At 33.8% G+C, this 61,085-nt stretch overlaps 3 protein-coding genes across 5 annotated transcripts; 2 read left to right on the top strand and 1 right to left on the bottom strand.

Annotated features, from left to right (window-relative positions):
* Positions 1 to 24,848: 24,848 nt before the first annotated feature.
* On the top strand, positions 24,849 to 27,038 carry LOC128164965 (dynein light chain Tctex-type 5-like). The gene has a single exon (XM_052829094.1). It carries the CDS (start codon positions 25,205 to 25,207, stop codon positions 25,865 to 25,867), a length of 663 nt encoding a protein of 220 aa, XP_052685054.1. The 5' UTR covers positions 24,849 to 25,204; the 3' UTR covers positions 25,868 to 27,038.
* A 1,002-nt stretch (positions 27,039 to 28,040) lies between these two features.
* Positions 28,041 to 46,550, bottom strand: LOC128164963 (terminal uridylyltransferase 7-like). Of its 2 annotated transcripts, XM_052829090.1 has the most exons (31): positions 46,433 to 46,550; positions 45,763 to 46,102; positions 44,578 to 44,636; positions 44,338 to 44,451; positions 43,241 to 43,448; positions 42,932 to 43,005; positions 42,339 to 42,455; positions 41,969 to 42,152; positions 41,476 to 41,616; positions 40,812 to 41,008; positions 40,384 to 40,494; positions 40,105 to 40,185; positions 39,785 to 39,956; positions 38,841 to 39,571; positions 38,581 to 38,728; positions 38,407 to 38,493; positions 38,022 to 38,122; positions 35,136 to 35,297; positions 34,923 to 35,012; positions 34,206 to 34,319; positions 33,396 to 33,473; positions 32,805 to 32,982; positions 32,404 to 32,451; positions 32,089 to 32,180; positions 31,781 to 31,905; positions 31,177 to 31,352; positions 30,916 to 31,043; positions 30,407 to 30,622; positions 30,140 to 30,199; positions 28,729 to 28,789; positions 28,041 to 28,333 (listed from the first exon to the last, which is right to left on the bottom strand). In XM_052829090.1, the coding sequence occupies exons 2-31, from the start codon at positions 46,085 to 46,087 to the stop codon at positions 28,230 to 28,232; spliced, it is 4,482 nt and encodes a 1,493-aa protein (XP_052685050.1). In that variant the 5' UTR covers positions 46,088 to 46,102; positions 46,433 to 46,550; the 3' UTR covers positions 28,041 to 28,229. The 2 variants fall into 2 exon arrangements, with proteins under 2 accessions (XP_052685050.1, XP_052685051.1); XM_052829091.1 differs by lacking the exons at positions 30,140 to 30,199; positions 44,338 to 44,451; positions 44,578 to 44,636; positions 45,763 to 46,102; positions 46,433 to 46,550 and having other exon boundaries at positions 43,241 to 43,246.
* Positions 46,551 to 46,768: 218 nt separating this feature from the next.
* On the top strand, positions 46,769 to 55,370 carry LOC128164964 (RNA exonuclease 1 homolog). Of its 2 annotated transcripts, none has more exons than XM_052829093.1 (15): positions 46,769 to 46,945; positions 47,306 to 49,029; positions 49,235 to 49,312; positions 49,487 to 49,597; positions 49,778 to 49,927; positions 50,094 to 50,228; positions 50,796 to 51,042; positions 51,171 to 51,320; positions 51,560 to 51,673; positions 51,769 to 51,842; positions 51,975 to 52,088; positions 52,501 to 52,616; positions 52,888 to 53,026; positions 53,339 to 53,459; positions 53,623 to 55,370. In XM_052829093.1, exons 1-15 carry the CDS (start codon positions 46,840 to 46,842, stop codon positions 53,718 to 53,720), a joined length of 3,477 nt encoding a protein of 1,158 aa, XP_052685053.1. In that variant the 5' UTR covers positions 46,769 to 46,839; the 3' UTR covers positions 53,721 to 55,370. The 2 variants fall into 2 exon arrangements, with proteins under 2 accessions (XP_052685053.1, XP_052685052.1); XM_052829092.1 differs by having other exon boundaries at positions 49,775 to 49,927.
* The last annotated feature ends 5,715 nt before the right edge of the window (positions 55,371 to 61,085 follow it).

Raw genomic sequence — 61,085 nt, 5'->3', positions numbered from 1 at the left:
TACGTTATTTTTATTTTTGGGTGATTATGCAAACCCCGCTCACGCCCCGGCAGTAAGTTATTTGTGTCATTGATATACTATATACCTTACAATGATTCGTAATGTTATCACAGACAAAGACACTGGAAAGTGTAAATATTGTCATTTGACAAACGCATATCTTTTGATTTATATTTAAAATAAAACCATTGTGACTATTTAACTAACTTCAAAAACCATCCAATCCTTTTACATTGCTTAATGAGTAAATATGTCACTACCCTCTTGATTTTGAATACTAGTATTGATGTGACTAATCAACTTCAGTTAGGCACTGCCACTGGACATCTGTCTCTGGACAGCAAGTATTGTTAAAGAAGTAAAGATTATCAAGTGTAAGCAAGATACAGAGTTCCCAATTCTTTGTAATGTAAATTAGTCACGTGCCTTATTTTTGTGTTAATATTGATCAAATGCGTATATTGGTAAAAGCTTTCTTTTATACCGATTGTTGATTTGCTAATACGAAATGAATTGATACAAATAAACAGGTTTTAGGGTTTGTCAACTTTAAATTTGCTTTTAATGTTATTTTCTATTCAGCTTTGAGTATGCTAATTAAAGCAGGGTTCAAGCTTTCTTAAGCATAACAAAAAATTGTGTGATACATGTATCTTATGGAAGGTAATCGTGTTCAAAAATCCAGACATGTAAACTTGTAAACCCGAATACCTAATCGTGTTGGCGTGCGAGTCTGAGTATGAATATGTGTAATTCTGATCGTGTAACCTATAAAACTCAGGGATAAACACATGTAAGATTTGACTCAGTTCCTTTGCATGATGCACAATTTGCAACTTTATTGCTTTCATCAGTTAATTAAACCTTCAACTTTGCACACTTTCAATCCGTAGTTTCTGCATTTGTATCTTCAGTCTCGGCAATAGCACATCTGACATAATACAAATTGACAAATGTGAAGTCTACAAGTTTGTTGAATTTTGACATGACCTTATATGGCAACTGCCTTGCTGCGGGGAAACGGCATGCCGTAATCGCCGGAATGGATGAAAAATAAACATAACATATTCAGCTAAACTGTTGCATTAAGCTTTTAATGAACGGCACTTTTTCTATCGAAAATACCGGTATTATCTTTAGAAAAAATTCAGGGAAAGGGTCATGCATATAAAAATCATCGCCGATGTGACGAATGCGCTAAATTCTGTAATAAATCTCATGGCATTATACGATAAGGGTGAAAAAGAAATGCCTAATATCTTATTTCTCAAAAATAATTTGACATGTAATTTAAAATGGAATATATTAATAAGTTAATGCGTACTCTTTTCTAGAAATGAGACGGATCAAGAAATTTCCTAAGGGGTTATATATATATATTTTGAGCGGCATGAGGTTCGGAGACGACCGCCGTGAGGTCCCCATCTCCATTGCTTCTGAATTCTAAGAATTTTTCGAGAGAATTTTTTTAACCGGGATTTTCGATTATTGAAATTGTGAAATTGGCGGGCGGGCGAGTGGCTGCCAAACAGATACCCGTATTGTACCGATAACTCCTCGTACAGTTTACGAGATATAGGAAATTGTTCTTTTGCATATCAATTATGAATATATCAGAGGTATGCAAATTGCAATGATTTTTATTTCTGATAATAAATAAAAAAAAAAATCAGCTGTTGAACTTAGTCACTTTTTTGGCAAAAACATTGCATATGGAGTACCCCATTTCTTTGGATATGTAGTATTTATCAATTCAGGATTGACAAATGGATTATGAATACTGTTCACACAAAAGAAAACCCGGTTTGCTGTCACATTGATAGCTTTTCTCTTGTTATTTTTTTCTGAGTTAGTTAGAATAAACGACCTGCAAAAATTTTGTAATTTTTTGCGGAAAAATGTATGTAACTATACATGTATTTATACTTTTTAAAAATATCAAAATGATTTTGTTGTGCAAGTGAAAGATAAATAATAAAATAATCTATACTCTGTCCCGAGTTTTTGCTTCCATCACTTTTCGCTTGATATTTCGATAATCATAAATACCTTTGAACTTAAACTACGTTCATCCACTAATATAAAAAATGTCCAGATTATCTGTTTTGAAACGCCCCCTCTACTGCTTTAGGTTTCAAAACACATCCCAAAATAGAAAGTCTACGTGGATTTTGCACTGCACCTGCCATTAATAAGCCCGGATGATAACGTTGGAAAATTGCGCGAGGTGTCCCGAATACTTCCGAATGGAGAAAAGATGTAAACATGAAAACAAATCAACAAAAAGTGGTGGAAGCAAAATCCCGGGACAGAGTATAGAACTGTTATAAAAAAACATTTCTGAAAGTAAGGAACGGGGTGGGTCAGATGAATTTGATTGTATATGAACTGGTAGAGTTTAAATCATAAACTGTTTTAAATATATACTGTATAATACAGTATATATTTTAAAATAGTTTATGATTTAAACTCATAGATGATAATTTTACAAAATTAAGTAGTTGCTTTATGGTAAACAGTACATGTTCACAAGTGGCTGTAAAGCTGTATTATAATTGCTCTCCGGAAATTTTTTTATCAACCAATTTCACAAAGTGAGTCTGTATTGAACCGACATTCAGGACGTCATGCTCATACCCCGTAATAATTGCTTGAAATTCTAAAAAATGCCAATTTTCGCAAGCTTGATAGGCTTTTTTCCCTATACATTGCCGACAATGCAAAATGAAACATTTAAAATAATTTATACACATTTTAATTTCACGACAGTTAACCTTATCTTTGGAATTTTTATTTAATTATTTTTAAAAGGAGTGTCGTTTCTCATGTCTTATATCAATCAAAATCTCAAAACCAATGTCTTTTAATTCTTTGTTTTTCTTTCGATAACTTTTCAAAAAATAATACTTTTTAAGAAATGTTGTTATCCAGATATAATATGATTTTAGACCTACTTAATATATTTTCTATATATTATCTTCCTTCCTTATTCCGGCGATTACGGCATGCCTTTACCTGCAGCTAGCCTTTTTCTATCGGTGACGTCACTGTTTCCATATATGGTCATGTCAAAATTCGACAAACTTGTAGACTTTACATTTGTTGATTTGCAACATGTCAGCCGTGATATTTCAGAAAACAGAAGTACAAATGCAGAGACTACAGATGGAAAGTTTGTATTATAGTGGCAGGTTACATGTAAATAACAAACAGCATTTTACAGCTGCAATTGGCATCTGTAGGAAAAATTAGATCGAAGGCTTGCGGGGTCAACTCTAAAGTGTTTATCCCTGAGTTTTATAGGTTACACGATCAGAATTACACATATTCATACTCGGACTCACACACCAACACGATTACATATTCGGATTTACAAGTTTACATGTCTGGATTTTTGAACACGATTACCCTCCATAGTATCTCGCTCATCTCGGCTGATATTCTCATTTTAGCTTACCATTGACTGTACTTTTCTAGCTTAAATCGCGACAACGGCTCTTTTTAATTGAATTTTTTACTTCATCTTTGATTATGTCATTTAAACGCTTCTAGCGTGTAAGTAACACTTGCATACTAAATGTACATCTGTTTATGAATAAAAGATAAGCAAAGACTAATAAAGTAGGTTATTTCGCTGAAAATAAACAAATGTGATGCTTGGTTGCCTAATTAAACTCAATGACTGTTGAAAATTGAATTTTTCTACAAGTATAGCTTTTTTTAAGCGTATCGTCTCCAGAATAACCTCATAACAACCATGAGTTTTCAAAATTCAATTCTATTTCATGGATAGAAAATTATGAATCTCGCTTTTTTTGCTTTCTTGTGTCACAAGTATTAATGATGTCTTTCATGGCAGTACACGTGGTTTTTTTTCATGAGTGAAATTAGTTCATCTAAGATTTTTCAAGATAATTTTGAAAGTACACCCTCAATATCTGTTTCTGTTGTTGGAGAAAATAATCTTCCAAAAACTTATAGATTTCGAACCTTTGCGCCATTTGTAGTTCGCATTTGGCCTTTGAGTGACAAATTCTGATATTTCATATAAATACATTTTCTTGAATTGGGTTCGTTAATAACCCACCTGGTTAAATATCATTGGGTTAAGACAACGTATTAACTCAACACGCCAGAAAAAAACAGTACAAGTTTCACAAAGCATAAAAATGTACAAAGTCACACTAGTTTAGAATAAGATTGAAGCAACGATTCACCCTTTAAGGTATCCGATCCATAATAGCCCCAGATTCAATGAACCTGGATGCATACAGATATGTATGGGCTTAATACTCAGTATACATGGACATAATTTTCATGCTTAAGTATCAATGTGTAAGAGCGGAATGACCTTTGCCTTAACCTGAAGAGTCCCCCCCCCCACCCCCATTGTTTTTAATCTATAAAAATTAGTTCTAAAAAAAGTCTATATGGTATAAAATTTATTTTCAATAGTTTTTGTATTCCTAATGATAAAATACACATTTCCACCATAGCATTTATTGATACTGTTAGTATTTACTTTTTTTTTAAATGTGCTTGTCCCCATAGACCTTTATGCAAGCTTCATTAATTAATTACTGCGTAGTTGATAATATTTTCGGAAATTTTTCACGGTGGATCTTTTTCTATTCTAAAATGCTTCAAGTCAATAACAGGGTATTTAATACATGATGGATATTAAAAGTAGAGAAAATTAGGCCCTAATATGGATGGGATATCTTAAATACTACCAATTTACTTGAAGCTTGCTTGTATACGAAAGCTTTTAACTAAATGTGAAAGAATACGCCGTTCTTTGCCAAATTAATTAAAAGAAGATAATCTCTTAGAAATAAAAAAAAAAAAAAGATGCTCGTGTACTTGATCACGAAGAAACTTCTAGCAATTTTTACTTACCTGAAGTACCTGCTTCGTAAATCAGGTACATCAGTAGAACAGAGCTTAGCATGGTACACAAACTGATCTAGTAGATGAAGCGTCTATAATGTAACTGCATCTATTTCATTGCTCATCAATAATTATCAGCAGTCTGTCTCCGTTATGGCACTTACCATTCACACAATCCATATTCAAATCCAGCCAACCATCACTATGTTAACAATGATGAACAAATTCTCACTGACTAGAACATTTTTATTCGTCGTTTACCTTTCTTTAAACATTATAGTTTTTATTAAGTTTCTCTAAACTAACAGAATAAAGAAAACGATGTATTATTATCAAAATAAAAGTTGTCCGTGTACTGAATAAACTTTTTCTATCCTTTATCTAAATATTCGCAAACTAAAATTATACATACCGGACTATACACGTGCGCGTTTGGAAGTTCAATTAATTGTCATGTTGTGAATTTTGTATTTACTGCCACCCGGTAAATTCAAAATCCACAACATGACAATCTTCAATTATAGTTTATCTATTTACTACGTTTAAAATGGCTTTTATATTTTTTTTATTTAATGAATATTTGTAGAAAGTTTTGTATGGTTTGTCATTTTTTTCGCACAGCTCCTCTCAAGTAGCAAAGTAGTATTTACAGAACAAGAGATACAAACGTTAGATAATTCTGCAACAAGTTGAAGTTTTGACCAATTTGTTTTCATCTAGAATTGTGTGTGTCATAAACGTGTTTCGATGATAAAACGCGTATACTAGTATATATTTATTTACATTTGGTGTATTTTTTTCCATATGTTAGCATTGGAAACTTGTGACGTTCAATTTTCAATAAGAATGTGTATATTTAGGGTCTTCCGTCTTCAGCGGAAGACCCTATTATTAAGGTCTTCCGTTTCCAACGGAAGACCTTATTGTTTTCGTTCGGTTTCTTTTTCCCTATTATTAAGGTCTTCCGTTTCCAACGGAAGACCTTATTGTTTTCGTTCAGTTTCTTTTTCCCTATTATTATTATTTTTTTTTCTTTTTTTTTCCAACCAATTTTGTGTACGCGATTTCTCTGAATCTACTCGACCGATTTACATGAAACTTTCAGGTCTGATAGATAATGATCTGAACCTTATTGGAAATTTTTTTTAATGATGACGTCACTTCCGGTTTTGAGTTATTTACAATTTAACGATTTTCAGAGGGTCGGCTTGTCCAGGGGTAAATTCCTAAACGATTTCAGATATTGAGTTCAAAATTTCAGGGATTGTAGACAAAAGGTTGTAGATCTGACATGTGGTTTATATATTTTCCTATGACCAAAAGCGCCGAAGCTCGCCCGAGCTCGAAAATTACAGTTAAAAAAGCGTCATGATTTTTCGTGGTTTTCTTTCAATATCTCTTTCCTCGATATTATTTTGTTATAACATGTAGAACAAAAAATCATTATAAAGTCAAGAGCTTTAATTTAAAATCACGAAAAATAGAGGAAAATTTTGAAAAGCAATATTGAACAAAAGATGCTCAAAATATTGAGCTTAACCATAATCAACCATAATTTCTTTGTTATGCGGTCCCTAAAAGGAGTTACAGGGTCGGCCCCTAAAACGACCCTCTCAAAATATATCGAGAATGGTACAAAATTTGTAAACACTTGTTGAACAAAATGTGTTTGAATTGATTAGAGCTTTCATTTAAAATCACGAAAAAGGGGCTGGCCCTTGAAATAAGGGGCTGAGGGGGCTCTAAAGTCCTTTAATGATAACTTTTTACTGTGAAATATTTTGTGATACGTTATAGAAGCAATTATGTTCATTTTAACGTTATCCACATATACATGGTAATCATTCACTCCTATGTTACGTAATTAGGGATTTTAAGGGGCCAGAAGTCCAAAACTTTGATGCTCAATATCTCAAAATGGAGGAAAATTTTGAAAAGCAATATTGAACAAAAGATGCTCAAAATATTGAGCTTAACAATAATCAACCATTATTTCTTTGTTATGTGGTCCTTTAAGGGAGTTACAGGGTCGGCTTCTTAAACGACCCTCTCAAGATATCTCGAGAATGGTACAAAATTTGTAATAACTTATTGAACAAAAAATGTTTTAATTGATTAGAGTTTTTATTTGAAATCTTGAAAAAGAGGCTGGCTCTTTAAATAAGGACCTGAGGGGGCCTAAAGTCTTTTAATGATAACTTTTTACTGAGAGATATTTTGTGAAAGGTTATAGAAGCAAATATGTTTATCCCACAGTTATAATATATCCAAGCAATGTAATGATTTTTTCATGTGTTACGTAATTAAGGGTTTTTAGGGACCAAAAGTCCAAAATTTTGGACACCCATATCTCAGAAAGGAAAAATATTTTGAAATGCAGTACAGAAGAATAGTTGTTTAGAATGATGTTCTTAACAATATGTAACGTTTAAAATTTCGTTAAAGGGCCCCTTTAAGGAGATAAGAAATCGGCCCCTAAAACCTCCTTTCTCATATATCTCCAAAACGGAATTTTTTAACATTTGTTGACAAAATGTGTTTAGATTTAAATGTCCTTTCATTTAATATCAAGAAAAAGGGGCTGGTCCCTTAAATTAGCGGATCAAAGGGCTCTAAAATCGTTTATCTGTAGCCCTTTCAAGAGAGCCATTTTGGGAAAGGTTATTAAAGATAGATTAGGTATAATACGTTATTATATACTAACAATATAATGATTTTCTCTTGTGTTACCCAATTTGGGTTTTTAGGGACAATTTTAATTGAAAGAAATGCTAATATTTAATAAAACAATGTAAGAGAACTTACAAAAAAGCGGTACAAAAAAGCATTAGTACTTCACTCTTTTTTACCATATTATGTTTTGTTGTCGAAATTCAAAGTCGATGATGTCATATTTCCTTCTGAAAAACGGGACGGAAGACCTCCTCGTAGCTCGCAACGAGATCGTGTCTAGTTATTCTATTGTTTCTTTTTCACTTTTCTTATTAGGGTCTTCCGTCTTCAGCGGAAGACCCTTCTATTATTCTATTGTTTCTTTTTCACTTTTCTTAGGGTCTTCCGTCTTCAGCGGAAGACCCTTCTATTATTCTATTGTTTCTTTTTCACTTTTCTTATTATTCTTATTCTTTTTTTTTCTTCTTACCGATTTTGTGCAGGCGATTTCTCGGAGATGGCTTGCTCGATTTCAGTCAAATTTTTAGGGTTGATGCCTCGTCATCTGAAGTTTGTACCGCCGGAACAGTTTTCAAAAATTCTCTTCCGGTCGGAAGTTATCGTCATTAAACGATTTTTTAAAAGTCAAATTTGTCTGTGACGTTTCTCAAAAACGAGTAAAGATAAAGGGCTGAAATTTTCAGAGATGATAGATTTACCGTTTTTCTGGTGCAACACACTCAAACAAATTTCCGCCGTCACTTCCGGTCGTCATCGGAAGGAAATTTGAAAAATTGAATTTTTCGACTTTTTTATTTTTTTATATTTTTTTTCGAAGTTTTTACACCTTATAATGACCCTCTTACTCATTCAGAATATGTAATTTGTTTTAAAATCAATCAAGGTATTCTCGAGAAATTAAGCGTCAAAATTCTGAAGCGAGAGTCCGAGTAGCTCAGTCGATAGAGTCATGGACATTGCCCAGGCGACCCGGGTTCAAGCCTCGAGTGCCGCAATTATTTTTTTTTACTATTTTTCGCTTAGATCTACGTTTTTATCTTTGAATTGATAAGTTTGATCTAATCTATTCAAAAATTGGACGAAAGACCCACTCGTTGCTCGCAAAGAGATCGAATCTAGTTATTCTTTTTATTCTTTTTTTGTCTTACAAATTTTGTGCAGGCGATTTCTCGAAGATGACTCATTCGATTTTCTTCAAATTTTAAGGGATGATGTGTCGGCATCTGAAGTTTGTACCGCCGTTTCAATTTCTTGATAACCACTTCCGGTCGGAAGTTATCGTCCGTTTACGATTTTTTAAAGTCAATTTTGTCGGCTAGAGATCTAAAAAACGAATAAAGATATAGGGCTGAAATTTTCAGTGAAGATAGACATCATTTTTACCTGTTGCAACATGGTCATATAAACGTCCGCCGTCACTTCCGGTCGTCACCGGAAGGAAATATAAAAAATCGATTTTTTCAACTTTTTGCTTTTAATATATTTTTCTAATGGGTTGATAGAGACTCTTTTACTGAATCAGAATATGTAATTTGTTTTGAAATCGATTGATGTGTTCCCGAGATATTAAGCATCAAAGTCCTGAAGCGAGAGTCTGAGTAGCTCGGTCGTTAGAGTCGTGGACATGTGCCCAGGCGACCTGGGTTCAAGCCTCGGGTGCCGAAAATTTTTTTCCTAATTTTTTTTTTGCGTTGATGAACAATTTAGTCTTAAAAGTGAAGGATTTTATCTCATTTATTCAAAAATAGGACGGAAGACCCACTCGTTGCTCGCAACGAGAACGATCTAGTTTGATTCGTTTTCATTTTCCACAATCTCGCGACTACCGGTATTATGATGTTTTCATCCGCAAAAGTCGAAACTTGAGACCATTACTTTTGTGAATTGTGAATCTTCAACTTCACTTTTTGTAAAAAAAAAAAATTGTAGAGAAGTAAAGATATAAGAGGTATAAGTCTAGAAATTAATCAGAAAAAAATAAACACTTATAAAGCGCCTTTAAAGGTGCCCGTAAATGCTACATGATTATTAACGTTGGATTTTTAAGGCATTAATCAACAAAGTCAATGTTGTTTTGACTTTTATACGCATTATGTTCAAATGTAAAAATCATCAAATGTGTTATAAATCGTGCTTTTAATTTTATAATTCATTTGATGAAATGTTAAAATTGCGTAAACATCATCATTTACAGTTCGATGGTACTCCAATATTGTAAATAATAGATGCAGGTTAAAAAATGAGTATGACACGTTTGCATACTAGTATTCGAGACGATTCTGTGTATTTTATAAATAAATCGACAGAAGAGCAGCAACAAAAGTGTATATATTTAAACAATGAAATTCTTTCTTTCTTCTTGATTCATGTGGGATGGGAAGGTGGCAACATTGCAGACGCTGGTTATGTAAATTTTTCTGCAATGATCGCCACCTTCATAACCTGCATGAATCATCTTTATAGAAAGTCTTCATAATACATAAAAATTAGAAATATCTTATTATTGGAAGCATAAAAAATAATCAAAATTTCTTCAAAATTAGAGGAAATGCGGGCTAAGCAATATCAATTTTAGTATAAATATATATTCCAATTTAGTAGTATAAGCTGATAGACACTCTCATGGTCTATGATTTCATTGAAGATTTGAATCTTCAAATCTTAAACAAATGTCTACAGAACTATAAAGAGCTACACTTAGTTTTATCATTCTTTACGTTGAGGAAAAAGGTAGTGACCTTGACCTGACCTTTATCCGAAAACAAAAAGGTCAAATGTAATTAAACTGATAGAATCATTAAGTAATGTGATCCGTTTGACTGTGTCAAAATTTCATGCATTTCTTATTATAAGAAGTATGTTTGATAATGAAAAGACTCCTTCCTTAATGTACATCAGTACCACGCTAGATAAAAGAAACAGCCAAATCGTCTCCTATGGGAATTTGAGTCTATAGTCTGTCCCAAGTTATTGCTTCCATCGCTTTTTGATGATTTTTAATAAAATTACACATACCTGTGAAAGAAAAACAGTTGAAATTGTTAAAAGGGAATATCTCCAAGATATCTTTATTGAACAATTATCCCTTTCCACTCAGAAAAATTCACAGGAACGAAAACAGATTCCTTACGGAGATTTATAATGGAAAATGTTTACATCTTTTTTCCATTCGGAATACACTCGGAATACATCCCACAATTTTTTAACATTATCATCCGGGCTTATTAATGGCTGATGCAATGCAAAATCTCCGTAGACTTTCAATTTTTGGATGTGTATTGAAACCTGAAGCGGTAGAGGGGGCGTTTCAAAACAGATAATCTGGACATTTTTCATATTAGTGGATGAATGCAGTTTGAGCACAAAGGTATTTACTATTATTGAAATATCAAGCAAAAAGTGGTGGAAGCAAAAACTCGGGACAGAGTATAACATCATCATGATAATTTCGTTCAGTCCGTGATTTTTCCAAGGTCGCTGTAGGTTTCGACCAATCGATATCAGGGCGTCAATTTCCTGTCAGTTTCAGTCGCTGTAGGTTTTGACCAATCGATATCAGGGCGTACAGATTTCATTCCTGTCAATTTCCTGTCAGTTTCAGTCGCTTTAGGTCTTGACCAATCGATAAACGGGGTGTGTCGATATCAGTCCTGATACTTTCTAAAGAGCTATGAATTAACTCAAGTTTCCGTAAGAAGTAGAAGGAAAAATACTCGATAGATATAAATATTCTTAAATAAACGATTTCTATACCAATAAATACTGTCATATGCCAGATTTTGGGATAATTATATGAACTTTGGAACATTTGCTACAAAATAAATCTAAAATATTCAACTTAATTCTTTTTTTAAATTTACAATTTAGTTTTACATCAAAGAGTTGTTGTTCTTTACAAGGACGGCATGAACCAAAAAAGACCTTTTATCTTTAAGATACTTCACTACACTGAGACATATTTTTTAAGACACTACGTCACAAGATGGCGATTTAAATGTTTTGTTAGTTTGTACCAATCGGTTTGGTTGTAAAGCATGATAGCTCAGTGGTTAAAGTAAGGAGTTTGTGAACTGCAGATCATGACTCCGAATCCGCCTGGAGCTTTTGTTCATGTTTACTGAATTAAATGTTTGAAAATATAATTTTTCATTAAAAAAAATTGAACATTTTTACACCTATTTGAATTTAATAGTTCTTATCCATTATGCTATCTATCATAATCAAGTGATTTTCTGCTGCCTTGAGAAACTATTTCAAGTTGTAGTGAGCCACCTTAAGAGATATTATGAAAGCGAAATCTTAGCTGAATTATCCTGTTAAAAACATTTTTAGATTTATTCCATTCTAAAACACAACAAAATCAACTTCTTCTGATTTGACTAGTAAAGTCTGACCACTTGTGTCTAATGTTCCATGTTTGATAAGAAATTGCCATTCTGCGGAAAAGGTATTGTCAAGTTTTGCTCATTTGCCATTGAAGCGCACACTAGAAAGCTTTCCTAAATTGTGCTACTGTACGCCGAATTCAACGATTAACATCAAATAGATCAAATAAAAGAATTTTGCCTCAGGTGTGATGATCATAAATGAATAATTTCTTTGCTTAACTCTTGTTTGCAGATAGATTCCCTCCGAGTTTTGTATCGATTTTCATAAAATATTGCTAAATGATTGTGTCATTGTCCCTCAAACGTAACGTTACCAATAAAACATAATTCTGAGGACATATCATTCATTTTTTAAAAATTATGGTACTGGCAATATTTACCCCCCCCCCCCCCCCCCCCAAAAAAAAAGGGCATAAAAAGCGATAGTTGTAAATAAAAATCCCTTGCTTCAAAAGTTAGGTAATGAATTGATATCTTTGTTTACCCTTAGGTATAAAATTGACTTTTCATCGAGTGACGGAGCAGTCTCACAACGAAAACGAAAAATATGAAATACATGTAGGTCGGCAGTATATGAATTTTAGCACCGATGACAGTTCATTTAGAGTTATCTTTCATGAGACATTGAAATTGTCGGAAGAAAATAAACCTTACTAAAGGCGTATATTAAGACTTAAAATATCCATATTTTCATATCTGCCATTGGCATAAACAGTTGTGAAAACAGTATATCTCTACTATTTTAACCAGAATAAGTGCATAACTTAAGGTTTTAGATCATATATAGGGGGTCGAAGGACGTTTCATTTTTCCCGGGGCATATTTTCGGTAATTTTACTACGTAAATTTAAGAAAATTGAATTTTTGCAGGGTGGCGGGTCTTGACCTCCTCTAGATAGGTGCATGCTTTTAAAAAAGTCCATCAAACGGTTATAGGTGCGGATCGTTGCCACTTTTGAGTTTCTATCGCAATGTTTTTCGTGTTCAAAATTATATTTACAATCTCCTTTTGATTGAAGAATAAGGTTGTCGTTAGGTGTCTCGACATTTATATAATTTTTAATATCAACGTGTGTTAGAAATATAATTTGTTCAAATTACACATAATGATTGTTATCATCTCAGAAACTAATTTTTAAAAAAATGAAAAAGAGATAGCAATGATGGTCAGCTGTTATTTCCCTTATTTTTGAAGTGTCCATCAAACAACATCTTCGCTAGCCAAGGGTTTTTGGTCCACTTTGCTCCCCGTTTATGGGGAGCAGAGTGGACCGAAAACCTTTGGCTAGCGAAGATGATCAAACAAGTACATGCCATTTATTCGTTTTATCTTACATTTATAATATTTAACTCAATGTGAGGTGAGGGCAAATACAAAGACTTCATAATCACCCCTTATAAGGTTAAACAGAATAATTTAACAACTAAATGCAGCATGTAGAAGGTTTAAAAATGTATCCTTATTAACCTATAAAAGATGTAGATTAGCCCGAATTTACAGAATTTTAACATATCTATAAAAATATTATTTATACAAGCTATCATTCCTATAATCTTAAGTGTGTGTCAAACGATTTAACAACACCCATGGTACCTAATATGGTATTCCGAATATTGATGTGGAAATAATATGATACCTACCCCCCTGCCCTTGTGATGTTTTGCAGTTTTTGATTAAAAAAATGGCGAATAATATAGCCCCTGAAACACCTATAATATATTTTCAAAATGACTTGTAAACTGACCAGGCTGAAGCTAGCAGCCACTAACAGCAGCCACTAAGCCCGTAGAAGCTAGCAGCCAATAAGGAAATTTATCAAAGTACTGAGAGTACTCGAACTCTTATTATGAATACCTCTTGAGGTCCTCTACCTATTCCAAGTGTTTCCAAGTTCTTGTGGTCAATCTCAAGTGAGATATAAACCCCTGAAATGAGCCAGAACCCCTGGGAGCCACTTGGTGGTACCCCTACAGCCCAAATTTGAGACCGGGAAATAATAGCCCCATAGGTCCCCTACCCTGCCCTGGTATCCGTTTGATGCACACTTCAAAGATAAAAGAGATCATGGCCCGCCTTTCACCCCCTATATCATTGTGAAATCTTAATACGACAAATTCGGGTGAGCTAAACCGACCACTTTCATTGTCATTGTTGTATTCTTCGAAGGTTCACGTCAAAACATGGCTGAGACAAAATCATTCCAATTTTACCGGATGATTTCCGCTGTTTTTGACTGCGACATATGATAATTTTTTTTATGAGAATAAAATCACAATGCTGGATATTCTATCGTCTCATATTCGTAATAATACGATGTCTTTTTAATTTTTGATTGATGTTGTTTCCGGGGGAGTGAAAAGGCCCGAGGATAAATTTTTAAACACGCACATGTTCAACTTCGATGTAAACAAATTATCTTGCCACACTGGATTGGCTTGGGGTTTTTATTGTATTTGTATCGTTTTATGCCTTTTAGTTTACTTTAATTTATCATGTCATTTATATCATAATATGTTTTCATATCACTTTATACGATGCATATAGTTTTTCTATTTGTATCAATAAGACTACACTTAGGATAACATTATTTTCATAACTTACGACCCGTAAAGACGTATTTCATTTCTATCCAACAAAGACGCATTTAACTCTTTAACTCTTATCCAGGCGAGCTTTACTTCTTCGGAAGTCGACAATGCTCGTACAAATTATTGAGCATTAATCATTTTGGTATTGATTAAAATATATCGATAATTAAGTAAAATATAATTTTCTGTTCGAGTACTCTCAGTACTTTGATGAATTTCCTTATTGGCTGCAAGCTTCTACGGGCTTTGTGGCTGCTGTCAGTGGCTGCTAGCAACTATTACATCTCTTTTAAGATTAATTAAAATTATCTACTGATTAAATCTCAGCCGTTTCCTATAGTTATATATTCCTGATGATGGGTTTAGTCTTGGACTATTGGTTAAAACATTTGTTCCCGCTTACTGCTTAATTTAAACCTTGGCAGTCACAAGAAACATTGAGTGTGGAGATTTTAATTTCGATGAATCAAACAAGTAAATCTTACAAATCACTTAGAGCAAGAGTTATACAGTCCCACCATGAAAAATCATTATAAAGATTGAAATAGTTCATCTTTACTCTGTTACGGTTGACAACAAATGTAAGAGAAACATATCTAATATTAGCAAGTGTAACAAATCCAGAAGCATACAAGATTTTGCAGTGGCCCAGATGGGTGTGGTCTGAGCATTCATCAAATGGAACCCCATAAATCGTTTTATATAAACTTCAAATTTACTTTTTATTGACTTTAGGCTTTACAGTCCATTAATATTTACATGCAATACAAAATACATACATATCAGCAAATGGGGGGGGGAATAATTGACAAAATATCTAAGTTAAATATCTTACTTAAACTACTAATTGATTTCGTAATTTTGAACTATGGTGTACATGTACAACACGATGTATATTTTTTCCAAGATTTGACTACTATTTCACATTTTGAACAAATTTGAAACCATTTTCAAATCATTTTTGCAAAAACAAATCTTAAAACAACAATTTCATCCTTCACACCGTCGTTATTACATGTATTTAAACATATTTTTTTTCAGATTCCTGGTAGTGTCGTCAAAACGACCCGTGTCGATAGCAGGGTATGTTGATAACAATCAAGTTTTATAATTTAGCGTTTATTACACATGAAGCATAATAAAACTATATTAAGCGTCGTATAATAAGGAGATTTAAAAAAATAATTTGCGGAATATTTTAACAATGCGAAACTTCTTGTTTAAGCTAGTTTGATTTAAAAAAAATTTCTTTAAACTTATTCTAAAATAAAAGTCCCACACTATACAGTCATAATATACTAAGTAATACGATTAAGACACTATTAAATAAATCACTTTGGCAGTCGATATGCAAATCAAAATATCTTATATTTTATCATTGCTCCATACATTTGTCCAGGGTCGTTTTTTTCACTTCTAAACAATATTTACGAGAAGTGATAACAACAGATATTCAAAATTATTCACTTTTTCAGGATGTACATCTTTGAGTAAATAGGTTTCTCCTAAGAATCTTACCTCCCTTAAAAAAAGAGGCGAGGCCCGAGGGCCACATCGCTCATCTGAGCAACAATGGTCATAACGTTAATCAAATCAACTTTGTGGTATCAAATACAAATCTTGTACAAATACTCTACAATTTAGTAGAGTATACATGTATCTTGGTTAAAAAAATCTTCAAATTTTTCAGCACATATTTATGCTTAACATCATATCCCTCCTTTTCTTCCTGTTTTGAGAGGAATTTCATAGTGGCATGTCTCTGCCCCTTGTATGCAAGTTATGTTTCTATTAATTATGTGGACATGCAAGATAGTTATGTCAACATGCAACATAACTATGTTGACATGCAAGAAAACTGCAATCAAATAAGCGTTATAAAAAATCTCAAATATCGCCAACATGAGACATTCAAGATGCTAGATACGCTACCTATTGATGTCAACATGCAATTTATTTATGTTAACATGCAACTTCTTTATGCCGATATGCAACTTATTTATGTCGATATGCAACATAGTTACGTTAGCATGCAAGATAAATATGTTGACATGCAACATATCTATGTCGACATGCAACATAGTAATATTGAAATACAACTTATAAGTCGCATATCAAACATATTTATCTCGCATGTAAACATACCGGTAACTAAGTTGCATGTCAACATATTCATCTTGCATATCAACATAAGTAAGTTTCATGTTGACATAAATAAGTTGCATGTCGACATAAATAAGTAACATGTTGACATAAATAAGTTGCATGTCAGCATATTTATCTTGCATGTTAACATAAATAAGTTGCATGTCGACATAAAAAGGTAGCATCTAGCATCTTGGATGTCACAGGTGGGCGATATTTGAGAATTTTTGAGATTTTGTATACATGTAACTCTTATCTAATTGCAGTTTTCTTGCATGTCAACATAGTTATGTTGCATGTTGACATAACTATCTTGCATGTCAACATATTTATCTTGCATGTCGACATATTTGATAGAAAAATAGCTTGCACACAAGGGGCAGAGATATGCCACCATATTTCATTTACTTTTAGAGATTTTAATGTATTAATTTCTATGTAAAAAAAAATTCAACCTCAATTTGGAGCCACCCTCTACTCCCTGTGATCATGATTTTATCAAATTTCAACCTACACTACCTGGGGATGCTTACATACAAGTTTTAGCTTTTCTGGCCATATGGTTTCTGGAAAGAAGGTTTCTTTTTTAAATGCCAACAATATTTTAATAATTCTAAATTATCTCCCTTTGAAAGAAGGCTATGTCTTTTATTTTTTATTTTTTGGGGCGTTTTGTACCAAATTATTTTAATTTTAATTTGTCTATTGGTTCTTGAGAACTCAAAAATGTGAAAAGTTTACAGACGAACGGACAGACAGATACTAGTAGACAGACGGACGCCAGGAGAAAAAGTGATCATAATAGTTCACTTAAGCTTTCAGCTAAGGTTAGTTAAAATAATACTTTTTAAAAAGTCTTCTAAGGTTTTTCACTGGTCACAATAATCTGAAGAAAAACATCAAAAGTTGTCAAATTTGTATTTCAGTTTCAAATTTCTCTCTTCTTAAACATGTTTTTAATTTTCAGTGCATTTGTCTGTGATTTAAGAAATGAAGATAATAATTTTTCTATTGATCGACGTATCAAAGAAAAAATTGACCGGAAAACTTCATCAATGCGCGTAGCGCATTGATGAAAAAGTTTTCCGGTCAATTTTTTCTTTGATACCGTCGATCAATAGAAAAATTATTATCTTCATTTCTTATCATTTAATAAAACATTTTCAAATCAAAAAATGTGAAGTGTCATTGATCAAAAATGTAAATAATGTAAATGAAGCGGCGCGTATGAATACAAAATAACAACAGCAACAATATTCAAAATGGATGCGCCTTCAGCTGATGCAGAGCTATTGAACTGAATTTAATGGATTAAATACAAATAGTGAGTTAAAATCTGAACCGGTTGAATTGAAAACGAAAGGAAAATACATGCGATAGCTTGTGATATTATTCACTGTGCAGAAAAATTCGTAATAACACTAGTTTTCATGGGAGATCGATGGAAAATGCAACTGGACGTAACCATCCAAGGAGAGGCGATCGTGGACGAAAATAGTTGATATGTCGACAAAGAATAGTATGTATAAGCGACTTTTGTAAACATTGTGGTAACTATATAGCCAGTGATGTACTTAAGGACGTTGGATCCTGCGATCAAAAGTCTCTAAGTTTTTTTCTAAAGTATTTTTTAAATATCTACACACATATCTAAACCAAAATTCAAAACAAAATTTTGGGGTCTATATGCTCCTTTCGGTGCTACGGTGTATTTAATATGACCTCTCTACACTGAGAATGCAAATTGCACATAAATCGCTTTTCCCTCTAAAATTTTTTATCGAAATGAACCATGGTTTCAAATTCAAATTTATATTATTTAGAATTAATAAAATTAAAATTATCATAATGAAAAAGTTTGTAATTTTTTCACCTTATTGATATTTTGACCTTTTTGCACTGAAAAAATACTATTTTTATTCATAAACGATTAAACATGTAATTAAATAATTTAAAAGTCTCAAACTTTTTCTCAAATTATGACAGACTTGTCAAAAGAAACTTAAATATTCAGAAAATAAAACCAAAATTATGGGTCTATAATGTAAATTTTGAGATATGGCATGAAATAAGCTAATTTTAGGGGAAAATTGGAGTTAATTTTTTCTTTACTTTTATGAAATATCACTTAAACATGCTAATATATGTCGATAGAAACATTGAAATATTGTTGAAATATCTTCTTTAAACAATACGAAGATATCCCAGTGCAAAAACTATCTGAAAATTTGGTCTGCACGGAAAATAAGAAAGCTAAAATTGCGGTGCTCTAAAACAACCGAGTTATGAAAAATGTTCATTTTCTTCTTTAAAACCTTCCGCCACAAAATATAGTCCCTTACTACACTCTCTAAATATGGAATTTTTTCTTCACTATTTTATTCAATAGAGTTTATTTGGTATTGTAAAAAAGGAATTTACAAGTAGAATTCATATATGACACAGAATTTCCAGACTAGAGGTGACACAAAATGGCTACCCAAAATCAGAGGATCGAACCTCTTTAAATGGTATACTATAGTATCTGCCGCTTGGAATGCGCCGAAGGAGTTGATGCATTGTACTCAAAACGATGCTTATTCTGAATTTCTGATGACCGATCATGTAGGGTAGGCCTACTGTGTCAGTTTAAAAATCATCGTTACCAAGTTTGAACAGCAGTGTTACCGTGAAAGTGTATGGGCCTATATGTTCGTTATGATTATTCTGGAAAAGGAACAGCCAGCCTCGCAGTAATGTTGATTGATCTGTTCAAGCAGACGAAATCGTGAGAAGACGCTTTTCTATTTCGTGAATAAGATATTGTGTTTTGTTTATTTTTGAAGGTTAAACTTTCAAGTTTTTATGTTTATAAAGTTGTATTTTGTTTGCTGACAATAAAACAGACACAACTTTACATTTTGTTGACAGTGTTTATTTTGGAAATTCCCGTTCTATAAATAGTGTTAGATCAGAACAGTTGAGAAAAGTAGATCCGGCGAAAATTTTATTGATGCAGGTATCAAAATAATTTTTCGACCAATCAGAAGCGCCGATATCTCATCAAACGGATAAATATTAAATGATATCACTATGAAATACGAAATATATAGTCCAATACATTACATCAATGACGCGAATGACGTATGTTGGAACGTAAGCAAAATTTTTAAATAATACGAAATAAAAATAAAGAAAAAATGTCAGTAATTTAAAACTTAATGGAACAATTGGTGAAATTTATATAAATATATTAAGTAATAAGGAATCATCCTTTAATCATTATGAGGTGATCAAATACGTACGGTCGGAGTTGTCAAGTCTATCTTAAAGCCTTTGGCCTTTACTGAGTATTAGATTTGATCATCCCGACCGTTTTTGATCACCCCATACATGTAGATTAAAAAGAATGATTCCTTATTTCTTAATAGTTTTTATGCACAGTCAAAAATATTTCATTTAATATAAATTCGTTTCCAAGAGGATATCAATTATTAAACTAAATAATTCACGGCCCCACATATTAACTATCCTTGTTCAATTATTTGATCATTAAATTGACAATGATATAGTAAAAATACTACTCAAATCATTCATGATATTGTCATAACCGGGCTTTGTGACAGCTGATAGTAGCTACTAGCTTCTCATCATATCTGATAGAATAGATATTCAAACTCTGCCTATACATTTATATAAACAAAAATTGTTTAGAGATTGTTCAAGTTAGATCTTTTCCCGTATGCTTTTTTAAATATCAACATAAATTGTTCATATTTGAATTGTCCAACTGATCCTTGATCACTTATGAGCTGGTCAGATACATCGACCACAAATGTGCAGTACAAATTGCAACAGATAATACAAATTTATTAACAAAAAGGGTCCCCTTACACTACTGGTCTTTGTTTGATTCCACAAATAAGTTTATCAACGGCCTTTCTGAATTTCTTGTCATAGTACCAGTAAATGAACGGATTGCTCACGTGATTAAAGAAGCAGGCAGTATTAAAGAATCTCCACGTGTTTATTTCGGCGTCTGACATCTGCAATGGATCGAAGTCACTTAGAGAATGATTAATCAGAATCACTATAAAACTGGGTATATAGGAGAGAATGTACACCATAATTACAATCAGAAACATGGCGCTGATGCGGACAGAAGCAACGCCGCGTTTTTGTTTAGATTTAACTGCTTTCTTTGCGTCGTCAAACTTGTCGTCTGCGCGGCTTTCGCCATTTTCTTCATGAATCAATCTTTCAGAATTTGCATCAACCTGTTTTCTTTGTTCCAGTGAAAAACTTTCTTGTTCTGAATTTGTTTTCATCCATTTTGTTGCCTGGTATATTGTCTTACAGACTGGTACGTAGCAAATAGAAGTCGCAATGACGTTGATCAAGGTCATCAGAAACAAAAACGTGACGTAAATGCGTGACGACGAAGAAACCTGCACAACTATTCTACAAACGAATGCGGTGAAATTTTGGCCACGAAAGGAAATATTCTCCGTTTTTACGCCGCTGTAGAAAATCAGTGGAAATGCGTACAAACAAGACGCTATTGAAATGAGCAGGAGAGAAAGTCGCTTGCTGTTAACCGTCATTTGCCTTCCTAGGGGACGACATATAAAAAGGAAACGCTGTAACGCCATAGCGAGGAGACAATGGGCCGAAATACCGGACAAACTTGTGAATACAAAATATAGAAATTGACAAGCCTCGTCACTGGGAAAGATGAACGCATATTTGTCTGCTAAAATGTAAAAAGTTCCTTGAAATAGCGTGCCAAACGCGTCTACCATTGCAAGAAATGGAATAAAATAACGTGTGTTTTCCTTGTCCTTGATAAAGAACATATACATTAGAAACACCACGGCGTTTCCCGGGCATCCCACTACTATCCCCAAGCCTTTTATCACTGTGTTGGGGAACACTATCGATGCATATCTATCGTTCATATTTCTCGTGAGCGTATCCATTGCGCCCAAAACTAAAAACGACCAAGTTTATGTGTTCTGATAGATGAGCCGCAATACCAATGATATAATATTGCAAGTGGGTAAGATTAAATTTAAAAGTGCGTGCTTTTGTCACAGTTACAGTGACCATCGGTACTTGACTGATATAACCTTCTTAAGAAAGCGTGCATGCAAGGAGATGAGTTGTCCACTTGTGAACTCATCATTTCCCCCTCTTTAAAAACTCCGCATGTACAATTAATGTAAGGTGTAAAGACTGATAAGAGATGTAAGTGGAGAATACAAGTCATCTAATGTTTGATACATGTACATTCTTCCAACCCGGAGACAAACATACATGTACATGTGCTTCATCCAAATCTTAATAAATAAAAACAATCCGTTTTAAAGGGCCTTGGACACGATTTTAGATCAAAATTTTCTTATTTTTTTTTATTGTATTTTTAAAATGGTTTACTTGCTCATTTTGAATGATTGACCAAAATTTGAATGTTAGAAGTCAAGTTTTAAGAGAGATACAGAAGTAAAAAGTAATTGTTATGTAAACAAAGCTCTAGTCTTATATTTGTTTACAAATCTTTGACCAAATGACTCGTGGCAAACCAGGTAAACTGATTCAAAGTGTTCAAAGATAATATGATAAACAGAAAAAAGCAACATTTGATAGAGACTTTACCAATAAAACACATGTATAAATCACAACAAAGCTCGAGTTTTGTTTACAAAACATATAGATTTTCAAACTCTGTATCTTGCTTATAACTCAATATTTGACTTTGAAATTTTGATCATGCATTAAATGTACCCATATTAACCATTCTAAACATTAAAATTGGAAAAATAAGATTTTAAATTGAGCTCAAATCGTGTCTCGGTCCCTTTAATATTTTTATGAAGCGCCGTTTCAATATTTTTGAGGTATTTTCTGATATTAAAAAAATATATATATTTGATATTAATCACATTATTGATATAAAAAATAATCCTTGATATGAAAAATAATTATTGATATCAAAAAAATTATTTTCTGATATCATGAAATCATTTTTTGAAATCGCAAATTCTAAATCTTGATATCAAAATATGATTTTCTGATCTCACAGAATAGATTATGTGATATCAAGAATTAAAGTTGTTTTTTTTTAGATCAAGAAAACGTATTCTTGATATCAGAAAATCATTTTTTATATACCAAAAAATTGAATTGATATCAAAATCATTTTTATATAAAAAAAAAAAATCATTTGCATTTTCTGATATCAGAAAATCGATTTTTGGATATCAGAAAAAATATCTAAATTCTTTACACTTTTACAAATTAATTTAATATGCCTGTTACTGTGTATATAAAAAAGATGACGCGTTTTCCTAATCTTAAAAAAATATTAAATGGTTTATTAAGTTTTTACCAAGGCTGAGCCATTAATTGATACTAAATAACCATGCTGAAAAACCATCACAGTTTGTACATAAATCAGACATGTTATAAAAAAACACCTTTATAGCTACTCGGAATCGAAACATCTTTAAAAGGCGCCTCGATTCTGATTTAAGTGCAGTTTCCCCGATATGTGACAATGTTGGCAGAATATATTGATTTCCTGTAGTGCAGGTTGGGGCAAAAAGCCAATCTGAATTTTTTCCTGAATCTGATGTTTCCATCTATAAGGCAAAAACGATTTTATCTCCCACGATGTCCTATGGCCGATACAAACTTCTCGCACATCAAACCCCAAAAGAAAACAGTAATTCTAAATTAAATGCCGTAAAATATGCACACGTATTTTATGTAGAATTAAAACCTGACGGTAAGCATTCACAGGCAATCCAACTTGTCATGTTGAGGTTTGTGATGAGATGAATTAAGAGGGGAGCATACCGATGAAGTGCTGCACAGCCCATGATTAATTCTCTGAATTTGGACTTGGAATATTGAGTGATATTTACGCGCAACAACCAAAAGAGGGGTGAACCATTTGATATGGTCGACACCCTGTAAATGGCTCATAAATTGTTCTTCATAGACTCAATTAATTTTAAGACATTATCTAATGTACCTACACTAGTCCTTTCTGAATTTGTTAAACTTATTGGTTCAATTTAAACATTATAATATATCACTTGCGGTATTCTTACGTCATTAAATATTAGCGGTTTTCTTTTATTCCCCATTATGAAAACTTACATGTACATGATTTTGAAAATTTTAGTTACATTTGTTTCTCGTTTTGGGATGGGGTGCGAGTTACTTGACGAGGTAAACAGTTTGGGGTGTTGATGACATACTCTCATTTGAGTATTTCGTAAGAGAAAGACATGAAAAAGAGAAAGTATATTCAAACTTTCGGTTTATGTGTCGACTAAAATCTTAAGATTAACTTAAGTCGTGTTTATTTCATCATAGTAGCACTTTCCCAGTTGACTTTTCAAATTCAATCAAATTTTAATCACGGTCGAAACATAGACAGGATTTGATCAAAGACGTAATTATAGTTTGACAACATAGATCGATGGTTTGGATTTCCTTGGGATCAAGTAACAGGGCACCTGCATTCACATGCTTAAACCCAGCACTGTTATCTTAATTTAATTGCCAAAACAAGAATCAAGGTTTAAATGCCAATAAAGACCTTGAAACTTGTCATGCATATTATATGATATATCTTGATAATACAACTATCGGGCTTCTTAAGACTGGCGAATTAAAGGAATAGTAAAGTCAAGTTCGTCTAAGCCTTCGGTTTCACAGTTAGAAGTATTATCTTTTATATCTTCAATCAGTTTTGAACCATTGACTCTGACCGTGGCTACTAAATGTTTTTAAAAAATAAAGACCTAATAGCAACCGTTCTCTCTCCTTGCCTTTCTCCCTTCTCATTTTTTTTCTTCTTCTTCTTAAACAAATATATCTGTTGGCGATATATTTTAAATTCAGTTAGTTAAAGTCCTGGGTGTTTTCTTGTTTTGTTTCAGGTGTATATATTCCAAACAAGCTTTTGACATGGGGCTTTTGTTCACCACCATTCAAGTCAAGCCTTTCAGGTTTAAATCTAGTCAATCATACATTATCTCTGTAGAAAAATATCACAAAAAAGAACCCGGTACACTTCAGTGGATGTTATTTTAATTCGATCAAAGACAATGTAATTTTTTACGGTATGAATACCTTATAAAAGGAGCCTAACTGTGTTCAATGGTATTGTCTTTTATATGCATATGGAGCGGTTTGGTATTCATCACGCATCCATCAAAAGCAATGCTTTGGTACTGTAACTCTTGGTAACTAGTGACAAATCAGATCGTTTAAATGTCTAAGGTATCGCTTAGTGTCAGATGTTCAAATGTTAAATTGTTACCAGTAGCAGATCTTGCAGTAAGTGCAGTGAACGGGGGATCTAACCGAAGAGAGCAGGTGTTGTGAGAGACCGACCGCAGGTTTTAAGACACCACACGTCTCGATCTTAATGAAAAAACATTAGATTAATACTTCTGAAAAGTGGTTTAAATGAGCATTGATCCGCTTTGGGACATCCGTTGCTTTAGGGGAATTATAAAATCAATATGAGTACAAGTGTTGCCAAGAAAGAGGGCGGATCTCTTGGCCGCAAACAATCTCTGATGCCGGATGCGGCGGCCCGGAAACAATCCATGATTCCGCCGGATGCCAGACGACCGTCCGTTCTACCGCCTGACGCACGGAAGTCGTCCATTGATCCCCAACACGCTCCCCAGGGCCGCAGAGCGTCAATCATGATGATGGATCACCCACGACGTCCATCCCAGGACAGGAAGCAGTCCATTGTGGAATCGACCACTGGACGGTCCACGATGATTATGACGTCAGCACACACGCACCGTCCAAACGTCCGTTACGAGAACACGTACAAAACCGAGCCCGACGTCAAATTCAGGAGTGCTGAAGTGCGGGATACCATTAAGGACCATTTCGAGCGTGAACTTGGAACAATGAAATATGACAAGGAGAGATGTATAAGTTTAACAACGACTTTGTCAGAAAAAATTAAACATTCAGTGAAAATTCTAGGATTCCCCCGCTACAAGATAGTAGTGGTTGTAGCCATTGGCGAGCAAGAGACCCATCCTTCTATTGCATTCACTAGTCGCTGCATCTGGAACCAAAATACGGACAATTTCTCAGAGTATACATTCAAAAACGCTTCGCTCTACGCCGTAGGACTGGTGTATGCTATGTATATGGACTAATGGAGGTGCTAAGTTAATCCAAAGTAAGACTTATCAACGAATTTCAGGATATATAATCAAACAAGTTGCCATATTTATGTGTTGCTGTGAAGCGCAGATACTTTCCTCGCTATGAATAATCTTTTGTGAACTGAGACGGGATGAGTGCTTCTTCCGACAATGCATTTTGATAGAGATTAGCCGTGAGCTGTTGATGAGAATGACTTTATAATGGAGTTCTACGTGTCTATTTATTTCCTATGTGTGTTTTGAAGAGGACAGAAAGACTATATTTCAATGTGAGCTTTTAATTGAAAATTGAAAACCATTGAAGTTTTGTCGTTGACAGGTTCTCGAACATTAAGCTTTTTAAAAGGTTTTTTCTTTCCTAGTTCTGTGATATTATGGTCCACAAAATCGATCCGACAATACGCAAGCCTACCAGATTGCTTCAATAAAAAAAATTCATATATCAGAGAGAAAAAATCTATACCGGCTTATTTGTCTTACTATCGTAATTAATACCATAGTTCACAAAAACTTTTTGAAAAATAAATCTAAAGCAAAAGAATTCATCTTTACCTAACAGGGCTAAAATCAACCAAACGGCATCGACCATATATTACATATGAATAGTTTTTGTTTGATAAATTGTATAATGCTATTAATAAAAATCAATCGGAATACATGGGGCATTGTCAGTTTTCAGAGGGGCCGGAGAAGATTTAAATTAAATCACAAAACATCTCTCTTTGTCATCTCAATGTCGGTCTTTTAAAAAATATGAGTTCCGTAGACTCAAAGCTTCGATAACTTGGAATGTAGACCCTCCATACAAATATGCAAACAAAAGACTTATAATGGATTTTTTATTTCATCAAAGTGGATGCCTGCCTAAGTGCATGGATACGGTGCAGATACAGGCGCGGATCTTCGTGAGCGTACAGAAAATTATTAAACATTCTAAAACGTATGAATACGTTTCCCACAATTATTCAGATTGCTTTAACTAGATGCAATATTTGTGTAAATGCAGCTGTATTTCAGAGTTTTGCTGTTTAATAATTTTTGCAATCTCATCCGATAACAACCCGTACACTTCTCTTTTTTTAAGTCCTTAAAAGTCTTTGATGAATTCAAGTACACGTATATTCAATTTGTGGTCTTTGGATTAAATACAAGGTGTTAATGGGAGGGAAACTGCTTGCGTCTGTTCGCGGATTAACTGAGACTTTAAACACACAAGGGTCACTAATCCACTGTATAGATTAGAAAGTCACTAAATATTATGAAAAATGATTATATTCTTTAAATCTCAAAAAGGTGGTATATGGTTTGCATGGAACTGGCTCAAGTGCAGTGTACTCCGGATGAACTTCTGTCCACACAAAAAAGGGAGCACAAACTACCTGATCACCGCTAGCGTCATTAAAGTTATCGGCGATCTCAACATTTGTATTCTTTTAAGACAGAGAGATCTTTAAAAAATTAAATATTCCCGTCTTTTACAACCGAAACGTGTAATTCAGAAGGCAAGACCGTGTCTCAAGCCGAATTCTTTTAAACTAACCGGTTGAGATGTATATACTGATAAAGCAAAGTAAAATAGTTCTCATTCACAACACTTCTATACAAAGTCTTCTAAAGCATATAGATGTACTAGATATGTAAATAAAGTACATTGTTCATCTACAGTAATGGGTGAATAGAAAATGACATTGAAAAGTTCCCAGTGAAACTTTCATGTCCAAGACTTATTTATATATACACCAATCATGGCTATCAAACAATAATAATGGCATTTTACTGAAATGTTCATCAAGAAAAATCTATATGAAGAGTTCAGCTGAGAAGACACCACCAATTTATGAGAAGAAAAACCGACAAAGTTCACCAAAAATCAACATCAGAATAATTTCATACGGATCATTTAGAGTGGACTTTAAATTCCTTTTGAACCTCAATCCTTTACAAATAAACAAAGGGTTGTGCAGGGGAAAAAAATATTAATTTTTTTTATATATATATATATTGTTTCAAGAACATCCACTGAAAATGCAAAACTTTAAATAAATTTTAAAAAAATTATACTTTATAAAATTTCATCAGTCTTATAAATAAAATCATAAACCTTTTCTAAAAATAATAGTTTGACATTCTTTTCACTTCATAAAATGAATTAACAAAAACCAAATTGTTGATAAAATCATGTCTTTTTATTATAAAATAAAGATGTTTCGTTTTTTACTATACACACAGTAAAATTGCCAAATTGGATTGTACATGTATATCATTTAATTTTCTGTTCTATGGTAAAATTCCTAATGTAGAACTAAAATTTGAAGTTTCTAAGAGTGATGACTGTCCCCACCCCCAGAGAAGTTCACTTTCTGGGTGAGGGTCGATTCTGCTGCCCCCGGTACTGTGGATTATTGAACCTGTGATCTTGGTTGTTTCCCCTATAATACTCATTTGGAACTGTGATGCCTGTAAAATGAATTAAGTTTATGTTTTCTGCATGTACCTGGTATATCAATAATTACTTTTATAGTATAAACTATTTGATTTGAAAATCAAATAAAGCCTATTCTTTTGAATTAATATCTTTGGTATATACATAGACTATTTATATAACACATTTTCAAAGATAACCCCCCCCCCCATTCAGTCTAATTCATTCAAACAAATTCCATTAAATATATTTACTTTAAACCAATGTTTGATTTATAGCCATAATCCTAATTTTTCATTGAGTTGTAAATGAAGATTACTCCATTATATAAAATTATTAGTGAAAGCATGCAATTCATGCAATTTTATTTGCTGCTAGTTTAGAGGAATTTCAGGAGACATTTCCTAAATTTCTTGACCCAATTACCCACCCATGTGCATCTGATTCCTGGGGTTCACAATGCGGCCTGCCTCAAGTCCCTGACCCGGCGTCTACAAAGGTCAACACTCAAAGTCAAGGTCAAAGTAAGAAAATATAATGCTTGTATTTCTATTACTCAACTTATGGGTTCATCAAAATCAATTTATATTCAACATGATTCATAGAATCTCCAAGTAAATAAAAAACAACACCGTAAAAGCAAGTTGCAAGTCTACATGCTTGTGTGAATGAATAAATAAATAATGCTCACTTCGACACATGCTACATGGTTTAAAGCAACAGATACTGCCAATGGCATTATTGAGTAGGTTACATATTATTAATATACATATGTTACATACTGCAACCTCACTTAATTAAAGGAATTCTGTCATTTTAAAGGTGTTTTAACTTATTAAAAATTTCATTGATTGTATCTATGTGTAGATGTAAGAAAATGAAACAAACTTTCATTTACATGTACTGTACAATACGGTATTTAATTTGATCCCCAATAAACTTGATAAGAACAAAAATAAATCTGTGTTCATTTGTATGTAAAAGATGAGAATAAAATCATGTATAGTACACAAAATCAAATTTCTTGTTCACATATACGTTAACTTTTTTTTTAAACTTTCAGGTGATCCCTTTTCATTGACTAACTGTGTAGCATTGGCTTCTCTTAAAATTGTCGAAGTGAGCTAATATCTACCAATACATGCAAAATTAACAAAGCTATATGTGATTTTAACAAGCTACAACATCAGAATGCACAGAAAATTCATTCAAAAATAAAATAAAATTATCTTGTTAGTCTATGTAAATATGGAAGTGTTTGTACATCAATTAAAGATATTTCAATTAAAGATATTACTATGTACATGTACAGCTTACGAAGTTCAAGTTTAGAGGTTTTAATAGAAATAAATGCTGCTTCTTTGAAATTTGTTAAAGTTATTTTCTTTCCATGATTATAAGATGGTGGAAATTTGGTACGGTAAGGTTTATTTCATTTAACTTGGGATAAAGTCAAAATACTTTATACACAAGCAAAAGTCAACACACAAGCCATCTGAAGATACAATGTCCCTCAGAAATGTTTTCATCTCAACTAGCTCTACTCAGCAACATATGAATTGAGTGAAACAATTTTTTTTCCTAGAAAGTAATTGCTTAATAAAGAGATATTTTAAAATAAAGTTTAAAATATAGCACCTGAGAAGTCCATTACTTATTTGTTTAAATGATCAGTGACTTAAAACCATTCGTTACAGTATTGTGACCTATGTAGAACTGCAAATGCTATACAAGAGGGAGATTGTGTCCCAAGGTCATTGCATTCCAAAAGCATGATGAGTGGAGGAAAACAAGCACCTGTCAGTCACAAATGTGCAGCAAATTAAGATGAAAAACCCTACCTGAGGGGGAGACAACACCTGCTGGAAACCAGGAAATTGTCCCTGTAGCAGTTGTGTCCCCTGATGAAATGGATAATAAAATACTGGCTGGCCCAAAAGCAAGGGTCCAGAATTAAATAAATTGGAATTGTTAGTGGGAGTGGGGCCAACAAAGGAGACATCATCAACCTCTGGACTATGATTGCTTGGAGGTGAATTATTTTGATGATGCGTCATGTGCTCCTGATTCCACAAATGTTCATGCATAGCAACTGAAGCTGTAGGTACCTGCATATAATGGCCAGCATTTCCTGTTGGATGCATTCTGGGATCGGAGTGCCTGGAGTTGGGGCTCCTAGACATGTTATACTGGGGGTCCTGTCTGGGCATTCTGTTGAGCTGATGGAGAGAGGGTGGGCCGGTTATGTTCATGCCTCCCTGAGGCCTGGGGTAGGGATGAGACAGATGATGGGGTGCCATGTTATTAGGAATAGATCTGTTGTCCTGAAAAATATAATCCATTTTAAAATCAATTCACCCAAATCATTTTATTTATACATTCATCACTACGTTTTCTTATAGGAATACATTAGACGACCATAAACCACATATCTATGATGCACATGCACGGTTAAAATTTACATATTTATCACAATACTGTAAAGAAAACATATCTGACTGGGATATAACCTGATCATAAGTTGTGCACTTATAGTAGTAATATAGTAAGAACTTATAATGTGATCAATAGAGACTAATGCCCTGGCATTTTAAAAATGTCAATTTATTGTACCTACCCTTTGAGGACCTGGTGAAGACATGTACACAGGCATAGGGGGGTACTGGTTGGGTGGGGGCTGTCTCTGTAGGGACTGCCTTGTGTTAGGAGCATAGTCCTGGCTCTCTGAGTTGCTTCTTCTGTATGCTGCACAAACACATTCAGAAAATCTTTATCAAGTGTTATCTTTATTCATGAAGTACTCTGTAGTCCAAACTTTAGAGTGCAACTGTCAATTTAAAGTGTAGCTCTAAAACTGTCACAATGACAAGCATCGCACCTCTTGGTATGTTGTTTCCCTGCTGGATGTTCTGGTTGTGAACATACTCCCTCTGCTGGCTGTTCCTACCATGCTGGGGCTCCCTTTGCTGGTTGAAGTATTCCCTTTCCTGTTCTTTTCTTCTGGCGGCTAATGTTTTCTCTTCCATTTGTTTTCTTTCCCTTTCTCTTTCTTCCCTGCATAACATAAAATATATTGTTATGAAACAGTTATGAACAGTTGGTAATCTAAGTATACAAATCAAGATAAAATCATGGTAAAATATAGGAATTTTAGTCTATGTTTGATTGAAAATGTGCATCACTGTAAATATAAACAAGTACAGATTATCATCAAAACAAGAGAATTGAAAAAGATTTACGACACACCATAACCATTAGTGCACTAAAACAGAGAAGTTTTCATGACATTGATTCACTTTATAATATTTCCCAGCTAGCTTGAAAGTAGAATAAGGGCTCTGATATTCACTTTTCCCCATACTCTTTCAGTTAGCTGTAACATTTTTTGAAATGTTCATATGTACATGTGCAGTAAACCGATAGAATTTTTCATATTGTAAGGTAATCTTTATCAGAAGAATAGGTGTACATGAACAGCATACCTTTCCTTCCTGTTCAGTACAATTGGACACTCCTTGGCAATGTGTCCTATCTTAGAGCACACTCTACAGCCTCTGTCATTGGGAGGACTCCCCTCCGTCAGACGAGTCTTGTCAAAGAAATAGTCCTGAAACAAGTGATTGCACTATCTTAAGATCTAGGTATACTGAGTACAAAAAAAAATTTACTGTAAAAGTTTAATCTAATATCTTATTTCACTTTTGCACTATACAATTTACTGATAAACTCTACAGAATTCAACATACAATATGTTAAAAGCACTTTTTTTTGACCGATTTTTTACATTTACCGCTGGACTGGTAAAGTTGGTTGATATGTTGTGGACAGGTGTGCAGTATAAGGATCGGCCATTAACAAAGGCCTTTATGATGTACTGGTGCACTAGAAGAAGAATTATTTAGAATAAATTAAATTACTTGTTAAATTACAGAAAAAGGAGTAACATAACAGGATACACTTCTCAATATGCTGTAAATATTTTATTTATTTTTCAGAAGACCTATATACAATTACATGTTCTCTTATGAGCTACTTCTTCAGATGTCTTCATGTAAACATCTATGTGAAAATATTGTACATTTGTAAGTATGTAGGAAGAACTTACTTTTTCTAGACAATCCACCACCAAGATTGTGATTCAAATCAAAGGGATCTAAAAATAGAATTCACGGTAAGTACACAATTGGTAGAAGCATTATCAGTTATAAAAAAAGAATTTAAACTGAAAAAACAGAACCAGCAAATCATTTTAAGCAGATCTTAGAAAGTCCATACATGTTCAATGATTTAAAATAAGTATTTTTGTAACATTTGTACAAACATACTTTATTACATAATATTACAAGCAGTGTTTTGAAAGAGAAAATATCCAAGTCATAGGGGTACATGTACTTGCAAATACTACCAATTTATCTGATACATGTACATGAATGCAGTTTGTTTACAATATCCACAAGTAAAAATAGACTATAGTGCGTACTTTTAGGAGACAGGAGCAATGCTTACCCTCTATTGCCACACATTTGCCATTCCATAACTTCTCAAATCTAGTCAGAGGTTCTTGTTGTCTAATGCAGACAACATATTCATCAATCTTGAACTCCTCTGTGTAGAATTTAAACAGTCCTGTCCACAATTCACCAACACTGGCATTATTCTTACCACAGTGTGGCCACAGTTTTGGCTGAAAGGATAAACCATTGTCCATGTATAGTATGAATGGAAATAAAAAACTTTTCATACTGTAAATTTGCAACATGGACATGTACAGTGTACATGTAAACTTCAAAGAATCTGCTTAATACATACATGTAGCATATATAGAATTTGATGCAATCATTATTGATCGTTATACTGTAGATTCCTAATTAAAACTGCGAGAAGCACATTTCTCGAATCTTAAAATCTCGCTTTTTTTTCCAGACAGTTGTAAATTACATAAATTTTGGCATTTGGCATTTTGTATTCTCGCCATTTGATGGAAATGGTTGAATCGAGGAATTAAGTACTCGGTTAAATAAGGATTCTACAGTATTACAGATAAAATAGCTGAAATCCTGAATACAGATACATGTATAGACATATTTTTATACATACTAGAGCTGCAGTGTTGTCCATGTACCATGCATTCCATCCCTCCACTATCCTCTCTGGCTTCTCAGACTCTGGGTGTAGCTACAAGAGTGAACATCATAACACATATTACTTAGATTCGTTAAATACATTTACCAGTGTATACAACAGGGTTCAAAGAGGATAAACCTGTCTTGCTTGGTGGCAAGATAAGTGAAATATTTCATCAGCGTAAAACATGTGTATAATGAAATCTGGTTAAGATTACATCCAAGTTATAAAGTTAGGTGGCCATAAATGCAAATGATGGTATGCATTGATGAAGATGGAACAGAAATAATTATATGATTTAATGATGCCTATAACCTTTTTAAGTGCAATTCTTTCAACTCTAACACTGTTACATTAGGATTACTTTAGCATAAAGTACAGGTACCAATATATATATTTTGCAGGGTAAATAATAAAAATGTGTGACTGTTTTATCCCAATTGATAATTCAACAATTACTGTACACATCATCTGAACACAAAAGATTGCATATAACTAAATGCCTTCAGTTATACAAAATATACCAACTTTTATGACTAACCTCAGAAATCAAATAAGTGAACAGATACTTTTTTTGCTGTACATGTATGTTAAATTAGATTGCCCATTTTTATTATAGATAACTATCTATAAGATCCAATAAGACTTTGCCAAACATACGTAAATGTGGGTGAGAATAAAAATAATGTTTTTAAACTACTGGTAAATGTTTATTGTCAGTGCTGTGGAAACATATACAGAAGAAATTGTTTCTGCTACAGAGTCCTATCTATGAGTCCTCACCTCTTGTAGGACTGGTAACACTGGTGGATTACACTGCTGTAGATAGTAGATCAACATCAGGATGTAAGCATAGGACGACAAGCTGCCTCTTGAAGCGTCACCTATCTCACAGATCTGTCAAATGTAGAATGACATTTACTATATACAGTATCTAGAAAGGAGAATAAGATCTTTTTAATACAGATGTACATAGAGGGACAAGATGCCTTGTAAAGTCCGAGCTCTCTCACCGATCTGTCAATACATTTATCTACAGCATAAGAGAAATTGCCATTAAGTGATCTGTAAATATGGCATGACATTTCTAAAAGAATATTTATACTTTTTACATGTACCGGTACATGTTAATAAAATAGGACGATCCACATAATTTCATACTTCCCATCTCAATAAACTTCTCATACACAGTGCTGTTCCATAAATTATAGGTATCCCAGCTTGTTTATTTACTTTTTCAAACAGGAAGTAAAACAATTACAAGATATTATGGGGTGTATTCATTTGGTCGATTGGAGAGCTGCAAGAGTAATCGTAATTTGCTCGTTTGCATTATGGAGATCTCCGTTATATCTCTATTGTCTACTTTCCAAATAGCAGGTTGACAATGGAGATATTCAGGTCCAGTTCTGGAGGTAGCAAACGAATACACCCATGGTTTCTATGCATGTATCAATATTTATCCAGGTGCAATGTTGCTCAAAAGTAGCAGTTACTTACCTTGGCAAACACTTTGAAAGCATAACCAAGGACTTTAACACGGCCATCCAATTCAGAGTAGAGGTTTATCATCCGAGTATTGTGAAGAGCCTAAAACAAAAACATCTCTATGTATATAAATGTCATAATATCATCTGAAAAGACAATTTAGCAGAGAAAACCCTGTAGCGCTAATATAATTTATTTTGAGATAAAATGATGAAAAATTTCTACCAGAAGATTGTACAAGCTAATGTCTCCTTCCAGCTGAGATCGGCGGTGTTTGAATTTGATGATGGGGACTTTTGCTGTTGTTATGGGAAACACATTGTAGAGGCCTTTGTGTGTCTTAAACTTCTTTGTGATCTTCTCTATGCAATCAACATAATCCAAGTTCTGTTGCATGTAGAACACGACAATTCATGAAATTTAACAGTCTAACATGAAGCCCGATATATCATTAAAGAATATGTGTACCAAAATGATATGAGACTCATATTGCCCAACTCTTTCAGCTTTTATTTCACATACATGTGTATTTGTTATTAAAATGTGAAACTACATGTATTACTGATAAATATAATTGACATTTAAGGCAAAAAAAAAACCTGATTCATTAAGTTGTATAGTGTACCTTCCTTAAAAAAGACTCCAATACTTAAAACAAGAGGCCCATGGGCCACATCGCTCACCTGAACAGCAGTTCCTTGTAACATTACATTTCGTAGCATATGCTTTTTCTATTTTAAACATTGAACCCCTTTCTGGGGACCCAGTTATGGTCCGAGGTTTATGGTTGGCTTGAACAACATAAACAGTAACATAGGAATGAAAATGTGTAGCACTGCGGTAGGACCGCACGTACACAACCTGAAAAACTGAACGTAGCAGAGTTCCACTTCAAGAGAAATAACTCTCAGACTGTACAGAACATCAAGAAAGATAACTCTTGGTTCCACTACATTAGAGTTTACACAATTTGAGGATCCTTGCATAATAATCTCACCAACTGTAGCATTATAGTTCTCGAGAAAAACTTTTTAAAAACATTTTCAATATATCTTTCTATGTTAAACTTTGAACCCCTCTTGGGGCCACAGTATTAGTCCAGGGCTAAAGTTTTAATTATTTGGAATCTACATTATTTAAGGATGCTTGCATAGTTATCTCACAAGCTGAAGCATTATAGTTCCCTAGAAAAAGATTTTTCAACATTTTCCCTCTATATTTCTATGCTAAACTTTAAACACCTCTTGGGGCCCCAGTATTAGATTGAGGTCACAGCTTTTATAATTTCGAATCTACACTATTTGAGGGTGCTTACGTAGTTATCTGACAAATTGATGCATTGTAGTTCTCGAAAAGAAGATTTTTAAACATTTTCCATATATACCGGCACTTCTACATTTAACTTTAAACCCATCTTGGGTCCCTAGTATTAGTCCAGGGGTCACTATTTTAAAACTGTCGAACCTTCATTATCCAAGGTTGTATGCATGATAGTAATCTCACAAATTGAGGCATTGTAGTTCTCGAGGAGAAGATATTTTAACGTTACCTTTATATTTCTATAATAAACTTTGACCCCATCTTGGGGCCCCAGGGTTGGTCCGGGGGTCACGATTTTACCAGTTTAAGGAATCTACATGAGCGAAGGCATAGAAATTCCACAAACTAAAACATTGTAGTTCTTGAGAAGAAATTTTTTAAACTTTTCCTTTATGTTTTTTAAAATGTTTAAATTTTGAACCCCTCTTGGTGCCCATCAATTGTCCGGGAGTTACAATTTTTTGAATCTACATTATTTAAGGATGTACATGTATGCATAGTAATATCCCAAACAGTTGCACTATAGTTCTTGAGAAGAAGATTTTAAAACATTTTCCTATATATGTTAAAATCTAAACCCCTACTGGGGCCCCACTTTTTGTTCAGGGGTCACGATTTTTACAATCTTCACTATATATACAACCGTTTGTGTATGTATTGGCATTTTTGGTGAAGTGGTTTTTGAGAAGAAAATTTTTAAACATTTTTCATATGTAGTTTTATGTTAAACTTTGAACCCCGCCTGGGGCTGCAGTTTTGATTTGAGGGTCACGATTTCTAATCTTCATTATCATACAAGCTTTTGTGTAAATATTGGCATTTCTGGTGCAGTGGTTCTTGAGAAGAAAATTTTTTAAACATTTTCCTAAGGTATATCTATGTTAAACTTTGAACCTCGCCTGGAGCCCCAGTTTTGGTCCGAGGGTCACGATTGTTACAATTTAGAATCTTCACTATATATACAAGCTTTTGTGTAAATATTGGCATTTCTGGTGCAGTGGTTCTTGAGAAGAAGATTTTTTAAACATTTTCTTTAGGTATCTCTATGTTAAATTTGAACCCCGCCTGGGGCCCCAGTTTTGGTCCGAGGGTCACGATTTTTACAATTTAGAATCTTCACTATGTATACAAGCTTATGTGTAAATATTGGCATTTCTGGTGCAGTGGTTCTTGAGAAGAAGATTTTATAAAAATTTTCCTATGTATTTCTATGTTAAACTTTGAACCCCGCCTGGGGCCCCAGTTTTGGTCCGAGGGTCACGATTTTAACAATTTAGAATCTTCACTATATATACAAGTTTTTGTGTAAATATTGGCATTTTTGGTGCAGTGGTTCTTTAGAAGAAGATTTTTAAAACATTTTCCTATGTATTTCTATGTTAAACTTTGAACCCCGCCTGGGGCCCCAGTTTTGGTCCGAGGGTCACGATTTTTACAATTTAGAATCTTCACTATATATACAAGCTTTTGTGTAAATATTGGCATTTCTGGTGCAGTGGTTCTTGAGAAGAAGATTTTTAAAGACATGCACCCTATACTTACTGTTTCGCAATTATCTCCCTTTTGAAAAGGGCTGTGCCCTTTATTTTTACAATTTATAACCCCCTTTCCATAAGGATGCTTTGTACCAAATTTGGTTAAATTTGGCCCAGTGGTTTTTGAGAAGAAGTTGAAAATGTGAAAAGTTTACAGACGGACGGACAGACAGACAGACGGACGGACGGACGACGGACAACGGGTGATCAGAAAAGCTCACTTGAACCTTCAGTTCAGGTGAGCTAAAAAGTTTACCTCTGGCACAGGAAGGTCAGAAAAGGTCATGCACAAGTCAAGGTCACTGTGTCGAAAACCAAAGCCATTGTTGGAGGATCCAAACATCTCAAGTCTGGCAGCTGAAAACAACAACGTATAATTATGCAATTCATACTAATATATTAATACATGTAAATCCAAAATTATGGTATGCAAGTCTTGACAAACAACTCATAAAGGAAACTTCCATGTGCAAATGCATCATTTTTATGTACTTATTAAATTTGCTCATTTGCAAATCTGTAAACTGGTTTTTTTTTCTTCCTACTAATGAGCATATCAGATTCTATTTTTAAAGTTAATAAACAATCTAATGGTCATCATTCCGAAATCTGAATGGTCGCAAGATGCGAGAGACACCTACTGGGATACAGCTCCTGTATAAACTGCTCCAATTCCCACCGGATGTTTTCTCGGTCTCTGATTTCCTCTCCAGAGGGAGCAAAGTCTTCTACAATATAAAGAAATGACATTCATATTGTGGGTACTGTATAGAATTGACATTAAACTGCTTTATACAAGTACTTTATCAACTCACTTGGAACTTGCTTCAAGACTTCTGTAAGAATCCTCAGATGATCCTTTGTCATGGCAGGCAAGGGGCGCAACTCTGGCATCGTATCCTCTGGACAACTCATTTTGAGATGACCTTCTTTCTCACAGATCACACACAGTACTTTTGGGCCCTAAAATGTAAGTGTCCATAAAAAAACTTTGAAAAACATAAATCAATGCAAGTTTTTGGTACACTTTTCTAGAACTAACTGTAGAATTTGCTATCAACCTGTGCAAACATACCTTTCCATCAGACAGTGTGTCCAGGGTAAAGGCATAGCTATATTCTAGATTATCCTCTTTAATTTGAGTAGAACTGTCCACTTTGTTCACATGAACAAAATCTGATCCACAGTTTACTTCTTCACAATTCCCTTTGCTAGTGGTGTCATCTGTTTTATCTTTATCAATGTTTCGTGATTCTGAACTCTTGGAATGAAACACTGATAAAGAAGATTTAAGAACATTGTCAACAATGCATTTGGCCATTTCTTCTACAGAGCTTGACTGGGAAATTAGCTCTGAAATAGATTTTTCTATGGTAGAAGAGTTTCCATCTTTAACTTTGTCACTTTTATCTGTTTTAGTACACACATTACAGTCTGTGTTTTCATCTTGATCTACACTTGCTGATTTGGTACATTCTGGTGACTCTTTTTGAGAGTTTTCTGGTCCAGTCATGTCTGTGTTTCTTTCTGCTGGTGTTGTCAGCAAGTTTGCTGAATCACTTCCATTGCCTGAATCTCTTGATTCTTTTGACTTTCCTTGTTCTGCGGTTATCTGTGTTTCACTCTTTTTACCTTGGTTATTGTTCACCCTTGCTAGAAACTTATTTTGCTCCTCTTCAGAAAAACTTGAGAAGTTTGATGGTAACCCAAAGTATAGGTACGACATTCTGATGCAGTCCCAGATGTACTCAAACAGCTCAAAACTTTTGACAGAGCGGGCTGCATTTCTCTTTGGTGAAAATGGGTCTGAAATTAAAAAGTTACATCTTTAACCTTTCAGGAAAATATTTTTTTTCAAGATCTCTGCAAAATCAAACATTACTGCAAAGTCTCATGTATAGTGCATTTTATAGTTTTTTCAGCTAAAATTCATTAAAAAATGGGGGCTGCATATCTCATAGTACATGTGTATGGAATTCAGTTGAACAATCCATTCAACATTTATTTATGATTAAGTACCCTCAATTGCCAGTCGCTTGGCATTCCATTTCTTCTCAGCTCTAGGGAGTATCTTATGTTGCCTGATACAAACAATATTCAGAGAGCTGTCAAACGTAAGACTGTAAAAGGCCAGCATCTTCAACCATAACCCTCCCACACTTTCTGTGTTCTCTGAATGCCACACTTTTGCCTGAAAGAAAGTAAATCTCTATGACTTGAAAGATAAACATGTATTGACAAAAAGTAATCAAACACATTGAAAAAGAAATTGGTATTTGACATAAATGCAAATATGCTATTGTAAAAAAAAATGCTATAAATGAACTTGTGACCCCTACCTGAGTTGACACCTGATCTATATCCAAGTGTTTAGGTGTGGGGATTTTCTTTGGCTGTGTCTTCTTGTCTTCTTCGTATGTCTATTAATAAACAGGATAAAAATTGTATCATAGGAATTTACATGTATCTACATGTATCATCAATACTTTAAATGGCATATTGCTACTGTAGGCACTTAAATACGGTAGCAGAATTTTCATCAATTGAAAAAGTTCAACTTACATAGAGCATGGTTTTTAAAGTAAGTAAATAACAAAGAGGAAGTTGATCAGAAATACCTCTAAAATTGGTAGGACGGGAGGAGAGCATTGTTGTAGGAAATACACTGTCATTATAGCGAAACAGAAAGCAGGCACAGTCCCCTCCATCTGACAGTCCACGCGACAAATCTACAACAATCATATCCATCAGGGCAAGAATAACATCAAAGACTTGTAGATGTAATAGGTAAATAGATTTATCTTCATAATTTGTCAAATCAAACTTAATCTTTCTTATCTTTCATGTTCTTTTTAATATTATACAGCATATTCTGCATAATTTAATTTAGCTCTTACAATAAGTATTAATTTTATGTACAACTTCTACTTTCACCAAGTTTCCTTTCGCATGCTCCTCATTGGTCACGGATTAGAGATCTTGAGAATTCTGAATACTACAATTGTAGATATGCTTTCTTATTGTGGTTTCATTAAAAATTACTTACTTTTGCCCAATATCTGAATATTACAGCAAGCTTCTTGAAGCGAGGGTCACACCTGCTGTACATCAGAAGGAGGTGGCTTGTTTCCTGGGCAAGGTCACTGCCGATCGTCAGCTGACATCTCAGGCCATGCACCTGGTCAGTGAATAACACACAGGGAACTTTGGAGGAAAACTGACTCTGGACATCCTTGTATTCTTCTGTGGAGATAAACAAAATAATGAGTATATTGGTGTTGGCACAGGCCAGATTATCGACCTCCTAAATTATTAATATCAATAGTTTCTTACGCAGCATTTTGTCTGTTCATGACAGTCAAATCAAAAGGAATCTAAGTAAAAGATTGTACTGTAAACCTACTTTTATTTGCAACAACTTTATTTTACGATTTACTAGCGATAAACTGGTTCACGACAACTAATACACGTGAACAAGCCTTATCCAGACCAGTGTTGTTATAACAACCATACCACAAGGACTAATTTGTGGTGAGAAATATTCATGGAGGCAAAGCTCTTGCCAACCTCGTAAAAATTTCTCACACGCGAATAAAATGTTGTTCACAGTATCTAAGAATTAAAACTATAATGTCTTAGACATTCTATGCTTTATTCATATTTTTGTATTGTACAGGTTGATTTACATGTACACTTATTTTAATGCATACCTAGAGTTTTCATAATTTTGAAAGCTTGCATTAGAGCCTTTGCGTGATTGGCCTTGTGGGGCACCACCAGATCAATGTTCACATCGCTGTCCTTGATCCCAGTTGCTGACAGGGATGAACCGTACAACACCAACTTTATATCTGCAAGAACAAAAACAGTCACGTACTGTGATCTCCTTTAAATGACATTTGTTCTATGGAGGGTTAAATGACATTTGTTCTATGGAGGGTTAAATGACATTTGTTCTATGAAGGGATGTCATCATTACAGTTATACACTGGTGCATGAAAGATTATATGTGCATGGTAATACATGTAGTTATCAACACCACTTACTATTTACAAAAAATTTCACAGAAGAACATAAAACTCAATCATATTGCATACATACCCGGTATTTTCCATACGATTTGAAACAGGGAAGTATGTTACAGCAATTGCAAAAATGGATCAAGTCCATTGATCAATAAGCACACAGACTTCAGAACTTTACCTTTGAGGTGTTCATCCTTTGTCAGTTTGTCTTCCAGTGCCTTGGTCAGATCACTTCTGTACCTCACTTCCTCCTCAGACAACCCTTTTTCTGCATAAATCCTCTCCACCAAATCATTCAGTGCAGCTAAATGCGGGGGAGACGGACATGGAATGTCTTTCAGTTTCCTCTCAAAGTTACTGACCTTGATTAAAATCAATAATTATCAGCTACAGGTATTCATGAAAATAAAACAATTCATCTCCTGAATCTTTAAGCATAGAACAATCTTTTAAAGCATTAGTTAAACTATAATAAGAGAAGATTTTTGTCTCCCTTCTATTTATACTAATAAGTTATAAATGTATTCACAGATGTTAATGACTCTGACCTCATTTCTCCTTCGGTGCCGATTATCTTTGCAGTGCTTTTGACAGTCTACAACAGCATCCATGTGATAATCACAGAGTCGACAGAAGAACTTGGCCTTGGGGAACCTTAGCGATTTCTGTGAAAAAAATTGTTTTAATAATTAAGGAGATGATGGTATTAATTTCCACTCATACACTGTACATGTTCATTGGAACCACAAAATAATACATCCACAAAGTCTCATTCATCAAGATCACTCATTAATACATTATTCGGGATAGTGAAATCCTTCTTTTTTTTTTTTTCTTTTTTTTTGGGGGGGGGGGGGGGGTAAGATTCACAATTGAGAACCTAATGTTATGAGTTTTTCTTGTGTTATTTTACAAACATAAATAATAGGTTTGATGAACATCACCATAATGATAAAAAAATTATATTTCTTATTCCGATTCCAATTTATAATAATTACACCAGCAGAAAGATCATAAAAACTGTACCTCAAAATAGTTTACACTTCTCATCTCACACTGCTATACATATGTATCACAATGGACAAGCCGATCCCACACTTATGATAATGCAAGAAATACAGTACATGTACATTGTAGTCACCTTTTTCAAGGGAAATATTTTCTCTTTCTCCAAGACAGTGCAAACATCTTGGTGAGGAGTCTTCTCATCCATTTCTACAGAAAACTTGCATATTTCAATTCTATGTTATTTGTCTATAATGGCAATTCATTGTTGCTTTTAAGTTCTTAACCAAAAAAAAAAGACTTGTGTATACATATATGTAAATACCTGTTCTTAGTTTACAGTGGTATTAAGTTGTACAAGTATTTTATTTCAAAAAAGAATTCTTAAAGTTATTGGTGAGTGTTTGTCCTCTCACAACCCCCCTCACACCACGCAATCACTCACCATACAGAGATACATGTAACTTGGGGGACGACTTAGAGACTGCTTCTGTTTCAGTCTTCACTCCATGTTTACTCTCTGTTTTTTCTGCTTGCCTACTGTCTGTTTTGGTTGTTTGTCTACTTTCTGTTTTCACTTCTTGTTTCCCACCTAATTTGGTCTGTGGTTTCTCCTGAGGGGCTTTTGCATGCTTTCCTTTCTTTGTTGCATTCTGCAGACAACAGTAATTGATTTAAAGTTTTTATTGAAAAAAAAAATTGATGTGGTTTACCATCTCTACTAAATCATATAAACTTAACTATTTAAAAGAACCATTACAAGTTTCAAATTACAATATACAAGTATGTCAAAGCTCAAGCAGTGGGAATTAGTTATGGTTTTCAACTGTTAATAAAACCACTACAAGCTTCAGATAACAAAACATGCCAAAGCTCAAGAGGTAGGAATTGACATATACTTGTATAATTGAAACTTCATATCATATATCCACAGTAGCTGCATGGTCTGTTGCTCCTGGTCTGAAAAAAATTTGAATGAAGGATCTAGGACCTACAGATCCTATATGTCAAAAAGTTGCAATTTATGACACACAAAAAATTGCGTTAGTTTTGGACTGATTAAACTTATCTCTGAATACATTCTGTACAAATATTCGATACCAGACATTTTACTACAGATATCTTAAACACCATTTCCATCCTCATAAAGAAAAGAAGTGGTATGTTTACTTGTAAAAATGGCTGCTCTTGATCTGCATGTGAATTAACATACCTCATTTTTCAAAATCGGTTAGCATGTTTAAGAAAAAGTCTGAGGCAAGTAAAGTGATGACATCAGTAGTACACTGTCTTTAGATTTTTACGGTATCAATTATTTTCACAACATTTGTTTAGTAATAGGATTAATCAGTCCAAATCTCCAAGGTCATCCATCCAATTTTTCCAGACTGGGATCTAAAGACCTGCAGCTAAATTCACAGCAGCTGAAGTTCAGTTTATTAACCACTTAATTGGACAATAAATTGACGTATTAACTGAAAAATCGAAATGTAATTACTTGGTTAACTATGTGTAACAAATCAAAAATTCATTATTTGTTACCTTCAGCCTCCAAAGATGATCCTCATCCTCTACATGACCAGCAATACCCTCTTTAGTCAAATGGGCATTGCACAATCGACAGAAGAAACCAGGCTCTACATTTTTCTTTGGTTTCTAAAACAAATGTAAATTGATGAAATAGAATCTTAGTAAGCATTTTAATTATTTACATCATTCATTTAACAGAGAAAAAATATAAAAAAGCAAATTCACAGAAGTCCAGATTTTTCTAAAACATACATTCTTTAGAGGGAAAATATAGTCTTTTTCCAATGCACTCAGGTATACGGCATTCTCCTCTAAAAATAATTTGATTTGGTCAAATAAACTACTTCCTAGTAATTGGACAACATAAGATATACATGTGTACAACATAAATGTATATACATATTGAAATTTTTTCTTTACCAAAATTATGATACTTATTAGCTGCAAGTTTGTAGCTGCCAGTCTGAAAAAATTCGGATGGACAACCTGGGAGCTGCAGTGCCTTCCATAGTAAAAATGTGCAATTTACAGTGCACATAAAAATGCGCTATTTTTGGACTGATTAATCTCATTTATGAACACATTCTGTACAAATATTTGATCCAAAAAAAAATCCTTGGACATTTTACTACAGATATCGTCACTTTACTTGCCTCTGATAGTCTTTAAAACACCATCACCAGCCCTGTAAATTGAAGTGGTGCAGTTCGTTTGCATTTTAAAATGGCGACTCTCGATCTCGACGTGAATTAATATACTTCATTTTCCGAGATCGGTTATCATGTTTAAGATAAAGTGTGAGGCAAGTAAAGTGACGATATCAGTAGTAAATTGCCTGAAAAATTTAATGGTACACGTACTCATTATTTTCACAGAGTTTGTGTGAAAAAAGGTTAATAGGTCCAAAACTAGCAAATTTTTATGTGTGCCGTAAATTGCAGTTATTTTCTATGGGAGGCACTGTTGCTCCCAGGTTGTCCATCCAAATTTTTTCAGACTGGGAGCTACAGACCTGCAGCTAGATACTTATAAAACATATATCAGCAGAGCATAAATTATTGCACTTCAAACTATACATAAAAAACTAAAATTGATGACAGCATAATAAATAATTCTTTTTTTTTCACCAAGAATAATTGTCCATGACACATTATCTATTTGCATCACAGCATGCATAATTGAGGCTGCAAGATCTAAAGAAAAAACATGTAATTAAGTATTCCTTGTGAAACTGAAAGTTAAATCAGTATTTATTTTGCTTAGTTGATATATACCACATAACTGAATGGTTGAAAGATAAACATCAAAAAATGCAAAATGACATGTTCAGCAAAAACCATCTAGGCGGTCTATCTCCGACAATTTAATTATTAAGCCTTTAAGATTTCCACAATTAAAATTCTCGACACAACTTTTCTAATTGAAAAAATTAATAACCTTCTTCATCCGAGTCTTTTGAATCTTTTACATGACTTTTCTTCTTTCTTTTTATCTTCTTTTTGTCTACATTAATAACTTCAACCATATCATCAGGCATAGCATAGCTATATTTACTAATTGGAACATCCTTTTTCTCATCATTAGATGCAGCTATTTTATTCAACCTGTGCGGCTCATTTGTTGCCTCTTTACATGTTTTTCCTACCCCCTTCTCATCTTTTGCTATAGGTGTACTGTCTTTAACAAAAGACCCTATATTCAATAGCTTTTTTATATCATTCTCAATTTCTCCAACACTCAAAGTTTCTTTGTTTTCTGCCATTCCTGCTTCTTCATTCTGAAAAATAGTAAACACTTTACACAGAATGTTAATTTATTATATGCAGCTACATAACTGTTTACATGCATGAAGATTTGTAACTATCATCAAGCTAACATTTGTGTTTGCAATATGGTAATGTCATTTTTCATCGCTTATACAGTACTCTTTTCCCTTATGATTTTTTATTTCCGAAGATAACCATACATTTTACATGCTTAAACTGTATCAGAAAGTGTTATCTCCTATGAATGTAAAAAGGTTACAAAAAGTGAAAGTATTATTCACAAAACCATGCAAGATATTTTACTGTGAATGTCTATTGTTCAACTGTTCTTCTACACTTACCTTTAAAACTACAACATTACTAATTTTATAATTTTATAATTTTACGATATGACAATGATAACATTTCCCAAGATTAACTGTCATATATTCCAAGAAATTTAAAAATCAACAAAATCATGGGCGCTGACATATTTGATCATGCATGATGGGTAGAATAAAAGAGTACATGATTATTTGATTTAATATTATTGGATTGTTACTCCTTTTGTATTAAAGTATAATTCTTTCAAAATACACATGAATTATTTTTAAAAAAAATACATTAATTAATTTTTTTGTCGTAATCGTCAAATCCGAAACTACTACTGTATTTCGTATACTAACTTATCTATTCGTGAAACCTGTCATTTTTAGCGATGTAGGGGTTTCAAAAATAATTGTTACGTTACTTCTGTCTCCTCATAAGCATGTTCTCGAGTGGGGGTTACTTCCGCGGATTCAACTGTCCATTTTTTGCCAGTGGTCTTTGTGAACGCCCGTATTGCCACTACCGACATGTAAAGACGGAGGAAGGTAGCAGAAACATTTTTTTATTCATGCAGTGGAAATGTCATTCAAATAAAGAAAAGATTTGTACATGTTGTTATTTGTATTGTTACACTGTTTTATTGAACTGATATTCTATGTAGCTTAGAATGAGTTTTGTTTTATGATGATAGCATTTTTAAGTTGTGTTTAATGCAACTGGTAAAATGATGTAGTACACATATATCTCATTCACCAGTTCACAAAACAACACGCTCTTCTTTTCTTTAGGATAAAATGTATATTTCATGTTATAACAATGGGAATTCAAGGATTCAACAGTCTATCCATGGGGTTGTTTATTCAGGCTTGGTATTACCATGGTAATTAATTGTAATTGTTTTTCAGAAAAACCACAAAGTAAAGCAGCAGCTGGGTACTCTGATGCACAATATGAAGTGAATTGGAATCCTGGGAAAAATTCAAGTGGTTCCTTGGGTGAACATGTCAAATTAAACAAGTATACTGGAGAACCTGAAATTTCAATTGATCCAAAGACAGCAGACAAAGAAACTCCACCAGAAGAATTTGAGAATGTCAACAAATATACAGGAGAACCAATCCTTACCCCAGAAACAAATGAATATATTGTAGAAGTGAAAACTAATTGTCAAAATTACAAACCAACAGATAAAAAATCTTTGAAGTCTCGGAGACCAAAATTGAACATACCAAAACCTGTTCAAAAGGTGAACAAGTATACTGGTGAACCAGTTGTTGAAAGTGTTGAAAAACAAGCATACACACCAGAAGCCAGGGATTTCCCTGAATATAATCCTACTCCTATCAATCAGCTAAAACCTAGTCCACCAAAATATAAAACTGACATTTTAGATAATGAGAATGAGCAAGAGTACGACCCACAGAGTAACTTTTCTACCACAAGTTTACTTAAGCCTTCTCAGCCCCTGGCCATAAAAAGGTCATTTACGTATGATCCAACCACACCTGACTTTCACCATCCTGCCAAGAAAGCTAAAGAAGAACAAGAGGTCCCAGTGTCTGATAATGAGGACAAAAGCGATGATGGAGAGTTGGGAATGTTCAGTGAAGATGAAGAAGAAATGATATCTGAATCGAGGGAAGATGATGTAGATACAATAGACAATGAGGAAGAAAACTCATCAAAGCCCTCGATGATTACAGATGTCAAAGTGTTTGAAAGTTTACTTATGCCAGTTATGGATCATGATGATAGCAATGATAGATTAAGTGATACAGAAAAGACTTTATCAGACTCAAAGAAAAAATTTAATGAAAAAACAAAACATGCCAAAAAATCAAAAACTAGTGATAAAACTTCAGATCACAGTAAAAAATCATCAAACAGTTCAATACAAAGAAATGGGCATTCTTCAAAGGAGAAGGTGTCAAAAGCAGAATCTTCAAAATCTTCTAAATCAAGTTCATCCTCAAAATCAAGAGAACAGTCATCATCCAAGCCATCTTCCAGTAAATCCTCAGTGAATGGTCCCAAAAATTCATCAGACAAACAAAGTTCCTCTCATTCATCCTCCTCTGATAAAACACCTCACAAGCATTCTAGTTGCAAATCCTCATCTACTTCATCATCCTCTTCCTCTAAAAATAAGTCATCTGAAAAAGAATCATCCAAAAAGCCCAGTTCCTCCTCATCTTCACATCAGAATCACGAACACAGCAAGCAGTCATCACATAGTAAAAGCAAACATGAAACAAACACTAGTAAACATGAAAAAAGTTCTAGCAAAACTGAGAAAAGTTCTGTCAAACATGAGCATCATAAACATTCATCAGATACAACATCAAAACATGACCATAAAAAACATGATTCTGTGTCCAAAAGTTCCAAAGAAGGCCACAGGAACTCTACAGAGAAAGAGAGAAAGAAAAGAGATAGATCAGTTTCATTAGACAGCAATGGATCTAGGCGAAAGATAGTAAACCTGAATGTGGATCTGTTTGGAGAAGACAGTGATGGGGGTCCTTCACTTTTTAGCGATGAGGAGGAAGATCCGTATGAAGAGTGTCTTCGGATTTACAATGAGAGCAATGTTTCTAGACCATCACCCAAAAAACAACATAATGAGATGGTATTTATCTTCATATTATTTATCATCTGTCCAATAGATTTGTTCAAAAGAAGTCATGATCTCAATATCAATAAAATTTAATTCCATACAGTGACTACTCATTACCACAATAAAATCTGAGTGTGTTAGCGGAAGAAACTTTAATACGTTAATTGTTTTCATCGCCCGATTTAATATCATATTCATTGTTGTTATACATTTTTAGAAATTGAATGATGCAGACCAGAGTGAAAGCATGCAAATACCAGGGAAGAAGAGGACTGCTCACATAGGAAGCAAAGAGGTGTGTACATCAATTTTTTCTTTGAAGCATTTCAAGCCACAGACTTGATTCCTTGTATCAGGATACATGGCAAAAGAATGCACTGAGAAGGAGTATGTGGTTGCCAGTACCCTGTAAAAATTATTGTAGGTGGTGGGTGTTGTCTCTGACTGTAACTAAGATATCATTTTTCAGGTTACAAGAAAGATCCCAAAAAAGCCCAACAGCAAACTATCTCCAGCTCAAATCATGCACAACCGTTTTGTTCAAATGCAAAAGCAGGCACAAGAGGAGGCTGGAAGATCTGTAAGTAAAAGATAATAAAAAAAAAAAAAAAGAATTTTCGAAAATTTGTTTGCATTTTGATAATTTCATAGAATTTTGAAAACTTCATTAAAGATCAATGAACAAGCATGCTCATTAATTTGTCAACAATCATTCAAGGATATTTAGATTGAATTTCTATTGTTGGTTGCTTGATAGCAGGAACCATCAACTTCATCAGCCAGCCATTCAAAACAGAGGGTTGCCCATCATAGTAAGCAGGCAGGACAGGGGACCAAGATAGTAGATGGCAAAACAGTCATCACTACAGTGTCTAAAACCCAGAAACGTACAGCTCATGTACCCAATGTGGTAAGATACACATTCATATACAGCAAAAAAGTCTTCTAACATGCAATTATATTTTCCGTTCCATATTATTTTGCAATGTCTTATTTTGCATGAATACAATTATTTATTTATATGCAATATATGATTTTCTTCAAATCTTGGTAAGACAATCAACATGTTCTTTCAGAAAAACTTGAAGCGACCTACAATTCCAGCAGAATATGGCAGCAAGGTCCCAATCAGTGTGAGACAAAGATACTTAAACACCATTATTGATGAATGTCTACCTCTCTATCAAAAGGAAGAAGATGCATTTAAAAGAGTAAGTCTATATTCCAATACTCTGTACCAAAAAATTGTTCTTTGGGAAATTTAGATGACCTTTACCCTTTTGATATTAAAAAGCAATAACATGTTGATAATATTATATTCTTTTCCATGACTTGTAAATATAAGATATCCTAAAAATTAGAACACTAACTTAAAGGTATAGTTGCAGTTGACAGTGAATTTGTAATGGCAAAACTTGTATTGTGGCTATCAAGTAAAGCAATGTAAAAACAAATTGAAAACTCTTCATCTTACTAAAACAAAATTTCATGATACAGTAAAACACGGTTATAACGAAGTGCCAGGGACGGGTGATTTTGCTTCAATATCAGCGTAATTCGTTATATCCGTCAAGTTTACAACATGTAATATAGTCACAGGGAATGAAAATCACTTCGCTATAAGCGTCAATTCATTATAAGCGTGTTCGCTATAACCGTGTTTTACTGTACATGTAGTAATTTCACTATTATGATCTGTATACTTGCATATAGATTATATATAAAACTGATTTGTTTGCATATACATATTTTGTATAAAGGGTTTTCTTTTTTGACAGGGTCTGGAGGAAGAACTCTCTGTGTATAAAAGAGCAAGCAACAAAAATGTGTACCTCAATGTGGCATGTAACACGATCAAACGACTTCGAACTGAGACAGCTGAATTTTGTTCATCGCCAACAAAGCCCACTTCTCCTCAGAAAATGTCCCATGAAGCAATGTTGGGTGGGAAAAATGCCACTAAAACCACTTATACCCTCAACAGGTCAGGAGGCTCTTACAGGGGGCCTATGGAAAATTTTAAAGGTAAATTGTGCATTTAGATTTTAATGCTAACAGAACAGAACTACATAACATAAACCATTCAAATAAACCTTATGAAAAATTTTGAGTTAATATTTAAATCATTTTAAATGCATGTTGCAAATTTGTAGGTTCTGAACTTTGCAATCGATTGTCGAGATACATACTGACAGAGGAACAACTTCAGGAGAATGGTTATCCCCGACCAGACCCAGAGAACAGCTCTGCAGCAAAGGTGTACACTACCAGTCAACAGGAGCAGAATAGTGCCAAACTGAAAAGTTAGGCAGTCTTCACGAAAGTTCTTAAGAAATTGAAAATTACACTACAATTCTCATTTGTGTTATTCTTCAAAAAACTGCGAAGCTTACTTTAGAATTGTTTGTATATGTGTACATATGTACTTTTCCTTTACTACATTGCTTTATACATGTATATATGTTACATAGATATTAATTTAGCTTCATTGAGGAAAAGATTTTTTAATACATATTCATAAACTGATACATTTGTTTTGCAGCATATGAAAAAATCTGTGTTCGATGTGGAAAGCGCTTCATGGTTTACCCAAATGGAACATATGCCCACAAAGAAGAGTGTATTCACCACTGGGGAAAAGCATGGAAGAAGAAAAGTATGATCATATATCTCTAAAGGTGCATATTCTTAAATAAAGAAGAAGTAGGAATCAAAAGTTTATCATTATTGTTTTGCTTGAACTTGTTTCAGTTGCTGGATACATTGAAACTAGATATACATGTTGTCAGGGAGATTTGGGGGCAGAAGGATGCCAAGTTGCAAAGGTAAAGCAGGCAATTGATAAATGATTATATGTTCATAAACTATTTGTTTGCTATGATTTTAAACAATTTTAATCACTGAGCAGTTTGTCAATGTCTTTGAGTAACTGGAATTTCCTCTATACTGATACACAGTACCATGTGCATGAAAGCAATAAGTGGGAGAACCGCATGGGGTACCTGCGGACCTTTCCATGTTCCCCCGTACCTGACGGTGACTATGGAGTGTATGCCATGGACTGTGAGATGGTAGGTTCAGCTTTAATTACAAGCACACAGATATGTGTGTTAGGGTAGAATCCTACACATATCCATACAGACATTTTACCTGAGAATTTCCGACAAGTAAATTTCCTTCCAGATTGTGTTCTTTTCTGATATAATTGTAGTCATTTGACTACATGTACCTCATTATTTGATACTGGACAATTAATGATCTTCTGAGATTTTTAACAAACAAATTTTAGGATCTCGAATTGCCTAGCTGTAAAAAAAACCTGGCTCAAATAAATTAATTTGATATTAGTTTGCCATACTACAATAAAACTTTTTTATTATGAATTACTCTGACATAATAATCTTAATTGGTTACATCGGATAGAATTAAAAAATACAATAGAATTGGCCAGTAAACATTTAAATGTTACGTTTCATTTTTCAGGTTTATACACAAGGTGGGCAGGAACTTGCTCGTGTAACAGTGACGGACTGTGAGAACAACTCGGTGTACGAGACCTTAGTGAGACCAGACAGAAAAGTCATTGATTACAACACCAGGTACACCATCAGAGCTTGTAGATAATTATGTCATATACATGTAAATGGTTTAAAGTTTTAGAAGTGGATTAAAATATAGAATGTTTTTATAGAAGTTTTGATAAAGAGTTCCAAGATTATTTTGAAATATTGGTTTTACCAGCTTGACTTTAGTTTTGAGTTTATGAGATAAACCATGTTGTGTGAATGTTATCATAAGGTAATGCGTGTAACTATCTGGCATTAACATACATTATGTTTGTACATGGAGGTAGATTAATTTTGCTTTCAGATTTAGTGGGATTACTGCAGAGGATATGGATGGTGTGACTACCACTATCAGGGATGTCCAGGCAGTGTTACTTAGTCTGTTCACAGAGAAAACGATTCTTATTGGTCATAGTCTGGAAAGTGACCTTGTAGCTGTCAAGGTCATTCTAAATTTTATGAAATTTACCTTTTGACTGAATTTTATTTAAACAGTGCAATCAAATTCATGCAATCAATTCACGCAAGTTTTTTTGCTTAAGTGTTTATTGTAGTATAAAAATGAGAATATATATTATATATACAGGTGGTTGACCGTTTACTTAGTCTCAAATTGCAGAAAAATCTGGTTGATTTCAAAGACTATTACAACTTTCTATCTATTATATGCAAGTTATTTATAGATACATGTATAAATTGTGATTGTCAGTCTTCGATACAAAAGTTTTTTCTAAAGTGATGGCCATGTTTTACAGATAATCCATGACACAGTGGTTGACACTGCAGTGGTGTTCCCACATCGTCTCGGACCACCCTACAAAAGGGCCCTCAAAACACTGATGGCGGAGTATCTCAAAAAGATTATTCAAGATGATGGTATAAAGTAGAAATTTTTTTAAAACATTTAAAATGTTTAATTATGAATTGGAATTAGGAGATTAAACTTACACTTTGAAATGTCATAATGTATTACCAGTACACTGTATACAGAGTTCTCCTATTTCCTGCTCCTATCACTTTGTTTTTATTTGACCACCAGTTGGCGGCCATGACAGTCAGGAGGACGCGATATCTTGCATGGAGTTGATGCAGTGGCGAGTTAAAGAGGATGCTCGCAAGGAACCACGATGTAGCTGATTTTTGTAATGACAAATCATATCATACCGGGTATTTTAGTACAGGGAATTGTGGGACAAGAAGAAATTGGATTATGTACCGGGTATACATTTACTAATACCTATTAAATGTATCCTGGCTGAAGATGTAAAAGTGAAGGCGGGTAAACTATGTAAATTAAGTGTGATCTATGTGCAGAATGGTGATTGAGGATGTTGATCTTTTGTTGAGTAAAAGTATGCATGTTGTTCTCTTATTCTATTCAGTTATTGCATTGAAACTAAAACATGATATCCATAAAACAGGTGTTACATAGTATACTTGTTTTTGGATTTGTAAAATCTATGTATAATTATCTTGCATTGTTAGAAGACATATGCATGCACTTTAAAATTGAAATGACAATGCACTTGTATTTTTTCATGTGCTTTGTTTGATATATTGTGTAAGGACAGTGTCCTATTAAAAATTGAAACTATTCAATTTCAAGCACATGTAAAGGATTTTACATGAAACTCTTTATATTTTTTTCTCAATGGGCATTTGCTACATTTTAAGATGTCTGGTCATTAACTATGTGGCAAAGTATACCTTTAAATTAAAAAAAAATGTTTTAAGCAGAAGCATATGATATGAAACTTTTCTAATGTTTGCTAGAATGAGAAACAAGAATCTTAGCAACAAACATATACCTGGGTAGTATTGGTGCTGTCTCAGCCTTTTAGTTTTGTGTTATTATCTTTACCCAGTCAGTTAAAACTGGGATATGATCTTCGTTTTGATAACATACATGTATGTGGTATATCATTCTTTTGATAATCTGATGATGATATATTACTACCTATAAAAAGTGGTATGATATATGTGATAAAACTTTCAGGATTTTTTCAGATTTATAAATTCATTAGCACTGCCAAGTACATGTACTTAACTTTATTTGCATTTCAGTTGGATGCAGGTTATCAGTTTTCTTTTGCATAACAAATCATGAAGAAACATGGTGTAATGTTTCTGACAATGTTGTACAGGTATTGTGGTCCAAACACAAGTACTTGTATTTTGGTTTGATATACTTTGTGATGCAGTGCAGCACATGTTGTAACTTGCTTGAAGTTTCTTTATAAGTTTGCGAGGTTCTTAATGTGAGTAGTTTTCTATAATTTATAGGAGAACATTGTAGTAGACCCCTGGACCAAGTAAGATCCATGAGGTTCAAGTCAGTTACTTTTCTGGTGTCCTTTGATGCCGTTCATAGAAGACCTGGCCCAGGGGCCATAAAATTTAGACAAGCTCACTTTTGATGTGTCTCACTTTTACACAAGAAAGATATAGTGGAAAAGTAAGACTGAGCTCGTCTAATTCACTTTAGATTTCATTCTCACTTTTAAACTTTGTATTATGTTTGTAAAAGTGAGACAGAGATAAAAAGTGAGCTTGTCTAAGTATTATGACATTGGGCCTGTTGTGGATCGCTATCTTATCTCTCCTTCTATCTTCTTTGGGCTGCTGCTTTGAATCCAAGGAATGTTGATTGTATGTCTGTTATTATCGTATCTATTGAGATTATTGTATTGGTGCCATTAATATAAATGATAGGCTGTTTTATACATTGTCAATGGAAAAATATGTTTCATGTCAAGTTGATGTGTCAAATAAAACTTGTTAAAGACATTCAGTTGTTATAATTGTATGTTCCTAGGAGACTTAATCAAAAACGCACATTTTTTAACCGGGTTTTCCAACGGAAAAATCCGGTTATTAAATTGGTGAATGGCGGGCGGGCGGTTGACAAAAGGGTACCCTCATTGTACGGACAACTCCTCCTACAGATTTCAAGATAGGTAGTTGTTCTTTTGCAGATCAATTGTACACATATCAGAGGTGTGCATATTGCTAGGATTTTGATTTCTGACAATTTATGAAAAAAATACCAGCTTTTGAACTTAAAATCATTTTTTGACAAAATATTGCATATAGGGTACCCTTATTGTACGCATAAATCCTCCTACAACTTTCAAGATAGGAAGTTGTTCCTTTGCAGATCAATTGTACACATAAAAGATGTGTGCATATAATTGCTAGGATTTTGATTTTTGACACTTTATAAAAAAAATACCAGCTTTTGAACTTAGTCATTTTTTGGCAAAATATTGCATATAGGGTACTCCATTTCACTGGATACGGTAGGTAGTGTTTATCAATTCAGGGTTGACATGAATTATGGATACAGTTCACATAAAAGAAAACCCGGTTTGCTGTCACATTGACAGCTTTTCACTTATTATAAGTTTATTATTAAAGTTGGATTTCAATTTACATTGATTGATTAATAGAAAAGGTGGATTTTCTTTTTTTTTTAAATGTCCTGCTTGGTACATGTAAATCATATTATCTCATACAGCGCCATCAATCCCTCTGACAACTTCAGGTGAACACCCTTTAATAAGCATTTCTGATGAGCGTGGGGTTCATGTCCCTCAAACCATCAAAGACAAAATATGGTCAAAACAATACATTGATCTGTCAAAAATCATCAATTCAGAAACAGTGATACATCCGCTCAGGATTCGCTTTATAGCAAGTTTGGATGAAATTGTCTCCATGGCTCTTTGAGAAAATGTGAATATATATACCCCAACACCACTGGTACTGACATATTTTTTTCCCTAAAATCTTAACGCTTGCAGGCCAAGATGTGCAGGATGAAAATTGAAAGGAGCTTAAGATTTTGTTGTTTGAAAGGATAGATGTAGTGTTTTTCAGAAATAAACTTTAAAACAACCAAAACTGATGCCCCTTTTTAAAAAAGTTGAAGATTGAAAAATGAAAATACAGTTTATCATTTGTGTATGAGCTAATTTTTCTGAACAAATTTCATTTCTGAACTTGTTCTAATTTAAATAGTTCGTGAGCGTATCAAGAACATTCTTTTTTTAACATGGAGAAAACTAAGGAAATGATCAAATTTGAAATAGATATTAAAGTTTTTTTAGGAGGGGTGTTAACAATGCATGTTATCAAATGTTCACTTCAAACTGCGAAAATGTAAATCAACCCCTACTCACACCTTTTGTTGCTCTTTCTTAGCCTCTATCATTTTGCAGAAACAGCTTCGTTAATTTCTTCACTGTACATATCCGGTTCGCTCCAAATTCCACCCCCTCGTCCACTTCGTGGATCCTTGAAACGACGCAATGAAGCTGGCAAACCGGACCATGCTGAAGGTGGAGGGCCAATCACCCACCAGTGGATAAATACGGTTACAGAAACGATTACACTAGCAAGTTTTTATTCGTCTATGGCTTGAGGAGGAGTAAAAAACACATACTCATACCAAAGAAGGACACCACATTGCACAATATTCTACAAAGTTGTTCCCAGCCAAACTTACAATCAGAACAGGAGAATGGTATCTTAGGACGTTATACCGACGTTTTACCGATGCCAAAGAGATGGACAGGTATAACATTAAAATCCTAGGGCTCAGTGTTTGTTTGTGAACTATATCAGAAATGACCATCTCATCATTTGGATATACCATCATCCGTTCAGGGAACCACCAGCAAAGGTATAGGTTATTAGGCGTTCAAAAACCCAGAGGAGGATAAGAAGGAAAATGTATCCTAACGGGCAGCTTTAAACACTGTGCCGCTATTTGACATTCGTTTGATAATGGGTGACGTGAAAGCTAAAATTGAGCCAGAAAGAACATGACGAGAAAGTAGAACCGACCCCATGGAATTGGAAAAATGAATGAAAATGGGGAGATTTTTTTGCTGAACTTTGTGGTCTAGTTATTGCTATTGCTCGAAGATGAATTAATATAATCTCTACAAAATGTAAGAGCAAAGAGATGACCAGATACACTCATGCAGACAGTGGAAACATTTCAGTTGTCACACTAGATTCAGTGGATTACACACAAGAATGAAAATGAAAAATACAAACAGTAAATATTACAGAGTAAAGATGCCAGCATAACATTATGTTAAGAAACAGGTTTACCCAAAACAATCGGAAACCGTGAATTTCAACAAAGACATGAAAAACCATAAGTGAGAGAAGGAAAAAATGCAATGCTAGAATCCGACATATAAGAAACAAGTTACAAAACAGAATGTGAAGAGACAAAAATGAAAAAGATATGCAATCAAGATTAAAGGGGCATGGTCGCGATTTTAGTAAAATTCAATTTTACTATTTTTATTTTTTACAATGCTTTAGGAATGTATTTCTAATGATCAAGTGAAGTCACAACTGTTTGTTACGTAAGCAAGGCTCGTGTCCTTTTTTTGTTTACAAAGGTTCAATATACCCGTAAAATTCTTTTTCAAACAGATTTGTCTATCATCTTATTCATTTCTATAAACATGAATAAACAGTTTTTAAGGTTAACACATTCATTCAAATTGGAATGTTCACCTTTGTAAAAGCTTTGTTTACATACTAATGAATTGTAAGCTCTGTAACTTGCTTAAAACTCAACAAATGACACTCAAATTTTGGTTGACTATTAAAATTGCCTTACTGAAGCATTGTAAACATTAAAATATCGGAATTATAATTTTTGACCAAAATCGTGGCCATGCCCTTTTAAAGAGACATATAGCTCAACAAGCTGAAAAAGTATTTGACACCACATTTGTACAGAACACCCCAATTTGGGGGGGGGGGGGGGGGGGTAGGTAGATCATTAGACAGCTATACTCCTCTTGAATGTAGGAACAGCTAGTGCGACATCTATCAAGTTAGAAGAACAACTTGACAGCAATATCATTTCAGGAGGTGTTAAAGAGACTCCTTTCAACAGGCCAACTAAATCTGGAGTCAGGTCCAACTTTGAAGATCAATGTCAAAGAAAGTCGACACATCAATAAGACTATTTTTTTTAATGTGAAGGCTGGCATAACCTTCAGCATATCTTTAAAAACATTACAGTTCATGGACAATATCTCGCTGTCCCATCTCCAAGGCTATCTATACAGGATGAAAAATGAGGAATATATACCAGAAGACTGGCACAAAGAACTCCTTGTTAACTTACCAAAAAAGGAATACACCAATCAGTGTAACAACTGGGGAGGAATTACCCTGCTATCATTCCCCAGCTAAGTGTTTTGCAGCATCAAACTGGCAAGGATAAAGAAGGAAGTGGACAAATTAATGCGAGACGAACAAACTAGATTCAGACAAGAGTGTTCATGTGTTAACCAGATACTGAGTAGACGTCTTATCAATTATCATTGATCAGACTATTGAGTGGCGGTCGTCAATACATGGATACTAGTACCTTAATTTCATATACTTCCAAAAAGACATATGATAGTGTAGACTATAAAGAACTTTGTGGATTCCTCGAACACTTTAAAATTTCGAGAGAAAAAATATGTACATCGTACAGAAAATTAGAACCATTTTAACAAGAGCTAGGACTTTGGGTAGTTGTGCCAAAACAGCAATGTGGCGTATGCTTGTTTACTTCATTGCTGGCCACTCGGACATGGTTCTTTGAAATCGACACGATTTGTCTGGCTTTTGAGCTAAGACTATGCAGACGGTGCACATTTCGCTTGAAATCAGCGTCATTTTTAACATAATAGTTTTAACGCAAGAAATAGATAGCTACGTCCAACCGAAAGTCCAAGGTCTTGTTAAAATGGTTCTAATGACGGATTCAAAGACGATTCATCAACGAAGGAACTCTGACAAAACCATTTCCAGTAAAAACCGTATAGGAAAGAATGATTACGTTCTCCCTTTCTTTTTCTTTAAATTTGTGACGGACTGAGTCAGCAGAATAGCCTACAACAGCCCAACTGGCATGAGCATGCAGTGGACACTGACATCACTTCTAGAAACTTTTGACCTCGCTGATGATATATACACGCTATATCATCGTCTTAATGACTTTCAACACCATATCCTACCAACCTAAAGCAACAGCCGAGCCAAAGGGTCTCAACATTAATGCACAGAAGACGAAATCTATAAGAATCAACTCAAAACAAACAGACATCATCAAGATCAGCAATACTGAAGTAAAGGATATAAAATATTTAACTTACTGTTTAACAACCTAAGAAGTATTTCAGTTGGTCAAGAAAAATGACATACACCAAAGACCGCTTATAGTTGTACCTCAAATCAGACATGATTCGATTTGATTTTATAGAGGGCGAAGATATTCTTAACTATCTTCATTGCGATTATATCGGGAAAAATTAATCAGCTCTTCCAAGAAAGTAACAATAATAATACCAGGTTGTTGTTTTAAATAATGGAGAAATAACCACATAAAATATGCTCTATACACAAACATAGTTGCGCTTCAGAAGAAATAAAGATTTTATAAAATAGAAGAGAGAAAACTTGCCAAATATCAGTGATGTTAAATTTATAGATTCTTGCTCGACAAACATTGTTCTTCAGGGTATCAATAAAGAAAGAGATTCTACTGGTAATTCTAATTTTCATTCTGACCCAACAAATCTCAACTAAGCTTCAGAAATGGTTCAATTTAAGACAAAATTAATAATGTGAATGAATAGAAAATAAAATCTTAAAGTAATGGTATTGCAGATTTCGCGACAAATCTAAATTTACCTCAATTACTTTTAGACTAAAAAGAGCAACTTGTTATATTGATTAACCTAGTGCAAGTTTCTTTGCACCGTAAATACACCTTTTAAAACACTTTAAAAACTGTAGCTCCCAGGTCGTTCATTCGATTTTTTTACCGGGAGCTATATACAGACATGCTGCTATATTGCATCTTTAACAGTACAGTCAATATTCAAACATTGGTTATATTGGTGAAACTTTGATAAAACCATGTAAACGGTAAAAATAATTTACAAATCAAAATTCGATGAAAATCTTTTCAATGCAACTTTAACCTACTTTCGATGATTTAATCATTTAAAAATGATGTCGTATAGAGACATTGCAAACTTTATAATGTAATAATAAGATTGTTGGGAGAGTCTCCACAAAGAGAGATGATTTTAAATACACTGCACGTATGCCAAGAACCGATGGAAAATCGGACGTCAGCAGGAATTAACGTATTTTTAGTATTTTGTCAATCTATTATATAATTTTTAGAACATGAGAAGTTTCTAACAAATCAAGATCTCATTCTATTATTTTTTTAATATGGTGATGGATTCGTTGCTGGTGGCTTCGTTGTATGCACGAGTTAAATGCTCTTTGTTTACGTTTTACACGTTTTTGTATGGCACGCCAAATCCACTAAAATGCCAATAAATTAAGTTATTGACAGGTGATAAAATTTTGGTCCAATAACTATACTTAACGACGTTAATCTGTGAACCATAGTTAATGGTTGGATAATATCTGAACATTTTTTTTTATGTAAACTATATC

The sequence above is a fragment of the Crassostrea angulata genome, chromosome 10 (genome assembly GCF_025612915.1).
Source record: "Crassostrea angulata isolate pt1a10 chromosome 10, ASM2561291v2, whole genome shotgun sequence".
Taxonomy (NCBI): domain Eukaryota; kingdom Metazoa; phylum Mollusca; class Bivalvia; order Ostreida; family Ostreidae; genus Magallana; species Magallana angulata.
The sequence above is the reverse complement of the archived record's forward strand: the minus strand, read 5'-3'. Positions and strand labels throughout refer to the sequence as shown.

Excerpts from the sequence above, each read along its gene's own strand:
- LOC128164963 (XM_052829090.1), bottom strand. The coding sequence starts at position 46,087 with ATGGCAGAAAACAAAGAAACTTTGAGTGTTGGAGAAATTGAGAATGAT. Across the intron at positions 42,153-42,338 it reads GGCACCGAAGGAGAAATGAG|GTCAGTAACTTTGAGAGGAA; the intron begins GTCAGAGTCATT and ends ATTTTAATCAAG. Across the intron at positions 28,334-28,728 it reads CAGGAATCAGATGCACATGG|GCATCACAGTTCCAAATGAG; the intron begins GTGGGTAATTGG and ends TTCATTTTACAG.
- LOC128164965 (XM_052829094.1), top strand. The coding sequence starts at position 25,205 with ATGAGTACAAGTGTTGCCAAGAAAGAGGGCGGATCTCTTGGCCGCAAA.
- LOC128164964 (XM_052829092.1), top strand. The coding sequence starts at position 46,840 with ATGTTCTCGAGTGGGGGTTACTTCCGCGGATTCAACTGTCCATTTTTT. Across the intron at positions 52,617-52,887 it reads GTCATTGATTACAACACCAG|ATTTAGTGGGATTACTGCAG; the intron begins GTACACCATCAG and ends TTTTGCTTTCAG. Across the intron at positions 53,027-53,338 it reads GTGACCTTGTAGCTGTCAAG|ATAATCCATGACACAGTGGT; the intron begins GTCATTCTAAAT and ends CATGTTTTACAG.